This window comes from Salvelinus fontinalis, chromosome 5 (assembly GCF_029448725.1).
Source record: "Salvelinus fontinalis isolate EN_2023a chromosome 5, ASM2944872v1, whole genome shotgun sequence".
NCBI classification, from domain to species: Eukaryota; Metazoa; Chordata; class Actinopteri; order Salmoniformes; family Salmonidae; genus Salvelinus; species Salvelinus fontinalis.
Genome location: NC_074669.1, coordinates 46,430,515 through 46,493,047, shown reverse-complemented (window position 1 = coordinate 46,493,047; position 62,533 = coordinate 46,430,515). Strand labels below are relative to the sequence as shown.

Below are 62,533 nucleotides of genomic sequence, written 5' to 3'. Positions count from 1 at the left end.
ACCAAAAAATATGGGTAAAAAATATATCAATATCATACAAACGATCAAAAAATAAATTAACTAAACAAAATCAACGTGCTTTTCTGTTAAAAAAAAAGAAAGAATTCTAATCAGGTTCCTACACAGGCTCAGAAGACTCCTGTGAGGGTGGGACATTTCCTAGCGACAATAGTCCTTGCAGTGCTTCTGCCGTAAAGTCTTGGAACCCCAAAAACTTCTCGGCTGCAGATATAATGATATCCAGCTTCTTGGACTGCTTAGACACTGCCGCTGAAAAACATCACCACAGCATGATGCTGCCACCACCATGGTTCGGGCTAGGCCACTTAGTACATGTTGACTGCATGATCTTTACAAATATCATGTGATCAAAGGTCATCAAGTTTTGACTGCAAATTATGGATGTACTGACAAGATACATGCCTTTCCGCCCTAACAATGGGAGTCGTTGTCCACAAAGCGGCATGGCGGCCTGTCTAGCTCCCGCCTATCCTTTCTTTGGATAGGTGGACACATCTCATTATTGTAATACTTTTTTAAATATTTAGATAGAGGATTGTTAACATCAACCGCCTGTATTCAATGGAGAGAGATGCTATGCTACCAACCTCATGCCATGAAATTGTATAGCCATCTCGAAACAACTCCGATATAAAGTGTTTCTTCTCAAAGTTGCCGGGATGACACGTGTCCTACTTATATCAGTACACTCATAACAACTTTACGAATTTACGCATTACAAAACTTCTATTAGATCAAATAAACCTCATGTCGTAAATATGCCATACTTTTTTTCTGTTGACCAAATTCAACACTCTCTCATTGACCTCCATAAAAAAATTCCTTGCTTGGTGGGCGAAACAATGAAAAGGGAGACAGATTTTCCGCTGAGTTCAGCCTCTCTCTTCCTCTTCCTCTCTGCTGCAGTATGTTTCTAAAGTTGCTCTTCACCAATTGTCACGTCCTGACCATAGAAAGCCTGTAATTTCTATGGTAGAGTAGGTCAGGGCGTGACTATTTATTTATTTATTTACCAGGTAAGTTGACTGAGAACACGTTCTCATTTGCAGCAACGACCTGGGGAATAGTTACAGGGGAGAGGAGGGGGATGAATGAGCCAATTGTAAACTGGGGATTATTAGGGGACAATGATGGTTTTGAGGGTCAGATTGGGAATTTAGCCAGGACACCGGGGTTAACACCCCTACTCTTACGATAAGTGCCATGGGATCTTTAATGACCTCAGAGAGTCAGGACACCCGTTTAACGTCCCATCCGAAAGACGGCACCCTACACAGGGCAATGTCCCCAATCACTGCCCTGGGGCATTGGGATATTTTTTTTAGACCAGAGGAAAGAGTGCCTCCTACTGGCCCTCCAACACCACTTCCAGCAGCATCTGGTCTCCCATCCAGGGACTGACCAGGACCAACCCTGCTTAGCTTCAGAAGCAAGCCAGCAGTGGTATGCAGGGTGGTATGCTGCTGGCTAGGGGTGTTTAGTCTAGTTTATTATTTCTATGTGGGGTTCTAGGTTTATTTTTCTATGTTTCCCAATTAGAGGCAGCTGGTAATCATTGTCTCTAATTGGGGATCATACTTAAGTTGCATTTTTTCCACCTGTGGGTTATGGGATATTGTTTATGTTTAGTTGCCTGTTCGCACTGAATTGTTGTCACGGTTTGTTTATTCTTTATTTGTTTTTGTATTTACTTAAGTTTCACTTTCATTAAAGTATGTGGAATTCAACATATGCTACACCTTGGTCCGACCTTCATTATTATGAACGACGTGACACCAACTTCATCGTGTATGGGTTCCAAGAAGATGGCGGCGAGTGCAGATGTGATTTTATCTTGCTCCGAATAACCTTAACTTTTATCCCTCTCAAATGTAACAAAACTTGATTTATAGTAAACACAACAGAGAACAACGCTCAGTAGACCGCTAACTTGATCTGAAACTTGGCAAAATGGAAGAAACAGCAAAGAAGGCAGTTGCTAACTGACCACTCATACACTGGAGAGAAACAGCCACCTGACTCCACAGGAGAAGAAATTGAGAAATCTGGACATTCTGTTGATTCAGAAACTAGTCATATGATATAATGTACATTTGTATTTTTTTAATTTGTGTAATCCCTCTAGCTGTTCTATTTTTTGTGTTTTGCATGTTAATGTTTAATAAAACATGTATAACACAAATAACTTTTTTTTTTAAAGAAAACCAACTTCATCCTGCAGCTATAGCCTGCCTTGTGAGTGCATAAGCCTACAGTACTGTAGGTCTCATGAGTAGTAGCCTACAACTGCAAAGTTTTTTTTAGGACATTACATTTACTGAGTGCATTGTGAGTGCATAAGCCTACAGTACTGTAGGTCTCATGAGTAGTAGCCTACAACTGCAAAGTTTTTTTTAGGACATTACATTTACTGATGCCCAGGACATGGCTACTAGCAGGTGGTATTATACACTGCAAAAAAATATTAACGAACAATGTAAAGTATTGGCCCCATGTTTCATGAGCTGAAATAAAATGTTCCATACGCACAAAAAGCTTATTCCTCTAGAATTTTGTGCACAAATTTGTTTACATCCTTGTTAGTGAGCATTGCTCCTTTGCCAAGATACAGGTGCACCTTGTGCTGGGGACAAAAAAATGCCACTTTAAAATGTGCAGTTTTGTCACAGAACACCACAGATGTCTCAAGTTTTGAGGGAGCCTGCAACTTGCATGGTGACTGTAGGAATGTTCACCAGAGCTGTTGCCATAACCCGCCTCCAATGCCGTTTTACAGAATTTGGTAGTACGTCCAACTGGCCTCACAACTACAGACCATGTGTAACTCCACCAGCCTAGGACCTCCACATCCGGCTTCTTCACGTGCGGGATCGTTTGAGACCAGCCACCCAGACAGCTGATGAAACTGGGTTTGCACAACCGAAGAATTTATATACAAACTTTTAGGAAACCGTTCAAGGGAAGTTCATCTGTGTGCTCATCGTCCTCACCAGGGTCTTGACCTGACTGGTATTCTGTTCCATGCCTCTACATTTTTTTAAAGGTATCTGTGACCAACAGATGCATATCTGTATTCCCAGTCATGTGAAATCCATAGATTATGGCCTAATGCAATTATTTCAATTGACTGATTTCCTTATATGAACTGTAACTCAGTAAAATCTTTGAAATTGTTGCGTTTATATTTTTGTTCAGTGTAGTTACAGTTAACGATCTAGTTAATGTGTTTTGAATTTTCCACATCCTCTTCCCCAAATGAATTAGCCTATGATATTAGATCCATATAAAGATGTATGTAATTTATCTTCATTCAAAAAATATATATCTGGAAATTCTGGTCCTATTTTGACAGTAAAATAGCAACTATAGTCTAATTGTCAATCCAAAATTACTTTCTAAGATAATTACTCATGATTTGAGTCTGACTAAATCATGGGCTGGTGCAACCAACTGTAAAAGTTAGTGGGACAAGTGACACCATGGGGAAATGTATAGCCCTGTAATAGTAATGAACACTTATAGTGGGTGTTGATTCAGGGGAACACATATGACAGGCACTAATTTGCAATATAAGTCATTAGCTTGGCTTTTATAACGTATAAGGCTTAAGCAGACAGAGAACAAGAAGAAGCACAGTGACAGCAGAAAAGATGCTGAGACAGATCGACAGCACAACAGGGAGGCAAACAAAATGGCTAGAGCAGAGGCACAGTTAAAGTGGTGAGTTGTATCTCCAGTGGTACTTTTACATATTGTATTTGTTTTAAACATGGGCTGGTTAAAAAAAGAGGAGGACCATGTCTCATCAGTCACTGGTACAGAAATGGTTGAGAAACGCTGTACTGTACTGCCAATGTTGTGTCAGCACTACTGCCTGTGTATATGGGGGGATGAGTTGGCGGCACTCGCAGTGATTTAGTCTGGTGTGGGTAAAATGCCAGTCCGCCCCAGCGCAATTTACTAGTATGGCTATCTCTGACCTCTCCATGCTCGCAAAACCTTCGTAGCAGGTTAGGAGAGCATTTTCACTTACCCAAACCCTTTTCCTAACCTTAACCTCCGTCTCCAAACCTGCATGTTAATTCTCCTAACCTGCTGCATAAAAGTCATTTCGGTACCAAAGTGGAGTGAAAAGAGTGTTTCTCAAACCGCTTGAGCAGCATTCAAGATACAGTGGGGCCAAAAAAGTATTTAGTCAGCCACCAATTGTGCAAGTTCTCCCACTTAAAAAGATGAGAGAGGCCTGTAATCTTCATCATAGGTACACTTCAACTATGACAGACAAAATGAGAAAAAAAAATCCAGAAAATCACATTGTAGGATTTTTAATGAATTTATTTGCTAATTATTGTGGAAAATAAGTATTTGGTCACCTACAAACAAGCAAGATTTCTGGCTCTCAAAGACCTGTAACTTCTTCTTTAAGAGGCTCCTCTGTCCTCCACTCGTTACCTGTATTAATGGCACCTGTTTGAACTTGTTATCAGTATAAAAGACACCTGTCCACAACCTCAAACAGTCACACTCCAAACTCCACTATGGCCAAGACCAAAGAGCTGTCAAAGGACACCAGAAACAAAATTGTAGACCTGCACCAGGCTGGGAAGACTGAATCTGCAATGGGTAATCAGCTTGGTTTGAAGAAATCAACTGTGGGAGCAATTATTAGGAATTTGAAGACATACAAGACCACTGATAATCTCCCTCGATCTGGCGCTCCACGCAAGATCTCACCCCGTGGGGTCAAAATGATCACAAGAACGGTGAGCAAAAATCCCAGAACCACACGGGGGGACCTAGTAAATGACCTGCAGAGAGCTGGGACCAAAGTAACAAAGCCTACCATCAGTAACACACTACGCCGCCAGGGACTCAAATCCTGCAGTGCGAGACGTGTCCCCCTGCTTAAGCCAGTACATGTCCAGGCCCGTCTGAAGTTTGCTAGAGAGCATTTGGATGATCCAGAAGAAGATTGGGAGAATGTCATATGGTCAGATGAAACCAAAATATTACTTTTTGGTAAAAACTCAACTCGTCGTGTTTGGAGGATAAAGAATGCTGAGTTGCATCCAAAGAACACCATACCTACTGTGAAGCATGGGGGTGGAAACTTTGGGGCTTTTTTTTTGTTGCTTTGGGGCTGTTTTTCTGCAAAGGGACCAGGACGACTGATCCGTGTAAAGGAAAGAATGAATGGGGCCATCTATCGTGAGATTTTGAGTGAAAACCTCCTTCCATCAGCAAGGGCATTGAAGATGGAACGTGGCTGGGTCTTTCAGCATGACAATGATCCCAAAAACACTGCCCGGGCAACGAAGGAGTGGCTTCGTAAGAAGCATTTCAAGGTCCTGGAGTGGCCTAGCCAGTCTCCAGATCTCAACCCCATAGAAAATCATTGGAGGGAGTTGAAAGTCCGTGTTGCCCAGCAACAGCCCCAAAACATCACTGCTCTAGAGGAGATCTGCATGGAGGAATGGGCCAAAATACCAGCAACAGTGTGTGAAAACCTTGTGAAGACTTACAGAAAACGTTTGACCTCTGTCATTTCCAACAAAGGGTATATAAAAGTATTGAGAAACTTTTGTTATTGACCAAATACTTATTTTCCACCATAATTTGCAAATAAATTCATTACAAATCCTACAATGTGATTTTCTTTTCTAATTTTGTCTGTCATAGTTGAAGTGTACCTATGATGAAAATTACAGGCCTCTCTCATCTTTTTAAGTGGGTGTTAGAGGCACAAAATGTATAGTTGTGTAAAAAAAGAAACCAATTACCATAGTCTTGCATTACAATAGATCTGTCTATTTTGCATCACCTATGGTTTTGCAAATAAACTACTGGTATAGTAGCCCAAAGGCCTGCAGATGGTTTTATGCCTTTTACATTTCCCGTAAGTAGGCAAGTGCCCTAATTGTCAACATTGAAGCACTGGCACAAACAGACTTTAAGGGATGGATATACTAGACAATGTGTATCATACACACTTGGGATTCTTGTGTTAATTTACCACAAAAAAAAGGTAAACAAGAGGGTAATGGGGTTCAGCATTGAAATACTGAATAGGTTTTAGTAATGCTATATTGCATATAAAAAGGCACACACAGATTGACTTTATTGCTCAGTTTATTTAGACGTTATATTTGTCACATGACAGTCTTTTTCATTACAAATAAGACATATGCATCACACTCTAATCACTTTTGAAGTCATTAGTGTATTTCCTAAATTAAGGGTTTTAATAACAGTTTGACACGTTGGGGATCCAGTTTCCTTTTTAATGATAAAATGACATTAATATACATTCATAAAAAATAACTGCTAGGGTAAAAATTCGGCACATAACAGTGGTTCTCTGTCCTTAACCTCTTGTAATCTTGTCTCAGTGCAATGTTAACATGTAATGTCCTGGCTCTTTCACATGAGCGCAGACAGACTTTGGATGCTCGACTCTCCATTGGTCTGTCCTGTTCTTAGAAAATATCCACTCTTTCTCCCTCAGCAACACTTCTTCCCCCTCTTCCTCCTCTCTCTGTGTCTGTGAGAGTTGATGTCAACCGTTTCCTTCTCTCGTTCCCGCTCCCTCTCTGCACGACTCTGACTCTGCTTCTTTGTCCGAAGGACCATGTGAGTGAAAGCCATAAACATCTGAGGGAAGGAGATGGGAAGAAATAGAGGGGAGGAGCGGGAGAGGTAGAAGGCAAAGGAGCGAGACAGGGCAATGACTGTAAAATACATACACACCCTGATACATACGGTTATGTTGGAGTCATTAAAACTCGTTTTTGAAGCACTCCACAAATGTCCTGTTAACAAACTATAGTTTTGGCAAGTTGGTTAGGCCATCTACTTTGTGCATGACAAGTAATTTTTCCAACAATTGTTTAGAGACAGATTATTTCACTGTATCACAATTCCAGTGGGTCAGAAGTTTACATACACTAAATTAAGTGCCTTTAAACAGCTTGGAAAATTCCAGAAAATAATGTCATGGCTTTAGAAGCATCTAATAGGCTAATTGACATCCTTTGAGTCAATTGGAGGTGGATGTTTTTCAAGGCCTACCTTCAAACTCAGTGCCTCTTTGCTTGACATCATGGGAAAATCAAAAGAAATCAGCCAAGACCTCAGGAAAACAAATTGTAGACCTCCACAAGTCTGGTTCATCCTTGGGAGCAATTTCCAAACGCCTGAAGGTACCACGTTCATCTGTACAAACAATAGTACGCAAGTATAAACACCATGGGACCACGCAGACGTCATACCGCTCAGGGAGGAGACGCGTTCTGTCTCCTAGAGTTGAACGTACTTTGGTGCGAAAAGTGCAAATCAATCCCAGAACAACAGCAAAGGACCTTGTGAAGATGCTGGAGGAAACAGGTACACTAGTATCTATGTCCACAGTAAAACGAGTCCTATATCGACATAACCTGAAAGGCCGCTCAGCAAGGAAGAAGACACTGCTCCAAAACCACCATAAAAAAGCCAGACTACGGTTTGCAACTGCACATTGGGACAAAGATCGTACTTTTTGGAGAAATGTCCTCTGGTCTGATGAATCAAAAATAGAACTGTTTGGCCATAAAGACCATCGTTATGTTTGGAGGAAAAGGGAGGAAGCTTGCAAACCGAAGAACACCATCCCAACCGTGAAGCACAGGAGTGGCAGCATCATGTTGTGGGGGTGCTTTGCTGCAGGAGGGACTAGTGCACTTCACAAAATAGATGGCATCACGAGGAAGGAAAGTTATGTGGATATATTGAAGCAACATCTCAAGACATCACTCAGGAAGTTAATGCTTGGCAGCAAATGGGTCTTCCAAATGGACAATGACCCCAAGCATACTTCCAAAGTTTTGGCAAAATGGCTTTGGCAAAAAGGACAACAAAGTCAAGTTATTGGAGTGGCCATCACAAAGCCCTGACCTCAAGCTTATAGAAAATCTGTGGGCAGAACTGAAAAAGTGTGTGCGAGCAAGGAGGCCTACAAACCTGACTCAGTTACACCAGCTCTGTCAGGAGGAATGGGCCAAAATTCACCCAACGTATTGTGGGAAGGTTGTGGAAGGCTACCCGAAAACGTGTGAACCAAGTTAAACAGTTTAAAAGGCAACGCTACCAAATACTAATTGAGTGTATGTAAACTTCTGACTCACTGGGAATGTGATGAAAGAAATAAAATCTGAAATAAATCATTCTCTCTACTATTATTCTGACATTTCACATTCTTAAAGTAAAGTGGTGATCCTAACTGACCTAAGACAGGGAATTTTTACGAGGATTAAATGTCAGGAATTGTGAAAAACTGAGTTTAAATGTATTTGGCTAATGTGCATGCACACTTCCGACTTCAACTGTACCAGTACACATGGAAGTGCTATTCCTTGGAAAAGGAGTGGCCGCCATGACTAAGGTGAAATAAGATAACCGTTTTAGAGATATGACCATAGTCACACTTCTTATAACACCACAGCCCATAATTCCCTGTGAGAGACATATCAAGTCTCAAGCTGAGCTTTCCCCAAGACATCCGGGATATTTGAGGCTTAATTTTATTTTTGACGGAGCTGACTATTTTTATTTTACTATTATTACTAGGAGGAAGTGAATGAGGTACACCCTGGGTTTAGAACATGGCTGCTAGGCTCACCTCTTCCACATTGATATTTTCTTTGGCACTCGTCTCAAATACCCGGACGCCCACCGACTCCCCGAAACGCATTGCATCATGGGAGTCCACCTGCTTCTTTGAGGGGTCGTCATTCTTGTTCCCCACTGAGGGAGGGTGAGAGAGAGAGGTGGGGATGAATGAAAGATGTTGTTTTGGACAGCACAGTACACTACATGACCAAAAGTATGTGGACACCTGCACGTCAAATATCTCATTACAAAATCATGCCAAATCTGCTATAACAGCCTCCACTCTTCTGGGAAGTCTTTCCACTAGATGTTGGAATATTGCTGCGGGGACTTGCTTCCATTCAGCCACAATAGCATTAGTGAGGTCGGCACTGATGTTGGGCGAATAGGCCTGGCTCGCAGTTGGTGTTCCAATTCCTCCCAAAGGTTTTCTATGGGGTTGAGGTCAGGGCTCTGTGCAGGCCAGTCAAGTTCTTCCACACCAATCTCAACAAACCATTTCTGTATGTACCTAGCTTTGTGCACGGGGGAATTGTCATGATGAAACAGGAAAGGGCCTTCCCCAAACTGTTGCCACAAAGTTGGAAGCACAGAATCGTCTAGAATGTCATTGTATGCTGTAGCATTAAGATCTCATTTCACTGGAACTAAGGGGCCTAGCCCAAACCATGAAAATCAGCCCCAGACCATTATTCCTCCTCCACCAAACTTTACAGTTTGCACTATGCATTGGGGCAGGTAGCGTTATCCTGGCATCCCCCAAACCCAGATGTCGGACTACCAGATGGTGAAGCGTAATTCAGCACTCCAGAGAACGAGTTTCAATTGCTCCACAGTCCAATGGTGGCGAGCTTTACACCACTTGGCATTGCACATCGTGATCTTAGGCTTGTGTGTGGCTGCACGGCCATGGAAACACATTTCATGAAGCTCCCGACGAACAGTTATTGTGCTGACGTTGCTTCCAGAGGCAATTTGGAACTCGGTAGTGAGTGTTGCAACCGAGGACAGATGATTTTTACGGGGTCCAGAACTTGGTGGTCGCATTCTGTGAGCTTGTGTGGCCTACCACTTCGCGGCTGAGCCGTTGTTGCTCCTAGACGTTTCTACTTCACAATAACAGCACTTACAGTTGACCGGGGCAGCTCTAGCAGGGCAGAAATTTGACGAACTGACTTGTTGGAAAGGTGGCATCCTATGATGGTGCCACATTGAAAGTCACTGAGCACTTCAGTAAGGCCATTCTACTGCCAAGGTTTGTCTATGGAGATTGCATGGCTGTGTGCTCAATGTTATACACCTGTCAGCAACGGGTGTGGCTGAAATAGCCGAATCCACTAATTTGAAAGGGTGTCCACATATTTTTGGGATATATATAGTGTGTGTCTATCAGTTCACAATCAGCCATAGCATTAACACACTGGACTGGAAGTCAAAAGTCATTCCTCAGTGATTTTCCTCCTTACTAATTTTCTATCCATTCGTCCAATCTACTCTATCTTGCCATCTACTTTACTCTTCATCCATCCATCATCTCAGCACACCAAACTCACCTAGGATCTTACAGACGTTGTCACAGTTCTGAGTGATCTCATTAAGCCACCTCTTCACGTTCACAAACGACTCTGGGTTGGTGACGTCATAAACAATAATCACACCGTGGGTATTTCTGTAATACCTGGTAGGAGAAACAGGGAGAAAGGGGAAAATAGCAAAGGACTGTAAAGAGTACTGTATAAAACAGGAAATCACTATATTGTTTTTCGGGAGATAGTTATTGTTGGTTGGCTGGCTGGCACTCTGCCCAGGCTGGTATCAATTAGATGTCGGCCGATTATGATTTTTCAACGCCGATACCGATTATTGGAGGACCCCAAAAAAGCTGATACCGATTAGTCAAACGATTTTTATATATGTAATAATGACATATACAACAATACTGAATGAACAATGAACACTTGTATTTTAACTTAATACATAAATAAAATCTATTTAGTCTCAAATAAATAATGAAACATGCTCAATTTTGTTTAATTAATGCAAAAACTCAGTGTTGGAGAAGAAAGTAAAATTGCAATATGTGCCATGTAAAAAAGCAAAAGTTTAAGTTCCTTGCTCAGAACATATGAAAGCTGGTGGTTCAATATTCCCAGTTAAGGAGTTTTAGGTTGTAGTTATTATAGGAATTTTGACGCGTCGACTATTTCTCTCTATACCATTTGTATTTCATATACCTAAGACTATTGGATATTCTAATAGGCACTTTAGTATTGCCAGCCTAATCTCAGGAGTTGATAGGCTTGCAGTCATAAACAGCGCTGTGTTTCAAGCATTGCTAAGAGCTGCTGTCAAACACAGCACAGTTTGAATGAATGCTTACGAGCCTGCTGCTGCCTACCACCGCTCAATCAAATATCAAATCATAGACTTAATTATAATAAACACAGGAATACGAGCCTTAGGTCATTAATATGGTCAAATCCGGAAACTATCATTTCGAAAACAAAACGTTTATTCTTTCAGTGAAATAAGGAACCATTCCTAATGGGTGCCAACCCAAAGTCTAAATATTGCTGTCACATTAAACAACCTTCAATGTTATGTCATAAGTATGTAAAATTCTGGCAAATTAGTTCGCAACGAGCCAGGCGGCCCAAACTGTTGCATATACCCTGACTCTGCGTGCAATGAACGCAAGAGAAGTGACACAATTTCCCTAGTTAATATTGCCTGCTAACATGAATTTATTTTAACTAAATATGCAGGTTTAAAAAAAATACTTCTGTGTATCGATTTTAAGAAAGGCATTGATGTTTATGGTTAGGTACATTCATGCAACGATTGTGCTTTTTTCGTGAATGCACTTTTGTTAAAACATAACCCGTTTGGTGAAGCAGGCTGTGATTCGATGATAAATTAACAGGCACTGCATTGACTAAATGCAACGCAGGACAAGCTAGTTAACCTAGTAATATCAACCATGTTTAGTGATTATGTTAAGATTGATTGTTTTTTATAAGATAAGTTAAATGCTAGCTAGCAACTTACCTTGGTTCCTTGCTGCACTGGCGTAACAGGTGGTCATCCTGCCACACAGTTTCCTCGTGGAATGCAATGTAAATCGGCCATAATCGGCGTAACAAAAATGCAGATTACTGATTGTTAAAAAAACTTGAAAAATTGGCCCTAATTAATCGGCCATGCCGATTAATCGTCGACCTCTATTATTAATAGCACTTAACTGAGTTAATGACTAAGCTAAAGACCCTGGGACTAAACACCTCCCTCTGCAACTGGATCCTGGGCTTCCTGACAGGCCGCCCCCAGGCGGTAAGGGTAGGCAACACCACGTTTGTCACGCTGATCCTCAACACTGGGGCCCCTCAGGTGTGTACTTAGACCCCTCCTGTACTCTCTGTTCACCCACGACTGCGTGGCCAAACACGACTCCAACACCATCATCAAGTTCTGACGACAACAGTGGTAGGTCTGATCACCGACAACAATGAGACAGCCTATAGGGAGGAGGTCAGAGAACTGGCAGTGGGGTGCCAAGACAACCTCCTCTCCCTCAATGTGAGCAAGACAAAGGAGCTCATCGTGGACTACAGGAAAAGGCGGTCCGAACAGACCCCTATTCTCATCAACTGGGCTGTAGTAGAGCAGGTCGAGAGTTTCAAGTTCCTTGTTGTCCACATCACCAAAGAACTATCATGGTCCAAACACACCAAGACAGTCATGAAGAGGGCACAACAAAACATTTTCCCCCTCAAGAGACCCATAAAATTGTCAGAGACTCCAAGTCATGGACTGTTCTCTCTGCTACTGCACGGCAAGCGGTACCAGAGAGCCAAATATAGGACCAAAAAGCTCCTTAACGGCTTCTACCCCCAAGCCATAAGAATGCTGAATAATTAATCAAATGGCCACCGGACTATTTACATTGACCCCCCCATTTGTTTTGTACACTGCTGCTACTCACTGTTTATTGTCTATTCATAGTCACTTCACCCCTACCTACATGTACAAATTACCTCAACCAACCTGTACCCTCGCACATTGACTCTGTACCGGTACCCCCTGTATATAGCCTCGTTATTATTACTTTTTAATTTAGTTAATTTGGTAAATATTTTCTTAACTCGTCTTGAACTGCACTGTTGGTTAACTTCTTTGATATAGGGGGCAGCATTTTCACTTTTGGATGAATTGCGTGCCCATAGTGAAATGCCTCCTACTCTGTCCCAGATGCTAATATATGCATACTATTATTACTATTGGATAGAAAACACTCTGAAGTTTCTAAAACTGTTTGAATGATGTCTGTAAGTATAACAGAACTCATATGGCAGGCAAAAACCTGAGAAAAAATCCAAACAGGAAGTGAGAATTCTGAGAAGGGTCGATGTTAAAGTAATCTCCTATTCAATTCCCTGTAATATATGGATCTGTTTGCACTTCCTACGCCTTCCACTAGATGTCAACAGTCTGTAGAACGCTGAATGAAGCGTCTAGTGTGATGTGAGACCGGATGGGAGGTGTTTCAGTCACTGGTCTGGCAGATTGCCAGTTCTTGCTCACACGCTTTCCTCATGATATCGCCTTGCGTTCCATTACTTATACAGACATGAAGAAATGCTCCGGTTGGAACGTTATTGGATATATATGATAACAACATCCTGAAGATTGATTCTCTACTAAGTTTGACAAGTTTATTCGACCTGTGATATAACTTTTTTGAAGTTTTCGTCCGACGTTTGCCTGCATCTGCGCGAGCACTTGGACACGCAAAAGTAGCTAAGTAGCAAAAGTAGCTAATTGGACATAAGTAATGGACATTATCGAACAAAATAACGATTTATTGTGGAACTAGGATTCCTGGCAGTGCATTCTGATGAACATAATCAAAGGTAAGGGAATATTTATGATGTAATTTTGTATTTATGTTGACTCCAACATGGCGGAGAAATGTTGTTAAATCTGAGCGCTGTCTCACATTATAGCATGGTGTGCTTTTTTAAAAGTCTGACACAGCGGTTGCATTAAGAACAAGTGTATCTTTAATTCTGTGTAAAACATGCATCTTTCATCAAAGTTTATGATGAGTATTTCTGTTATTTGACGTGGCTCTCTGCAATTACTCCGGATATTTTAGAGGCATTTCTGAACATGGCGCCAATGTAAACCGAGATTTGTGGATATAAATATGCACATTATCGAACAAAACATAAATGTATTGTGTAACATGATGTCCTATGAGTGTCATCTGATGAAGATCAAAGGTTAGTGATTAATTTTATCTCTATTTCTGCTTTTTGATACTACTATCTTTTGCTAGGAAAATGGCTGTTTTTCTGTGGCTATGTACTGAGCTAACATAATTGTTTGGTGTGCTTTCGCCGTAAATCCTTTTTGAAATCAGACATGTTGGCTGGATTCACATGTGTAGCTTTAATTTGGTGTCTTTCATGTGTGATTTCATGAAAGATTGATTTTTATAGTAATATATTTGAATTTGGCGCGCTACATTTTTTCTGGATTTTGGCCAAGTGGGACGCTACCGTCCCACCTATCCCAGAGAAGTTAAGGGCTTGTAAGTAAGCATTTCACGGTACGGTCTTCACTTGTTGTATTCGGCGCATGTGACAAATAAAGTCACATTGATTTGACTATAAAACAGAAAAAATCTGAAATTAAATCTTACAGTAACCAACTGTGGTGATAAACAGTGTTTGTATTGATATATTGACGTACAGTCGTGGCCAAAAGTTGAGAATGACACAAATGTTAATTTTCACAAAGTCTGCTGCCTCAGTTTGCCATCATACACTTTGCATATACTCCTGAATGTTATGAAGGGTGATCAGATGAATTGCAATTAATTGCAAAGTCCCTCTTTGCCATGCAAATGAACTGAATCCGCCAAAAAACATTTCCACTGCATTTCAGCCCTGCCACAAAAGGACCAGCTGACATGTCAGTGATTCTTTCATTGACACAGGTGTGAGTGTTGACGAGGACAAAGCTGAAGATCACTCTGTCATGCTGATTGAGTTCGAATAACAGACTGGAAGCTTCAAAAGGAGGGTGATGCTTGGAATCATTGTTCTTCCTCTCAACCATGGTTACCTCCAAGGAAACACGTGCTGTCATCATTGCTTTGCACATAAAGGACTTCACAGGCAAGGATATTGCTGCTAGTAAGTTTGCACCTAAATCAAACATTTATCGGATCATCAAGAACTTCAAGGAGAGCGGTTCAATTGTTGTGAAGAAGGCTTCAGGGCGCCCAAGAAAGTCCAGCAAGCACCAGGACCGTCTCCTAAAGTTGATTCAGCTGTGGGATCGGGGCACCACCAGTACAGAGCTTGCTCAGGAATGGCAGCAGGCAGGTGTACATCTACACGCACAGTGTAGAGAAGACTTTTGGAGGATGGCAGCAAAGAAGCCACTTCTCTCCAGGAAAAACATCAGGGACAGACTGATATTCTGCCAAATTACAGGGATAGGACTGCTGAGGACTGGGGTAAAGTCCATAGCCAGGAAATTCCCCAGACATTAATCCCATTGAAAGGATTGTTGTCAATCCTCAAGAGGCGGGTGGACAAACAAAACCCCACAAATTCTGACAAACTCCCAGCATTGATTATGCAAGTATGGGCTGCCATCAATCAGGATGTGGCTCAGAAGTTAATTGACAGCATGCCAGGGCAGATTGCAGAGGTCTTGAAAAAGAAGGGTCAACACTGCAAATATTGACTCTTTGCATCAACTTCATGTAATTGTCAATAAAACCTTTGACACTTATGAAATGCTTGTAATTATACTTCAGTATTCCATAGTAACATCTGACAAAAATATCTAAAGTCACTGAAGCAGAAAACTTTGTGGAAATTCATATTTGTGTCATTCTCAAAACTTTTGGCCACGACTGTATAGCTTCTATACGTGTAGATAGATCATTGATATAGATGATAGATTACGTTGAAGTGATGGTCCTGAAGCGTTCCTGGCCCGCCGTGTCCCAGATCTGCAGTTTGACTCGCTCCCCGTCTATGTCCACCGTACGGATCTTAAAGTCCACACCAATTGTAGTGATGTAGCTGCCTGCAGGCCAAAGCAGAGAGGTTAGAAACACACACGCACACACCACATGCTAGGCACACATTCACAATCTTGAAAAAAATATAGAAAACACAGTTCCTAACCACTCACACATTCACATCGTTTAATAGTATATACTGACCAAATAGAGAACAGCAACTCACCAGAGAAGGAGTTATCTGCAAATCGTAGTAGTAGACTGCTTTTCCCTACATCTTGAACAGAGAGGTTAGACAGGCATGAGAGGTTAGGTGATTAGGCCTTTCTTCATTTACTTCTGAGTACACAGTATCAGGCTACTTATTGTCCTATTACAAGTAGCCAACATACAGCAAGCTATATCACTACATCATGGGTAAATGTTTTAAAATCTATCATATTGTCTGAAGAGTTAGCGACAAATAAGTCTACTTCGTCAATCATCAGAGCCGTAAGCTTGGTGAGTAAGTGAGGCATGTTCATCATAATCACCCAATGATTAAGCAGATTGACTGATATTTGCTGTATTACTAAGGAGATTAAAACAGTAACATTAGCCTAATCCTTTAAATCACAACTCAGAAAATATGACCTGTCTGCTAAACATCAGTGTCACAGCACAGCTACCAGCTACACTTGAATTACACTACTATTTTAACACAGACAGAGTAAGCACTAAGGGACCACATGAACATTGTATGAAGATGGAAGTTAAGATGCACTGACTGGAGTCTCCAATGATGAGCAGTTTGAAGAGATGGTTGTAGTCCTTTCCCGGGCCCGCCATTTCTGCAGACAGTGCTGTTGGTTTCAGTAATCCTCTCCCAATAAATGCAGTTCCACAGGAACAGTTTCCAGTCTTCCCAAATCCCAGGATGAAACAGTCTCCCCCCTATGCTACCAGTTCAGAATGGAAGATGTACAGAAAACATCCTCAAAACACTTCCATTGCAATTTCATTTCCTGTTGATTTCCCAGATCAGTTCCAGTCCACTCCAGAATTCTTTTTCAATATTACAAACTAGTTCTGTTACCAGTTAAATCAAGCATTCCGTTGTCGTGCTAAGGCCTCGGTTAGTTCTGGTTCCACCTCAGTTCCAGTTCCTCCCACTAACTCCAGTAGGGGATTCCTAGTTCATTGCAGCACCACATTCCAAATCATCACAGGTTCACCTAAGTTTTCTTTCCACCAGTCCAGTGCAGAAATGTGTTTTTCCCCCTTAGTTGGGCTGCAGTGACAGATGTCGAAGGACTTCTGACACTTTAAACTCTACACAAGGGCAAAGAGACTATCCTCATCAAATTGCGGTCTGGCAGTCAGTCACTTCCTCCATGAGCGTCTGAAAGTGCTCATAGTTGTTGGTCTGTGTCCAAGGTAGATCGATTGTTGTTGCTTGATTAGCTAATACTTAGATTCCAGTGGGTAGCCCATGGATGTAAGGATTCACGTCACTGCACTTCTCAGTTACCACTCTTGCAAATCCCACAGTCTTGCTGTCATCTCTGCGTCAAGTTATCACGCACCTCTTACAAGAAACAAAATAACAGGCAGAGGGGCCTGAAGGGCAGGACAAGCAGAGACCGAAAGCAAAAATCTGAGAGGGTGAAGTACGTCCTCTTTCAATCTACAGTCCATACAACGTTTTCATCCATTGAACTGCTTTGGTCTCAATCGCTTGGTTTCACTTCCTCTCTGAGCTATGGGAAGAGAAATGTTGGGCGCCTTCACAGTATTTGGTTTGTTTCAGGCTTTCCTCAGCTCCCTTGTTTAGACCATACCCTGAAAAAGAGCATCTGTATGGCACATTTATCAATGACAATACTGTATACAGGGACAGAGTAAGGAGACAACCTGTAGTCTGTCAATTCCCTGTGACCGCATGCCAACCCAGTCCCTGTATGCACCCTCCCTTCCCTGTTCACTAGCACAGCTGTCTCTCTAACTGTAACGTTTCCAACCTTTTGCCCTCTCTCCACACACATTAAACATAGACCTATATGAACCACACCTATATGAAACAGCCTGCATATATGGTTGAAGGCGTAATGGATTGGGAAGAGGTTATTAAAACAAAATGTCGGGTGAAAGGTTATAGTGTTAAATAGTATAAAGCGTGTATCAGAAACATTATTTTTCTTTGATATTCACTAAGTGACCAAAGTATTTTTAGAGACAGCAAAAGAATCCCTCATGTCTGTCCGCGTCGCCGATTTAGGGCGAAAGAATGGCAAGAACTGAGGACAGTTTTCGCCCCATAATAAACACATTAAAAAAAGAGTACATGTGGCGAAAGTTAGTTCTTGAAAATAATTCCTGACATATTCGTACAAAGTTACAATATTTTCTATGGCTTCTTCATCGTGATTATCAATGAAAACATTACTGAAAACCCTGGGAAAGTGTCCCTCCCTAGTCCCCACCGAAACCCACAATCGTCAGCTGTCTGAGGAAAAACAAGCTGGCTAGGTCGCAACAATAACACAATTCGTAAATTAGCTACAATCGCAAACTACTCAAAAACAGTTGATGACAAACCACAATGTTTGATTTAATTTAAACCATAGACATGTGGGTTTAACACACTTACCTACCATGTAACCAGAGAACATTATCAGCCGCTAGGATCAGTAGTGACTGCCTGAGCTGAGGCTAGATTCGTTTGTATCCGGGATCTTTGGGGATCGCTATTTGCTAGCCGCTCACCCACATACGAAGTTAAAAGTTACTTTGTCATAAAAATGTAATGAGCGCAAAACACAACTCAGCTAGATGACGGTATAGGAATAATTCCTCGAGAGTAGCTAAGTTTCTATGCGTCGTGCTACAAAATGATCAATAGCGATGACTTGTGCCGGTCAGTCGGAAAGAGAAATACGAGAATCTGTTGACCGTTCCGGGGGGATGACTCAGGAAAGGTCGGAGCCTTAGACTAGTCAACGGCCCGACGTCTTCAGGCCACACATGAGTGTTGTTGAGTCACTCGCATCCAAATCATGTGCTTCTCTCTCCTCTCTGTTCACCCCATCTCCCATCTTGCTCAATGTGCTTTATCTTGTCTCATCAATACATACAAAAAATAGGTCTGTTTGTACTATACTTGTTTAATGTGATTATAGCAGTAGGCTGGGTTACTTACACTATCTCTACAAATATGAAATATAAACACTGGGGAGGGAACCCAATATTCTAGAAATCTAAATGGAATAATCCAAGGCTTTATGTAGACAAGATATACAGATTTTTCAGACAATGTATTCCTTCAGAGCATAAGGCCGGGGTTAATTTATCATCAAGACCGATGCGCAGATATGGAAAAGTGATCAAAATATTTTATTATCATAAAACACATCAGGATGAATCCTGGAATGGAAGTCCTTTGGACAAGAGAGGCATGAGTTATGTACACAATAGTATAGTACAATTAATCAAGAAATAGCACATTATGAGCTCAAATCAGGTTATGTGTGTGTCCTCAGAAAGACAGCGAGAAGGTTCTGTAGGACAGGTTGGTGAATACGTCCATCTGGTGACTGCCTCCACCTACTGTCAGCACCTGGAAAAGCAAAGACATCACAACCACTTCCTTCATACACCAAAAACCACCACAGTCCCTGCTCAACAAAACTCAACCATATCAACACTGAGACCATATCAAAACTGAAACCATATCAAAACTGAATATCAATAATATCATCCAGACTGTATCACATCTGGCCGTGATTCGGAGTCCCATAGGGCGGCGCACAATTAGCCCAGCGTCGTCCGGGTTTGGCCAGGGTAGGGCGTCATTGTAAATAAGAATTTGTTCTTAACTGACTTGACTAATTAAATAAAGGTTTAATAAAAAAAAATTACTTTTTTTTACTGAAGCTTTGATGTGGACAAAAATGTAATCATTAGTAATGCTCTTATCCACAGCGACTTACAGTGGTGAGTGCATAATTACTATTACGAACCTACAACCATGGCGTTGCAAGTGACATGCTCTACCAACTGAGCCACACAGGACTTTTGACCAAGAACAGGAAGAAAACAAGCGGGACGAGCAAAGAAGGATATTTAACCTGAGGGGTTGGATGAGTAATGTGGAGTGTTCAGATGGTCTGTCTAATGACTCTCACCCTGTGTTCAGTGCTGTTGAGGTTCAGTGCCAGCGTGTTGAGGGAGTGGGGGTTGCAGGGGATCTGAGCCTTTATACCTCTCCCCCGCGGAGACAGTGGGACACACACTGGCCCTCACCCACCGACAAGATCTACAGGCGGGGGAGAGGTCACACACACATGGACTGTTTGCAGTTAGAGAAAGACAAACACATAAACTTTCTTTCACCCTTCCCACACACAGTCTGACCCACACACACGTCTCACCATGTCCTGGTAAAAGTTGGCTTGTCGCTGGCATCCGGATAGATGGAAGATGGAGGTGGGTGACATGGAGCGGAGGTGCCATAGGTAAAGGGATGTGCCTCCTCCACAGAGCTGGTGGGGAAAAATAAGGGACAGGGATTAGGGAGAATTATTTAACTACATTAAAAGGAGATCAAATTGTAGGAGGAAACGCTGAGTAATGTTACAGTATCTGCATTGCAAAAAAAACATTTCAGGCAGCACGAGACATTCCACAGCTGGAGTCGACCTTCGCGACTGTTCTAATGTATCGCCACGGCAACCACACTGATAACATAAGTGCCGCATTTCAGACTGAGGTACTGAACAAGTCAGGACAATTTCTAGAAAAAGAGTACTCTTCCTATGGGGGAAGGGACTGTTGATTTATGGGAAAAAACTAAATTGCAAGGGCTACCCTTTCCTCACCATCCAATCAGAGTCGGTTGTCAGGCAGCTGATCCACTTGCCATATTGGGGGCGGGCACATTCCTAGAAAGAGAGGGAGTGAGAGAAGAGAGAAAGAGTAGAAGCATTAGGATTTTGTTTGTAGTATGATGTGTATTTTGTTATGCAATCTGCAGAAAGGGGTGGTGGACTATGTATTTTCATAAAAAACAGCTGGTGCACAACATCTAAGGAGGTCTCAAGCTATTGCTCACCTGAGGTAGAGTATCTCATGATAAACTGTAGACCACACTACCTACCTAGAGAGTTTTCATCTGTATTTTTCATAGCTGTTTACATACCACCACAGTCAGAGGCTGGCACTAAGACAGCATTGAATGAGCTGTATTCCGCCATAAGCAAACAGGGAAACGCTCACCCAGAGGCGGCGCTCCTAGTAGCCGGGGCATTTAACGCAGGGCAACTTAAATCCATTATACCAAATTTCTATCAGCATGTTAAATGTGCAACCAGAGGAAAGAAAACTATGGACCACGTTTACTCCATACACAGAGACGCATACAAAGCTCTCCCTCGCCCTCCATTTGGCAAATCTGACCATAATTCTATCCTCCTAATTCCTGTTTACAAGCAAAAATTAAAGCAGGAAGCACAAGTGACTAGATCAATAAGAAAGTGGTCCGATGAAGCAGATGCTAAGCTACAGGACTGTTTTACTAGCACAGACTGGAAAATGTTCCGCGATTCCTCCGATGGCATTGAGGAGAACACCACATCAGCCATTGGCTTCATCAATAAGTGCATCGATGATGTCGTCCCCACAGTGACCGTACGTACATACCCCAACCAGAAGCCATGGATTACAGGCAACATCCCACTGAGCTAAAGGCTGCCGCCTTCAAGGAGCGGGAATCTAACCTGGAAGCTTATACAAAATCCCGCTATGCACTCCGACAAACCATCAAACAGGTAAAGCGTCAATACAGGACTAAGATCGAATCACACTACACCGGCTCTGACGCTTGTCGGCTGTGGCAAGGCTTGCAAACAATTAGACTACAAACGGAAGCATAGCCGAGAGCTGCCCAGTGACACGAGCCTACCAGACGACCTAAACTACTTCTATGCTCGCTTCGAGGCAAAAAACATTGAAACATGCATGAGAGCACCAGCTGTTCTGGAAGACTGATCACGCTCTCTGCAGCCGATGTGAGTTAGCCCTTTAAACAGGTCATCATTCACAAGGCTGCAGGGCCAGATGGATTACCAGGACGTGTACTGCGAGCATACGCTGACCAACTGGCAAGTGTCTTCACTGACATTTTCAACCTCTCCCTATCCGAGTCTATAATACCAACATGTTTTAAGCAGACCACCATAGTGCCTGTGCCCAAGAACACTATGGTAACCTGCCTAAACAACTACCGACCCGTAGCACTCACATCTGTAGCCATAAAGTGCTTTGAAAGGCTGGTCATGGCTCACATCAACACCATTAGCCCAGAAACCTTAGACCCAATCCAATTTGCATACCACCCCAACAGATCCACAGATGATGCAATCTCTATTGCACGCAACACTGCCCTTTCCCACCTAAAGGAACACCTATGTGAGAATGCTATTCATGGACTACAACTCAGCGTTCAACACCATTGTCACGTTCCTGACCTGTTTTCTGTTGTTTTTGTATGTGTTTAGTTGGTCAGGGTGTGAATTGGGGTGGGCATTCTATGTTATGTGTTTCTATGTTTAGGTTCATTGGTAATTAGCCTTATATGGTTCTCAATCAGGGACAGGTGTTTGACGTTTCCTCTGATTGAGAACCATATAAAGGTAGGCTGTTCACACTGTTTGTTTGTGGGTGATTGTCTTCCGTGTCTGTGTATGTCGCACCACACGGGACTGTTTCGTTTTCGTTCGTGTATGTAGTCTGTTCCTGTTCGTGCGTTCTTCGTGTTTATGTAAGTTCACATGTTCAGGTCTGTCTATGTCGTTTTGTTGTTTTGAGTTTATTCACGTGTTCATCGTGTTTCGTCTTGTTATAATAAATCATTATGGATTCAACCGACGCTGCATTTTGGTCCGACCCTTACTCCTCGTCCGAGGAGGAGGCATTAGACGAGCGTTACAACCATAGTGCACTCAAAGCTCTTCCATAAGCTAAGGACCCTGGAACTAAACACCTCCCTCTGCAACTGGATCCTGGACTTCCAGACGGGCCGCACCCAGGTGGTAAGGGTAGGTAACAACACATCCACCACGCTGATCCTCAACACAGGGGCCCCTCAGGGGTGCGTGCTCAGTACCCTCCTGTACTCCATGTTCACTCATGACTGCACGGCCAGGCACGACTCCGACACCATCGTTAAGTTTGCCGATGACACAACAGTGGTAGGCCTGATCAACGACGAGACAGCCTATAGGGAGGAGGTCAGAGACCTGGCCGTGTGGTGCCAGGACAACAACCTCTCCCTCAAAATGATCAAGACAAAGGAGAGGATTGTGGACTACAGAAAAAAGAGGACCGAGCAGGCCCCCATTCTCATCGACGAGGCTGCAGTGGAGCAGGTTGAGAGCTTCAAATTCCTTGGTCTCCACATCAACAACAAACTATCATGGTCCAAACACACTAAGACAGTTGTGAAGAAGGCACGACAAAGCCTATTCCCCTTAGGAGACTGAAAAGATTTGGCATGGGTCCTCAGATCCTCAAAAGGTTCTACAGCTGCACCATTGAAAGCATCCTGACTGGTTGCATCACTGCCTGGTATGGCAATTGTTCGGCCTCCGACCGCAAGGCACTACAGAGGGTAGTGCGAACGGCCCAGTACATCACCGGGGCCAAGCTTCCTGCCATCCACAACCTCTATAGCAGGCGGTGTCAGAGAAAGGCCCTAAAAATTTGTCAAAGCCTCCAGCCACCCTAGTCATAGACTGTTCTCTCTGCTACCGCTCGGCAAGCGGTACCGGAGCGCCAAGTCTATGTCCAAGAGGATTCTAAACAGCATCTACTCCCAAGCCATAAGACTCCTGAACATCTAATCAAATGGCTACCCAGACTATTTGCATTGTCCCCCCTCTTTTACACCGCTGCTACTCTCTGTTGTTATCATCATCTATGCATAGTCACTTTAATAACTCTACCTACATGTACATATTACCTCAACTAACCGGTGCCCCTGCACATTGACTCTGTACCGGTACTTACCCTGTATATAGGTCTCGCTATTGTTATTTTACTGCTGCTCTTTAATTACTTGTTACTTTTATTTCTTATTCTTATCTGTATTTTGTTTTAAACTCCATTGTTGGTTAGGGGCTCGTAAGTAAGCTGTATGGTCTACACCTTTTGTATTCGGCGCATGTGACTAATACAGTTTGATTTGACAGGGATGTTGTCACGTTCCTGACCTGTTTTCTTTTGTTATGTATTTGTTTTAGTTGGTCAGGGCGTGAGTTGGGTGGGTTGGTCTAGGTTTGTTTTTCTATGTTGGGATTTTTGTGTTTGGCCTGGTATGATTCTCAATCAGAGACAGGTGTGTATCATTTGTCCCTGATTGAGAGTCATACTAAGGCAGCCAGGGTTTCACTGGTGTTTTGTGGGTGTTTGTTTCCTGTGTCAGTGTTTGGGCCACACAGGACTGTTTTTCAGGTTAGTCACGTTTGTAGAGTTTCGTAATTTGTAGTGTTTGTTCATTAAAGCATGAATACCTACTACTCCGCATCTTGGTCCAATCCATGCTCCTCCTCGTCTGAGGAGGAGAACGACTACGACAACCTTAACAGATGTCAAACATTCAGCCTGCTGCACAGGCCCTATGCAGGTTCTAGTGTAGACCGCCTTTCCGGTTAAATTATGTTAAGGAGTGTTTTGTCAACACTAAATGATTAAACTAGTGAGAAATCTGTGATAGTTGAAAAAATAATTTAGTTTGCTTGATTTACTATCATCCTAAATTTAAGATTATTATTTTGCCTTATCTAATTCAAATGTATATTACCCAACTACACAAGCTAATGTTTTAACCACATCGAGGGGGGGGGGGGGGTTACACATCGTTTTACCTCAGATTGGTGATGTTAGTATAAAAGTTTATAGTCAACACCATGACAAAAGATGAATTGCTTAAAACAGATCAATATGTTTGGTTTTGTACTGTTGATTTTGTCATACGCGCTGAGGTTCGCAAGATTTACACTGCAAAAATTAAAATCTAAGTAAGATTGAATATCTTAAATCAAGGCAATATATGCTTGTTTTTTGTCTGACAAGATATTTCTTCTTATCATATTATATGTTGGAGCATTACAAGCTTTTTTTGTCCTTAATTATCTTAAGATAATATAACTTGTTACTGAGATTGTATTACTGGTTCTGAGTAACTTAATGCTCCAAACTAGAATTACCAGAATAATAAAGCTGTTTGATCAACACTGACAAGTACAAAACTGCTTTGTCAAAGTCAGAATTTCTTATTTCAAGCATCTTATCGTTTTCATCTCTTCACACATTAAGAACAGATAATGCCCAAATGGAATTCACTGTTTTATTGTCAATCTTACACACAGCAATCATGTAGACAAAATACAGTACAGAACAAAGACAGTATACTTTTCATATCTGGGAACACACTATGAGTCATTTGAACTGTTGTACAATTCTATTACATCCCCAAGATGGTATTTGACTTGTACATAAGTTTGGCTCTTGTTGCTAATTGTGTAATAAGAGGTAAAATCAACCAGCTTTTCAGCATCCACTAACTCAGTGGCCTGTGCAAGGTGTGGGACCTCAACTTGATAAGCCATGACGTTTCTAACAAAGCGTATAGTTTGAAATGGTTGACATTCCAAACAATAAAGCCTAGAATCAAGAAGAAATATGTTTTTGACCAGTCCAAATTCTGGCATATTACCATTCAGTACTTTGGCAAAGATCATGTACTTTGGCAAAGATCATGGACTTCTGCGTTCTGAATTTATTCGAATTTATTACAAGCCATTTGACTGATACAGCATGGTTTACTTCATTGAAACCTAGGAAGTCCCTCAATTTTCCACATAAATATTGTAGAGCTTTAACCTCTGATACAGGTCCCATCTCCCTTTCATTTGAAAACATTGGGTGCATTGAACTGTCAACATTTTGGCAGCTTTCATATATTTGGTTCTGATTGATCCAAGACATGCAAATATTTTTACAATTGAGCTTGGAAGCCCATTGTTTAAAGAAACAATGTTAAGACTCAAACCGCATACACATATGTCTAACCATTGGACCCAATGGAGGCCTACAACTAAAAAGTCAAAGACGGTTCAAATCTTTGAGTCATCTAACAACACCATGAATGAAGATGGAATGGATGACACATATCCAGGCATGGATCATATATCAACCGCAGTATTAAAAGGTAATGTTCATTTGTTTATACCCGTCTACCTTTCTCCTTAGCAAGCTAACATTAGCTAACGTTCATTTGAATTGGAAAGTTGGCAAACCAAGTTAGCATGCTAATTTTAACTAGGTAACGTAAACTCACTCACTTTTGTACATCGCCTTGGTCCGTACAATTGACCTTATTTTAGCGCCCAAAAAACGTAATACTTCCAGATCAACTTTAATGTCAATACCATTGTAAAGCACAATTTCTCCACTTTCCAACAGAATCAATTACATGACCTCCACGCTGCACGTTTCTGCATGATTCAAGAAGTCAACGAGCTCCGTCGGGTCTTTTTAAAAATGGCGGGTGGGGAAGCGAAACTAATGCGTGGTAGTGAGAAGGAGAGATATGTGTGGCAAACTGCTTTTCTTCACTCGATCTGTCCAACTTATCACCTTATCGCCTCTAAAGTGTAAATAAAACACTATAAAGAGTTTATATAATGTGTCATTACATACCTATTTGAAGGTTTGTGTCGATTTTGAATTGGGTTTTTAGGGCAGTGCTAAAGTGATCTTCAGAAGTAAACAGCGGCTTTGAGAGTCATGAAGCGTACAGTGATGACGCAAAAAATGACTAGGTATCCCCCTTACCCCCGTCACTGTCAATTTCTTGTTTTTAAACGATGAGAGAAGTGCTACACCTGGTGGAGAGAGATTGTAAAGACAGAAATAGTTTCTTTATGCGTGCTGTACGTTACGGCATGACACGTCACGATGTAACGGAGGGTCAGTTTTTTCAACTTTTCTCCAATACTATAGAGCCATTACCATGTCGATCAATACTTGAATAGAAACATAGTTCACACCCCAGATTTTGAAGTTAACACAGTCCCATTAGTTTTCTTTGCAGCCTCGTTTGAATGTCGCGGTTGCGCACATTTGTAGGGAATGGGGTGAGTTTTACGTTAACTGTTAGCAGTTAACTGCACGAACGGCCATTCGTTGAAAAAACTTGAACTTTCGTTAGATTGAGAGTGCTTTATTGCCAGAAATAGTGTTAATGAGGTGTAAATGTGCCCTAATGACTGACACCTTAGATTATTTAGCATCGCCGTCTTTGGCGCCCTTTCTATTGACAATAGAAAAGAAAAAAAATTCATTAGCTTGCACTATCTTTTGGTTTAAAGTAATTGACGTCAACGTTAATGATATACTGGTAGTCTAATTTTGTTGCATAACATTAGCTAGCTTGGTAAATCATTCCTGCATTAACTGGAAAGGGAACAGTATGCTAATCTCTCATAACCTATATCAACCTGACACTTTGCGTCTATAAACTATGATTTAGTTGCTAATTACTCAACTATTTACCATGTGGTTAAATTTGTTTTTCAGCTGCTAATATAAGCACAGACATGCTGCACAGTCTCTCTTTCCCGGGCCAGAGCACTTCTTCAGAAGGAGAACCATTTGGAGATTTACTCATGGGGAAAATTAGGTAATGTTAGATTTTGACATTTGGGAGACATTTAATCTAACCATGCAGACAGTGTTTCCTGTTATCAAAGTAGCATTTCCTGGCCATCATTACAATACATGTATCTAAAGATGTAGTTGTTTTGGTGTTTGCTGTTAGAATGTTGTTACAGTGTGTTTTTTTTTCTTTATAATTACCATTGAATAAAAATGTATGTCTGATACAGGGTGAAGAATCAGACCTGTGTAGACCAGACACCTCCTAGTAGTTGTTGAAACGACCACAGGGAGAGAAACTCTGGGAGAACACGGACATGTGGAGGTGCTGGACGAAGAACACATTGACACATAGCTAATGTAATTAAGATATCAGATTTATAAAAGCAATAGCAGCATTTTAAAACATATTGAATGGGCATGATACAAGTATTGCTAGCTAGATGTTCAACGTTACAGTAACATTACCTAACTAATGTTGCTAGTTAAATGACTAATAACATGTCTGTAAGCGTTCATGTAGCTAGTGCAATCTAACTTAGCTACATTGCTAGCAATCTTGTTATCTGAGCAGGCGACTTGATTGCCGTTGATTGCATGACTATTCCTGATATGCTCAGAAGAAAACAGTATAGATGGTAGACACTGTTACCTCGACAGGACCCATTGTGAAGACGAATATACAGTTTTAAGCGTCAGAAAATATAAATATTGTTGAGCTCAACTTCTGTTTACGAATTTCGTGTTTCCAATTTAAACCAAAAAGTCGCCAAAATATACAATGAGACAGATATTTCACCAGATGTGTTAATGTGAAGCATCTGGTTGGCGTTTCCGTTCACTACCAAATATGGTGATGAGAGGAAGCCCAGTGGCCGGACTTGGTGACGTGTGGTTGTTTCATCAGAGTTCCCGAGTTTGAATATCCCGTATGCACATTCCATGATCAAACGTTCTAAACACACTTCCTACCGGTGGCGCATACTATAGAACGGAAGTCAGTCTAGTTGTTATCGACGATATGTCTTACTACTACTATGTCGCAGATTTTTACTAGGTATCTTCAGGACTTGCCTCAAATTATGCCTCAAATTATTACTAATGATGTACATTGAGTTGTTAATAAATCAGCCTCCGAGACTCCAGCTAGTAAGAGTAAAAGGGGTTCAAGATGTATATAGGTAGCTACATTGACAACTATGAAGGTGAGTACTAGAGGTCGACCGATTAATCGGAATGGCCGATTAATTAGGGCCGATTTCAAGTTTTCATAACAATCTGTAATCTGCATTTTTGGACACCGATCATGGCCGATTACATTGCACTCCACGAGGAGACAGTGTGGCAGGCTGACTACCTGTCATGCGAGTGCAGCAAGGAGCCAAGGTAAGGTGCTAGCTAGCATTAAACATATCTTATAAAAAACAATCAATCTTAACATAATCACTAGTTAACTACACATGGTTGATTATATTACTAGTTTATCTAGCTTGTCCTGCGTTGCATATAATCGATGCGGTGCCTGTTAATTTATCATTGAATCGCAGCCTACTTCGCCAAACGGGTGATTTAACAAGCACATTCGCAAAAAAAGCACTGTCGTTGCACCAATGTACCTAACCATAAACATCAACGCCTTTCTTAAAATCAATACACAAGTATATATTTTTTAATCTGCATATTTAGTTAATATTGCCTGCTAACATGAATTTCTTTTAACTAGGGAAATTGTGTCACTTTCTTGCATTCTGTGCAACAGAATCAGGGTATATGCAGCAATTTGGGTCGCCTGGCTCGTTGCGAACTGTGTGAAGACTATTTCTTCCTAACAAAGACAGCCAACTTTGCCAAATGGGGGATGAATTAACAAAAGCGCATTTGAGAAGAAAAAAAACAATAGTTGCACGAATGTACCTAACCATAAAACATCAATGCCTTTCTTAAAATCAATACACAGAAGTATATTTTTTTAAACCTGCATATTTAGTTAAAAGAAATTCATGTTAGCAGGCGATTCTTATGGCTGCATGTCACGCCCTGGCCTTAGTTATCTTTGTTCTCTTTATTATTTTGGTTAGGTCAGGGTGTGACGAGGGTGGTTTGTGTGTTTTTGTCTCGTCTAGGGAGTTTGTACTGTCTAGTTTTTTTTTGTAGAGTTATGGGGTTGTGATCATTATATGTGTTTATGTAAGTCTATGGTTGCCTAGATTGGTTCTCAATTAGAGGCAGGTGTTTATCGTTGTCTCTGATTGGGAACCATATTTAGGCAGCCATGTTCTTTGGGTATTTTGTGGGTGATTGTTTCCTGTGTCAGTGTTTGTGCCACACGGGACTGTTACGGTTTGTTCACGTTTATTGTTTTGTATTGGTGTTCATAGTTCAGTTTTCTATATTAAAACATGGATACCTACCACGCTGCGTATTGGTCCGATCCTTGTTACACCTCTTCAGAGGAAGAAGAGGAAGACAGCCGTGACACTGCATCCCGCTACCGGGATCGATATGACAGCAGATAGATAAAGTGCAGGGCGCCAAATTCAAAAAACAGAAATCTCATAATTAAAATTCCTCAAACATACATGTGTCTTATATCATTTTAAAGGTATTCTTGTTGTTAATCCCACCAAAGTGTCCGATTTCAAATATGCTTTTCAGCGAAAGCACTACAAACGATTATGTTAGGTCACCATCAAAACACAATAAGCACAGCCATTTTTCCAGCGAAAGATAGCTGGAGATAATAGAGATAAAATGAATCACTAACCTTTGATTATCTTCATCAGATGACACTCATAGGACTTCATGTTACACAATACATGCATGTTTTGTTTGATAAAGTTCATATTTATGACAAAAAATCTGAGTTTACATTGGCGCGTTACATTCACTAGTTCCAAAAACATCCAGTGATAGTGCATAGCCACATTGTTTCAACAGAAATACTCATCATAAATGTAGATGATAATACAAGTTATACACATGGAATTATAGATATACCTCTCCTTAATGCAACCGCTGTGTCAATGCAACCGCTGTGACAAAATGTCCAAAAGTTCCGTAACAGTCAGTAGAAACATGTCAAACGATGTACTGAATCGATCTTTAGAATGTTGTTAACATACATCTTGAATAACGTTCCAACCGGAGAATTACATTGACTTCAGAAGAGCGATGGAACGGACGTCCTACTCATGTGAAGGCGCATGGTGAATGCGTGATCAGCTCGTGGAAGTGATTACTCATTCCTGTCTCCTTCGGCCCCCCTTCACATTAGAGTCATCAGACAAAGTTCTGTTGACTGTTGACATCTAGTGGAAGCCGTAGGAAGTGAAAACTCATCTATATCTCGCTGTCATTTCAATTGAGAGCTTGGTTGAAAATCTGACACCTCAGAAACAATTCAAACAGGAAGTGGAACTTCTCAGGTTTTTGCCTGCCATATGAGTTCTGTTATACTCACAGACATAATTCAAACAGTTTTAGAAACTTCAGAGTGTTTTCTATCCAATATGAATAATAATATGCATATATTAGCAACTGGGACTAAGGAGCAGGCCGTTAAATATGGGCAGCTCTGTGCATCTTTCATCCAAGCTACTCAATACTGCCCCTGCAGCCATAAGAAGTTAAACTAGGGAAATTGTGTCACTTCTCTTGCCTTCTTTGCACGCAGAGTCAGGGTATATGCAACAGTTTGGGCCGTCTGGCTCGTTGCGAACTAATTTGCCAGAATTTTACGTAATTATGACATAACATTGAAGGTTTTGCAATGTAACAGCAATATTTAGACTTATGGATGCCACCCGTTAGATAAAATACGGAACGGTTCCTTATTTCACTGAAAGAATAAACGTTTTGTTTTTGAAATGATAGTTTCTGGATTTGACCATATTAATGACCTAAGGCTCGTATTTCTGTGTGTTATTATATTATAATTAAGTCTATGATTTGAGAGAGCAGTCTGACTGAGCGGTGGTAGGCAGCAACAGGCTCGTAAGCATTCATTCAAACAGCATTTGCCAGCAGCTCTTCGCTGTGCTTCAAGCATTGCGCTGTTTATGACTTCAAGCCTATCAACTCCCGAGATTAGGCTGGCAATACTAAAGTCCCTATTAGAACATCCAATAGTCAAAGGTATATGAAATACAAATGGTATAGAGAGAAATAGTCCTATAATAACTACAACCTAAAACTTCTTACCTGGGAATATTGAAGACTCATGTTAAAAGGAACCACCAGCTTTCATATGTTCCCATGTTCTGAGCAAGGAACTTAAACGTTAGCTTTCTTACATGGCACATATAGCACTTTTACTTTCTTCTCCAACACTTTGTTTTTGCATTATTTAAACCGAATTGAACATGTTTCATTATTTATTTGAGACTAAATTGATTTTATTGATGTCACGTTCTGACCATAGTTTTTGTGTGTTTTGCTTGTTTTAGTGTTGGTCAGGACGTGAGCTGGGTGGGCATTCTATGTTGTGTGTCTAGTTTGTCTGTTTCTATGTTTGGCCTAATATGGTTCTCAATCAGAGGCAGGTGTTTTGTGTTGTCTCTGATTGGGAATCATATATAGGTGGCTTGTTTTGTGTTGGGGTTTGTGGGTGGTTGTTTCCTGTCTTTGTGTTTTCTCTGCACCAGATAGGGCTGTATCGGTTTGCCACATTTGTTATTTTGTATCGTGTTTATCGTTTTATTAAACATGTTGAGCACTGGCTACGCTGCGTGTTGGTCTGATCCCTGTTACACACTCTCTTCTCGTGAAGAGAGGGAAGGCTGCCGTTACAATTGATGTATTATATTAAGTAAAAAATACTAGTGTTCATTGTTCTTTCAGTATTGTTGTAATTGTCATTATTACAAATATATATAAAAAAATCGGTTAATCTGCTTTTTTGGTCTTCCAATAATCGGTGTCGGTATCGGTGTCGAAAAATCCTAATCGGTCGACCTCTAGTGAGTACCAAGTCAGTGACAGATATTACGTCAGCTAGCTACAATCATATTAGCTAGCTAATTTAACTATTAACTGTAGCTAGCTAGTTACTTTGTAAAATGATGTAACGTTGACAGAATCTACCTGAGAATGTGTGTATTTGTTTTCTTGGTTAAGTTATGCTTGCTAGCTAAAAATAATTGTTATTCATTTTTTCTACACAGTATCTAACAAAGATACATTGACAGGGGAGATCACCGTGAGGGCTGCCTGTCACCGGTCCATGAGGAAGAGTGAAAAGCCGCACAGCATGAGTAGGGAAAGGTTATAGATAGCTACTAGGGACCTTGTTAAACACGTCCTGTGAGACACTGTCATCATGGTCAAAATGTGTTGGAGACAGTGTCAACGTTTAATCTTATCAATAGATAGATATTAATGATGGGTCCCAATCATAATTTAGAATTGCTCACTTAACAGGTTATTTGGTAAAGATCTGTTGATTCAGTGCTTTGTAATTGTGTTACTGAGACAGTGTATTCATGTATAGTTTAATAAGCCCCTAGTTAAGAAGACTAGACACTACTATGTTTGTTATTTATGGGCCGCATCATTCTTGTTTCTCACTTTAGTCTTTCATCACACTTATCTTAACAGATGGTGTTAAAGCACTCCGTACCAGTGATAGTGGTCCAAAGCCACTGCGCCTGTGTTGCAGGAAGTGCTATGTGTTGTGTGTGGAGCTTTATCTTGGCCAGGTCGCAGTTGTATATGAGAACTTGTTCTCAACTAGCCTACCTGGTTGAATAAAGGTGAGGAGAAAAAATAAGTGCAATCATCTGGTGGCCCTTCTTTACCAGACAGCGCACTACTCTCAACTAAACATTCCTGCTGCACCACCAGTTCACAGCTGCACAGACACAGAACAGCGTTGGCACAAGCCAAGAACACATGTGAGTCAATCAATATCCATAAAAAAATGCACCTGAAAAGTTTTTCAGCCCATGTCACAGTAAATCCTTGTTAATTAGGGTGTGAAACCAGGTCCGTTTGATGGGATAGAGTTCCGTAAACCTACTAACTCGTGTGTTGATGGAATAAGGTAAGTTGGAGGTTCCTAGAATGGAAACATTTTAGAAAACATTTTCTTGTGTGGATCCAGATGATAAGCCTAAACAGTTGGGTCTTTACGTTGTAATGACAAATGTTTGGGACAAAGACTGGGGGGGAAATATATCATCTATAAATCTCAATATTTTCATCCATTTTATTTGAACTGCTGTTTCTGGAGAAGTTACTTTAGTCTTTGTCATAGTAATCTCTCCAACCTGATGTTAAGGTTTTAAAATGTTTTGCAGAAGTTCTCTCTACAAAGCACTCAATGGATACATGCCTGACATGGACCTTCTCCGCATCTCAGAAACGTATGCCAACTTTTCTCCACTTACTGCCCCTCTTGTCAGCTGACGTGCCCCTGGTTGAGTCCGCCTTTGGGCCAGTGCAAGCTGACAGTGTGCTGCCCTATCAACTTCCACAGCCAAAGACCCGTGAAATTGTGAAGATTGCCGATGCACCTTCTCCACCAATACTTCCATTAGATGGCTACAGGCTTCAGTCTTCCCAGTGTGCTTACGTCCTTAGCCATCAAGAGCAATTCCACGTCAAGGCATTAGAGACAACCTACGAGATGTCACACAAAGTTGAGGTTGCTACAAGGGAGCAGAGCAGCAGCCCGGAATGGCATCAGCTAAAGAAAATGAGAATAACATCCTCTCGTTTCCGAGAGGTTTGCCATGTCAGGGGGAGAGACCTCAGCTGACCACCTAGCTGAGCGGATGTTCAAGAGATCTGGTATGCAGACCATGGAGATGAAGAGGGGGCTAGCCATGGCTACAGTGGCTGTACAGGACTACTGCACACTGAAGAATCTTAACTTCTTTCCGTGTGGCTTTGTAGTGCACCCAGATGCTCCGTGGTTAGGATCCTCTCCAGATGGCATCATATTTGATCCCAGTGTGAGACCACACTTTGGACTCTTAGAGGTCAAGTGCCCAAATGTACCAAGTTATGTTGACTGGCCTTACCTGAAGATACAGAATGGAGAGCTGAAGTTGAAAAGATCTCATGCTTACTACTGGCAGGTGCAAGGTCAAGTTCTTCTCACAGGTTGTAGCTGGTGTGACTTTGTCATCTGTACACAGGAGGATATCCTAGTTTAAAGGATATATAAAGATCTACAGGTTTCAAAAACTATAGGAGAGAAGGTTGACCACTTTTATTTTTACCACTACTTGCAGAAGTGTCTATCTCGCACCTGAATGGATCCCCTGCATGGGTGCCAAGTTTAGTGGTTTCGTGAAAAATAAGTATTGATGTTCGTGAAGAAATCTACAGTAGAATAGATTTTTTTTTTTTTAATGTATTTCAGCAAATGTTCAACAGTTCAGTTAATCAATTACACATCTCTAACATTATATTCAATCTTGCATTCTGGCTATTCTGTGTTTACTTGATTTCTTTCCCCCACCCGTTACTCATTCCCTAATTAAATCCAATACAAGCTCCACACAAACTGATTTTCACTACAACACAAATGATTGATGCATGTCGTAGATAAACACTATTATTTTGCTGCTAGCAAATAAACATATGTACATTTACACTGGCTTGGCCCATGCTCTGACCAAAGGTCCGTTTTGATAGTTGACCAACAGGCACGCCACAGCAAATAATTGGTTGATGCTGCCTGAGATGGTCAGGGGGATGACTGTGTCAAACAGCTTGTGCTCCTTTACTCTGCGGATCATTCTTTCAACATGCACTCTCAGCCTGGCGTTGGATTGGGTCTCCCTAACCTCATGCGCTGGCATCTGTGTGCGTCTTGACAGAAAGGCTGACCGGTAGACCTTGCACGGAATAATGTAATCTACGAGAAAGCCTTTATCCACCATAATGGCCATGTCAGAGGTGAGTAAGGAAATAATTCCAGACTGCTTGAAGATCTCCTTGTCACTCACAGACCCAGCATACAACGATGACACAAAAGTGACAGCTCCATGTGGTGACATTCCCAACATGCCCTTAAAGGTACAGTGTGACTTGTAGGAAGAAAACACCTCACTCTGCAGTAGTAGTGAAGATGGTGTCTGGCAGCGGAGTTCAGTGCAGTCGATCACTACCTGGGTGTCTGGATAGTCCTTGAACTCAGGTGGCAGGTGGGCTTTGATGGTTTCCTTGGGGATCCATATCCGTGCTGATCCAAGCAGACAGTAGAGGAAGTTGGCCCAAGAGATGATAATCCGGCTCGCTGTCGATTGGTGGATGCTGAACCGATTTGACAAATCCTTCTGCTTCAGACCCAGCGACAGGTGAGTCATAAACAGAGAGGGAGAGGAGGTCTAAGAGAGAGGGAAGAAGAGGGTGAGCTTGAGTTGGATGAAAATGGTGGAAAAAAGGGAGATGGTTTGTTAAAAGTAGAATGTAAGAAAGTGTAAGCAGAGGGAGCTGAAGACATGAGGAGAAATGGAAGTGAATGAGAGTGAAGTATAGGAGGTGGTAGGTTTGGTGAAGTTATCAGAGACCGAGGTATGCACAGAGGATCAGGAAAAAGATAAGTCTTTGACAGTAGGAGTGAAGTTAATGGAAAAGTGGACTCTGCCTTTTGGCTGATCCATTTGTGGTTTCATGGTGGGTGAAAAAATAGATGTCCTTGATTCAATTGAGGAGTAAGTAGGCTATATTTAAGTTGTGATATTGTTAGGAAATATTTAGGCCTACCGTGTTAAGGCACATTTGGTTTATTTGAAAATTATTTATGTTGTTAATAACGAGTTAACATATTGTCGAAAGCACGTAGGCAATGTTATTTACTGTGTCGATAGCGGAATAAACTAGTGTGTACATTAACGTAACTTGATGTACTAGTATTATTTATTTATTTAATGGATTAATTAAATTGTAAATCAAAATATACACACGTGCTGCTACATAATACATACATATTTCACATTGTAATACACTATCCCTACATGCCATTATTGTGTGCTGGAGCTAGTAGCTTATTTTTCCACTGTCACTAGGCCTACACATTCACAACCGAACTGAATTGAATGGGGGATGTGTAACGGATGTGAAATGGTTAGCTAGTTAGCGGTGGTGCGCACTAATAGCGTTTCAATCGGTTACGTCACTCGCTTTGAGACCTTGAAGTAGTGGTTCCCCTTGCTCTGCACCAGCCGCTGCTTTTGTGGAGCGATGGGTAACGACGCTTCGTGGGTGTCAGGTGTTGATGTGTGCAGAGGGTCCCTGGTTCGCGCCCGAGTCGGGGCGAGGGGACGCCATAAAGTTAATGTTACATCAATGTTACATTGATGCTGTTGACCCGGATCACTGGTTGCTGCGGAAAAGGAGGAGGTCGAAAGGGGGGGTGAGTGTAACGGATGTGAAATGGCTAGCTAGTTAGCGGTGGTGTGCGCTAATAGTGTTTCAATCGGTTACGTCACTCGCTTTGAGACCTTGAAGTAGTGGTTCCCCTTGCTCTGCAAGGGCCGCGGCTTTTGTGGAGCGATGCGTAACGACGCTTCGTGGGTGACTTGTTGATGTGTGCAGAGGGTCCCTGGTTCGAGCGAGGGGACGGATGTAAAGTTAAACTGTTACAGATGCATAACTACTTTTCAGTAAAGAAGGGAAACGAGGTACAACATGCAACTTCGATTGAAGACCTAAAATCATGCCTGACAAAATCACAACGGTATCCTAATATAGTGCGGATACAGTAGTAGTAGCCTATTCTACAACAGTGTACCTGTATGTGCCAGTATTATATATCTAATTGATCAATTAAATTATAAATGTGGATGGGTAAGCTACTTGATTCAATGATTACACTAGTGTACAAGGTAGATACGAGAGTAGTCTATAGTCTACAATAATAATGTAATTGAATGTGCTATAGTATCATTTATATCGTTGATGAATACAATTGTAAATGGGGATGGGTAGGCTACATAATTCAGTGAATGCTGAATGTATTGCAATCTCTGGGAGTATGTTAATGACGGCTTTTTAGCTGTTGAACTATGGCAATGTCGAACTAATTTCTAAATCTCTTACTTTTAGTCAAGATGTGATGAACCAGAGCAACCAATCAGCTTCACTGCAGCTGCTCAACCCACCACCCTCACTGTTCTCCCTCCACAAGTAACCACATCCTCTTCTCCTGTTCAATTACTTTACCACGACACTGAAAATGACTGTACGTATACTCCTGTGTCCATCTCAGTGCAACATGATCCATCCAAGGCCTCAGTTGGATGCCAAAAATGTGAGAAGTGTAAGCAAGATGCTATAGTGTAGTTTGTGTATGTGTGTGTGTGTATGGATGGAGTTCTAAGTAAAGACATGGGAAGATGGCAAAGGAGATAGTGATGAGAGTGAGAGCATACAGTATGAAAATATAGACTCATTGGGATCTAAAATGAGTGTTAGGTGCCTCTTGTGCCTCCTTTTTGTCCGTTTGAGGATACTACAGTCACCCCTGGTGGAGGTTCTTGGGACACTGTGATTTAAGTCTGAGCAGAGGTTGACGAAAAACTTTGAAGGTGGTGTTGCTATGTTGCGTGTTATCTTGAATTACCAGGCAGATGTTTGAGTACAGAATGAAATGGTGTAAACTTAACAGGCTAAACTTGTTGAGCACGGTGTTTGAGAAAGGGGTTCCAACAGGGTTATTTGGCTGTTAACAAAGGAGAACTCTTTTTGGTTCCATGTAGAAGGCTTTTTGGTTCCATGTAGAACCCTCTGTGGAATGGAGCCCAAAAGGGTTTTACCTAGACACAGAAGGGGTTCTACCTGGAACCAAAAATTGTTCTCTTATGGGGACAGCAGAATAATCCTGTTAGTTTGCAGATAGCACCTTTTTATCTGAGTATAGGCCTATATTGCAGTGGTGGTTTTCTGTAAAAAATTTAATTAATTGGTGGTGGTGAGTTAAGATATATTCAGAAATTCTATGAAACATCCCCACTTTTAGCTCACATTTGAAAGCAGGCAGAGCAACCTTCTATGTGCCCTGAGGCATGTGTGATCACTCAACATTGACAGGACCAACAAAAAAGACATGCCCAAATGCAAACAAAAGATAACATGTTTCTAACTTGCACCGTTGTGCAATTATTAAGCGACTAGATACAAATAGCTAATCCTGGCTACCAATGTTCTAGCATTAATTTATTGAGGCAAGCAGATCAGAGATGTTAAGGTGGTACCCAAGCATATGCCATGTGTATATGTGGCACAAACACATGTATGGTCATTTTATTTTGTTTGATATTTTATGGAGCCATTTTCTAGGCCTCCCTGGTATTTGCATTTAATTTATTTATAAAATTACTGCCGCTAGTGGAAGCTGTGACGTCAATGGAGTGCATTAGTGAGATCTTGGACATTTCTTCTTCATTCTTGGAGAATGACTAGTTCTGAAAATTAACGTTTCTCCGTCTCATCAATTTACCCTATAAATTCAGGTATGTAACTTAATGTGCAAAATTGCAATATGACTCAAAATATTGAGGTAACATGGTTAATTACATAGTTCATGAGTTTGATGATGTTTCAAGGAATATGTGAAAAACGAGTTGGTATTTCCCCCATTGTAAGTAATGTAGTTAGGCTAGGTTGCTAATGATTGACATTTTTTATTTTTTAGAGCTTTTTGAAATTGTCACTGATTTTATATATATATGTAAAATGTGAGTTATATATAATGTGAATGTGTAGATGTATGGTGACTCCACGTTTGGATGAACGGACCAACGAGACTGCCATGTGCAAAGACGGGTACCAGGAATGGTGGAAGGACAATCTGAAGGTAATTATCTTTGCAGACAACACAGCAGTGTCCAGGCCTCCAGAGTACTCACCCTATCGCCTGCTGTATGGAGGGGAGCCGCAGCAGTTTACTAACGTAAACAATGCACGTGTATATGAAATTATTGCATTAACTGTAGTATAAAAAATGTGTGATTGACTTCGGGTTTTTCTATTGCTGTTTTTGTATAACGTATTTTGAGGTCACTGATACTCCACCTGATGTGGTGGAAGTTGTCGAACCAGATCAGAATGCCTTCGAAGACCACCTTCAGGCACGGACTTAGAAGGATGAGGAAGTTTTTTACCAGGTAAAAATGATTGTCCGCTATTCATTTATTTTCTGGCCTTCCAAGAGATATGAGATATATATTTGTAAAAATATGAAATATAATTGCATTTATTTCTATCAATCAAGGTGAGACTGAACATGGACAGGGTGCATGAGAAAACGGAGAGCCACCGGAGGAGAATCAAGGGGACCAAGTGCTTCGACATCTGGGAAAAGGACTTGGCTTGAAAGGAAGACGAGACCCGGGAAAGCTTGGTGCTCTTTCGCTCCTAGCTGGGGTCACCATCCGTTAAGGTGAATATAAAAATCTCAGATAACTTTTCATTTTCCATCTCGTGGTGGGGCGGCATCGCCATGCTGTCAGCAGTGCCAACACTGGCCCAGGGTTATATTGATATATACTGTTTACTGATTATGTTGGTATTTTGTCAGCAATGAGCCTTGTGGATGCATTATACATTCAAGTTGTGTGAGGATGATGGTGCTGATCAGTAGTGCTGTGTAGTTACACTCTTCTGATCATTCATTAGTGAAGTCACAGCCATGTTGTTAGCAGCAGATAACCAATTGTAGCCTATTAAGCCTATAACCTGCCATTTACTATTGTATTTAATTTCCCCCTTTTCAGAACCACACAAACTCTTAGTTAACACAATTGTCAAGCCATACTGTGCTGTTTTTGCTCTGTGAATCAGCATCATTAAACAACCTCAACTGGCCTATTATCTGTGCCCTTACAAGCACCTGGGAGAGAACACATAGTGCTAAGTAAAGTCCTCAACTACATTCAGGTAGGTACTGTTAAGGTGTATGACTCCAGTGGTCATGACATCTGTCTTTTCGGGGACCATCTCTTACCTCCGTTATCAACCCCACTGACATAAAAAAATTGACGTATTCTTTTCTGTCTGTCATTAACATTATTGTATGTCTAATCAAACGTTTAAACAATTCAATAACTGTATTTGTACATGCCTGATAATCCTTTAACCTGTGTGTTTGCTTGTTTACGTGTGCCTCCTAACCTTTTCCCTTTACTCTGCTCCTGTTCTCCAGGACCTAAGGGTTCTGCCCAACACCCAGACATGGATCCACCTGATGTCCTCCATTACCAACCACCCTCCAACTTTTCATTACATCAGCTACTGTTATTGTCATTATCTGCTAAGAAAAAGCAAGACAACTATCATACTGGGCTCATAATGTGAGATACACAGATTAGCTTAAAACACTAGCACTGCAAACACTCAGAACAAAGAGGGGAGCAGCGCCTGGACTTTGCAGTCTCCCTCTTTGAATCCACCTTACAAAACTGACTACCTGTTGAAAACAAGTGACAGGCAGAACCTCCCATCCACACAACACCCACCTCTCTATTCCACACGCCAGAATTCAGTATTTCAGTCTATGATTGCCATGTGAGTGTACAAAAAAATCTAAAAGTAAATTGACACACATGTACCAAAAAAATAAATAATTGCCAGATAGTTTTTTATAGCTGTTTCGTAGGATGTTCATTATTGTCAATTGTATGGTATCCCTTGATGGTATTTGTTAGTTCAACATTATTAATTGTTGTATTGTAAGACATACAAAATATATATGTTCAATCCCAAGGGTGTACTAATGAGCTATGATTTTAAAAATCATTATAGAGGACTAATATTTTTTCAGTGTAGATAAGGGGTGGCCTGTTTAAAATGAAAACATGCCAGCCAGACCAGCCAGTGTATGATTCAAATGTATTTGCATATGAATGGAGTGGAAAATAGCTGCCTTTGTGATCTGTAAGGTAAGTAACAATGTGTGGGGGTCATTAAAATTGTATACGTTTTTTACCCTGATGCCTGTTAATACATAAAAAGCAGATGGTCAATAACATGAATTGCAATGGTTAGCCTATGTAAATGAATTGGAATGCATTTAGCCTAATTGGTAACAAATAGGACGTAGGGGAAAATCAGGATCCTAGTCAAGCTTTTGTTTGTCAAATCCAGATTTAAAAAAGGTCATGTGTATCAAATCTGTAGGCGATTGTAGGCTAAATCAATAACAAACAGTTGACATGTTCAGGCTTCATGATCTGTGATCAAAGGATATGTGTAAAACCGCAACTGCACTGATATTAATAGCCTGATTCAATGGGATTCTCCAGAATAATAAATGTTTATCTGTTAAACTGTTTGGGCTATGCATATACCAATACTGATTCTAACTTTTTGTTATTTTGCGGTAAGCATAGCATTTAATAAATCAACCACATTTTCTTGTGATGTTGAGGCTGAGCAAGACCTTCGATAGGCTAGTAGACTGCGGAAATAATCGTGGAATTAGTCGTTGTTATAGCCTAGATCACTTAATATAATCTGGACTGATGCTTTTCCCATGGCTAAGCAAACAAGTGGTAGCACTTCCTTTTTTCGCCATCTCCATAACAAGGGTTAGGCCTATATCCTCAAATTTTATTTTGTATTTATTTTGTATTTAACCTTAAACTAAGAAAGTCAGTTAAGAACTAATTCTTATTTACAATGACGGCCTACCAAAAGGCCTCCTGCGGGGACGGGGGCCTGGGATTAAAAAATATATAAATATATGACAAAACACATCACAACAAGAGACAACACAACACTACATAAAGAGAGACATAAGACAACAGGATAGCAAGACAGCAACACATGACAACACAGCATTGTAGCAATACAACATAATAACAACATGGTAGCGGCACAAAACATGGTACAAACGTTATTGGGCACAGTCAACAGCACAAAGGTCAAGAAGGTCGAGACAACAATACATCACACAAAGCAGCCACAACTGTCAGTAAGAGTGTCCATGATTGAGTCTTTGAATGAAGAGATTGGGATAAAACTGTCCAGTTTGAGTGTTTCTTGCAGTTCGTTCCAGTCGTTAGCTGCAGCGAACTGAAAAGAGGAGCGACCCAGGGATGTGTGTGCTTTGGGGACCTTTAACAGAATGTGACTGGCAGAATGGGTGTTGTATGTGGAGGATGAGGGCTGCAGTAGAAATCTCAGATAGGGGGGAGTGAGGCCTAAGAGGGTTTTATAAATAAGCATCAACCAGTGGGTCTTGCGACAGGTACACAAAGATGACCAGTTTACAGAGGAGTATTGAGTGCAGTGATGTGTCCTATATGGAGCATTTGTGGCAAATCTGATTGCCGAATGGTAAAGAACATCTAGCCACTCGAGAGCACCCTACCTGCTGATCTATAAATTATGTCTCCGTAATCTAGCATGGGTAGGATGGTCATCTGACTCAGGGTTAGTTTGGCAGCTGGGGTGAAAGAGGAGCGATTACGATAGAGGAAACCAAGTCTAGATTTAACCTTAGCCTGCAGCTTTGATATGTGCTGAGAGAAGTACAGTGCACCATCTAGCCATACTCCCAAGTACTTGTATGAGGTGACTACCTCAGCCTCTAAACCTTCAGAGGTAGCAATCACACCTGTGGGGAGAGGGGCATTCTTCTTACCAAACCACATAACCTTTGTTTTGGAGATGTTCAGAACAAGGTTAAGGGCAGAGAAAGCTTGTTGGACACTAAGAAAGCTTTGTTGTCGAGCATTTAACATAAAATCCGGGGAGGGGCCAGCTGAGTACAAGACTGCATATAAATGGATGAGAGAGCTTCCTTTTGCCTGAGCTATGTTTTTGATGTAAATTGAGAAAAGCGTGGGGCCTAGGATTGAGCCTTGGGGTACTCCCTTGGTGACAGGCAGTGGCTGAGACAGCAGATTTTCTGATTTGATCAATTCTGTACTCTTTGAGAAAAGTAGTTAGCAAACCAGGCCAAAGACCCCTCAGGGACACCAATACTCCTTAGCCTGCCCACAAGAATGGAATGGTCTACCGTATCAAAAGCTTTGGCCAAGTCAATAAAAATAGCAGCACAATATTGCTTAGAATCAAGGGCAATGGTGACATCATTGAAGACCTTTAAGGTTGCAGTGACACATCCATAACCTGAGTGGAAACCAGATTGCATACCCGAGAGAATACTATAGACATCAAGAAAGCCAGTCAGTTGATTATTGAGAAGTTTTTCCAACATTTTTGATAAACAGGGCAAAATAGAAATAGGCCTATAACAGTTAGGATCAGCTTGATCTCCCCCTTTAAATAAAGGACGAACTGTGGCTGCCTTCCAAGCAATGGGAACCTCCCAAGAAAGGAGAGACGAGTTAAAAAGGTTGGAGATAGGCTTGGTGGTGATAGGGGCAGCAACCTTAAAGAAGAAAGGGTCTAAACCATCTGGGTCATTATTTTGGGGGACCGTTTTAACCGTTTTCCAGAACTTCTTGGGGTTAGACCCACAGAGAGAGAACTGCTCCTTAAAGTAACTAACTTTGGCCTTGTGGATAGCCTGAGTGCACTTATTTCTCATTTGCCTGAATGACAGTCAGTCAGCTTGAGTAAACGTGTGCCAAGCCTTTTGCCAAATGCAATTCTTGAGGTGGAGTAACTCTGCAAGATCACGGTCGAACCAGGGGCTGAACCTGTTTTTAATTCTCATTTTCTTTATGGGGGCGTTTGTTAACAATACCACTGAAAATATCAAAAATAAAGTTTTTTAGCAAGCGTCTATGACAAATCAGTACAGGTCGTTTCACTGGGAAGCCATTACGAGCACAGGCTGTAAACAGGGATCACTAAGGTCATTACGGAAAACACCAGACTGATACCTATTATTTGTGAGGATAACAAGAAGAGTAGCCTTTTCTGGGTGTTTGGAGTCATACTTTGTGGAATTGGTAATAATTTGAGAAAGATTTAAGGAGTCCCATCGCTTTAGGACTTGGTCAGGTGGTGGCCCAGTTTAGGTCACCTAGCAGGACAAATTCAGACTTAGTGTAAGGGGCCAGGAGAGAGTTTAGGGTACAGGCCGGTGCTGATGGAGGACGATAGCACCCAGCAACAGTCAACAAAGAGCTATTTGAAAGCCACTGAAGGTGATCCTTGGTAAAGATAGCCACTCCCCCACCTTTGGAAGATCTGTCTTGATGAAAAAAGTTATAACCAGAAAGGTTAACATCAGTATTCAAAACACTATTTCTTAACCACGTCTCAGTAATGGCCAACACATCTGGATTGGAGCTGTGAACCCACACTTTCAACGTGCAGAAAACCCAGGCTTTCACGAGAGCAGAAATCAATGAATCAGATATCAGAGCACAAGTCAGAATTGGGGTTAGCAACTGTAGATGGGCCAGGATGTACATGCACATTTCCAGATATCATAAACAGTATCACATACTCCCTCAATTCGAACCCTGCTTTTAACCATAAGACATCTCCACAGATATGTATAGCCTAAGGATTGCATGGTGACAGTGATTGTGTCTGTTAATCCGGTAAGTGGGGAAAAAGAGGTAAAATCAGAGAAAGATGCCAGAGTTTCTGAATTGGAATTCCGAGTCGGATGACCGTTCAAAAAGTCAGAGATTTCTGACTTTCAAGTTGTTTTTAATGCGCCACTAGAGACCTAGGCTACCTCTTGTTTCTGAGTAGGGCTACCTCCAACAAAGGAGCCCTTGTGTCTGTATTGATGTAAGAAATAGGCATATCTACACACTAATGGTGGCTGGCTGTGATATCAACTAGCCTAATCATTTTTGTATTGAGGTGATTGTTGATTTAGCTAAGATATTATAATTGCTAATGAAGGAATTGCTAATGAAGGGCTAATGAAATTGATTAGATTATTCTGGCAATTAAATTTATTTTTTAACAAAATCATGTACATGGTTAATGGTGAGATCTTTAATAATAAACTAAACTAACACGTGACGAAGAACACATGTTGACGTTAAGGCGTTCATGGTAAGATCGTCCATAAATTTACACCCAAACTGACACGTGTCAGTGCCACGTTACGCGACGTGAACGCTACGTATACATGACGTGAACGTGTCGGCAGTTTGACGCCTTAGAAAAAAAACTTGTCTCCATTTACATTCCATGTTAATTCATGGCGGTATTTTATGGTGCTAGGAAGACGTTAGGTGACTTCGTGAGAGGTATCAGTAGCTTCACGAGTATTATTTATGACCACCACCCCCCATACTGCTGCGGGAAAACAGTGCACTCCTTCTACGGAGTTTAGCGGTGGCTGGCATCCAACGTTATTGTGCATTAACGCCACCTACTGTACTGCCCCCGCCTGTCTAAGATTAAAAATGGACCAATAGAAATATAGAGGGTTTCCTGCACATGCCCTGAATTGCACTCTTCGAGATGCTTGCGCCTAGTCGTAGCGAGCCGACAACACGTTCTCGTGACTCCAAGTTTACTTAGATATATCGATATTTGTGCATAAAAGCGTCCCCCCTACATTTCGTTTGGTCGACATTTACAAATGTTGTTTCCATCAGGCCTGTCATGTACTCGCATAAAAAGGTTGGATGGAAACCTGGTTAGTGATTGCACTTGTTTTTACTTACAAATTAATCCGTTGTGGACAGACGCATTTAACATAAAATGGCATGACATTTTAATTCAATGTTGCAGAGATTACTTACAAATAATTAAATGGTTGAAAATTAACCACTGCCAACACAAATGATACAACTTTTTATTATCATTCATTATTTTCAAAGAGAAACAAACCATGAGTTGCAGTTTCTAATCAACATGGAAAACTGCACGTAATCCATTCTGCGATAAACAAAACACAGATGGGTCATATCTACATGTTGATCAAAACAAATACAGGGGGGAAGAAAATGCTTAGTGAATGTTACTTTGTTGTTTAGAGATAATTGATTATGACTGTGTGGGTGTGCACACACTGTGTTTTGAGTCTGGCAAGCTTCTGTGCTTAACTTTCCTATCATGGACTCTCCACCTACCATTTAGTTACATTTCTTCCTTACAGTACAGCATAAAACAAAATGTACAAAAACCCTTGACTAAAAGCAGACCTCTTGGTCTCTGTTGTGTTTCAAATTCTTCCTGTGGTGCTATCCTCATGCCACAGAATCAACAACAAAGCTTAATTCACTCAGTCATTCACAGATCAAATGTCCTCAACTTCCCCTCCCTTTAATATCCAAATGATACAGTCCAGTTCAAACCAGCCCAGAAGTGTTTGGAAGGAGGAAGGGGGAGGGAAAGTGACAGTTACACTTCAGAGTGAAGGATCATTTTCTTCTCCTACTGCTTGGCGATCGGCTTGGGGACTGTCTGCTGCCACTCCTAGAAAAGAGGGGGAGAATAACCCAATAAAATCAGTACAGATAACTCCACAATAATTATTTACATACACAGTAGTTGCTAGAATAGTTTGTTGACATTTTAGTCATTTAGCAGACTTCTTATACAGAGCGACTGACAATTAGTGCATACAGCTTAAGATGGCAAGGTGAGTATCACATCAGTTGTAGCAAGTACATTTTCCCTCAAAACATTAACATGTACTTATTTCTCGAAACCTGTACCTTCTGTTGGAGTCGATCACTTTAAAGATGAGTCTGTTTTGTCCTATAGGAACACAGAAAAATATGTTTGCTTTCAAATTGGCTAGTTGACTACTGACCTGCGGGTGGGTGGAGAATGTGCAGGTCGCCTCTGTCGGGGTGGAGAGTAGCTGAGGGAGCGAGAGTCTCTCAGCGAATCAGCTGGCACTCTTTGAGGTTGCGCTGGGCTGGAAAAGATGACAGAGGTGTCAAATATCAACTGGCTCCTGTATGTTACAGAAATATTCCAGACTTTTTGAATAACATAAGATAATAAATAATATTGTCATTTCCATGACTTCAATTAGATGTACATCATAACTAGAAACAATACAGTATATGAGTTCTGGGTCAAGAACCAATGGAAATAATAGATCTATAACAAATAGTTAACATTATGTCAACATCAATTCTGGTGGTCCTAGTCTTTTTGGTTACCACTTTTTCTTGTCTTCCTTCTCACTTTCAGAAGAGGAGGAGGAGGAGGAGGAGGAGCTATGGGCAGCCGTTATCCTGTCACCTCTGGGAGAGAGAGAGGGGGACATTGTAAAGAGAGGAATCATGTCAGCTCTATTTACGGCATTTCTATCCGCAATGTGATCCAAATGTAAAATATGTCAATCATTTAACACCCCTCCTTACGCTTTTCCTTGCTCTGCATCAGAGTCAGAACTGTCGGATGAAGAGGAAGATGAGGAGGAGGAGGAAGAAGAAGATGAAGAGCTGGGGCTGCCCAACTTTCCTTTCTTTTTCTCTTTGGCCCCCTTCTCGCTCACACCGTTTTCAGTCCTGACTGGTCGGTCTGAGGGATCGGCAGTGCCGCGTGAGGGGAGAGGAGATTTGGTCCTCGAGGTGTCTCGTAGAGATACTCTGGTCTCTGAATGGCTGAGGGCCTGTGGCGACCTGAAGCGGGGTGGGTCAGAGTGACGTGTTTCTTTGGGGTGGGCTCTGATTTCTGATTGGCTGGGAAGGGGACTGGTCTCCTTGGAGTGGAGCAGTGAGGGTATGGAACAAGCCTTCCTTCCTCTGTCTCCCCCTTTCTCTCGTTCCTCTTTATCACTTCTTCGGTCTTTCTCCACCATTGGTTTCATCACTTTTTCTACAGGCAGCTCCTTCCTCTCTCGGGCCGGAGAGGGGGATGAGGAAGAAGAAGAACCAGAAGAGGAAGAGCGACGGGGTGGGGGGACCTCTTTAACAGGTTGACGCTCTCGCCTCTCTTGCTCTTTTTCACGTTGCCGCTCTTTTTCCCTCGCTCTCTCCAGCTCTCTATTCTTCTCTCTCTCTTGGTCTCTCCGCCTTTCTCTGGATAGCGAGAGGCTGCTTCTACTTTCTCGAATGGGAGAGGGGGATCGCCGAGACCTGAGGGACAAGAAAATAAATACACAAATTAAATAAACAATTCAGAATCTGGTTTGACATTCTGAGGTCTTGGCAGATTTGAATTGAGTTATTATTGATTTATGTACGCAGGAAGTTGCCCCACTGTGTGTGATGTTTGATGTGTGTATAGTTGAGCTGCGTTTGATTTGTTGTGAATAGGTCCTGGTCCTACCTGTAGAGGGGACTGCGTCTTCTGGGGCTCCTCGACCTGCTCCTCCTGGCTCCTCTGTCTCTGGAGCGATCCCTCCCTCCTCTATCCCTCGCTCTCTGCCTCTCTCGGTTGTGATCTAGCTCCCGGCTGCGGCTCCGCCGTGGTGCATAGGCGCGAGTCGGGGAGCGGGTAGGAGGCGAGGCTCTCCGAGTGGTGGCTTGTCGTCGAGGGCTGGGGGAGCGATTGGGGGGGTCCTGGTACTGCCGTGGGGGGGTGCGGCGAGGGGGGGGGGGCCTTGGGACAACTGCGGGGGCTTTTGGGGAGGGCGCCCTCCTCTTCTCACACTCCTGCTCAGAGGGGCTGTACCGCTCTGTCCTCCTGGCCTGGCTCTTCACCCCTCCCTCTCTCTCCTTCTCCCGCTCCTTCTCTCTTTCCACTTCAGTGGGGGCGTACCTCTCGCCTCTGCCTTGGGGGGCTCCTCTCCTGGGAGGAGAGGGTGGAGGGCTGGAGCTCTCTACCTCCGTTGGGCTGTACCTCTCCTGTCCCCTCCCTCGCTCCTTCTCTCTGTCTGTGGAGGGGTAGCGTTCGGCAGCAGGGGGACGTTGGGCGGCAGGGGGTGGGTTTTCCCTTTCAGAGAGCATGAACCTGTCCCCTCCTCCCGTTCTCTCACGTTCCTTCTCTCTCCCTATAGCTCTTTGTTCGTCGCTCTCCGAAGCGCTCTCTCTGCCATCCTTGGCCAGATGCCTCTGGAAGGCGGCATCTACGGCGGGAGGAGAGATGAGAGAGGGGAGGGCTTTCTTCGCTGGGCTGCTCTTCCCCATGTTTCCCTTTTTCTTCTCTCCCTCGTCGGAGGATGAAGAAGATGATGATGAGCCAGAGGAGGATGAGGAAGAACTGTCACTATCACTCCCGCTGCTACTGCTGCTTTCCTTCCCCTTCGGCTTCTCCTTCTCTTGCTCCTTTTCCGGCAGGCTTCGGTCTCTGTTCTCCTGCCTGTTGTCCTCCTCAGTTTGTCTCTTTCGCTCCCTCTCTACTGCCCCCCTCTCCCCATCTCGCTCCACGGGGAGGTCTTCAGACAAACAGATAGACGGATGTTGTTGAGTAGAAGACAGTCTGCCAGATCTCTCGCACTCTCTCCCTCCATCTCGGTCTCGCTCCCTCTCCTTTTCCCTTTCACGCTCCTGCTTCCTCCGCTCATCTTGCTTCTCCCTCTCTTCGTTCAATTCCCTCTCCTTCCCTTTAGCCCTCTCCTCCGGTTTCCACTCGTTCTCGGTCCTTCCCTCACGCTCCCTTTCTTTCTGTCGTCCATTGATGAGAGGTGATTGAGGGACAGGGGATGTGGAGTCGCGGGATGAGTTTCTACCCCTCCTTCCATCGCTTTTCCGACTAGGGAGAGATCCTTCTTTCTCATTCCCTCTCCCTCTCTCTCTGTCAGCTGGGGCTTGGGGGGGGAATTTTTTTCCCTTTCCTCGCTCCCCCTCTCCACTCCTTCCTCCCTCTTTTTCTGGAGATGGAGACAAAGAGGAGTCTCGTCTTTGTGGTTTGTCCTCCTTTCCGCTCCTCTGTTTCCTGGTGTCCGGTTGTTTCGGGGGTGGAGAGTGGGATGAAGAGTCGTCTCTGCTCCTCTGCAGCATTGTTCTCTCCTTTCCTCTATCCTTCTCTCGCTCTCTCTCTCCACTTCTGGAGCGCCTGGCTTTCTCTCGTTCCAGTCGAGGAGGAGAGGGGGACGAGGAGTCGTGTCTCTTTCTTGGAGGCTTCACTTTCTCACGCTCCTTCTCTCTTTTTTTCTCTTTGTCCTTCAGTCGCTCCTTCTCCCGTTCCTTGTCTGCCCTCGGTCGGCGTTCAGGGGAGCTGTGATACCTGGGAGATCTCTGAGAGGGAGAGGGGAAAAAGGAGGTAAGGAGAGTGAGGTGAAAAAAAAGAAGAAAATGAGCAAGTGCGCCATTGATTATGCCGAATTGTCACAAAACAGGAGAGAAGTTTTGAAATGGTAGAGGGAGCTGATCACCGGACCAATCACAGGTGGTCTTACCACTCTGCCTCCCGGACGCTGTGGACTCCCGTCCTCGCGACCACAACTCCTCCTGTCAGGAGACGGCCCCTTTCTCCCCTCTTCTGCTCTCTTGACTGGCTGGTTCTGCTGCCTCTCTCTCAGCAGGGGAGGGGATTGGCTGACCAAATGGAGATAAGGCATGAGATGGAATAACAGCATGGGGTGCAACTCAAAACTCTGCCTTGACTTAAGTTATTGAATGACTAGAATTGAGTAACTATGCGAGTAGGGTTGCACATTTTCGGTAACTTCAACGAGGATTTGTGGAAAACCTGGGAATTTAGGGGAAGTTACAACCCCAAATTGTGAGTCATGACCTCTGGTGACCCGGAAGTACCTGTGAGCAGAGCTGGAGGACCCACTCCTATGGCGCCGTGTCTTACCCTGGGGCGGAGTCTCATTTTCACTTCTCTTGCGTTTTTTCTTGGACGCCTGCTTCTCGTCTGAGGAGCTGAGAGGGGAAACAAAGTATTTTAGTACACACACACACACACACACACACACACTATGAACCACTTTCTGTAGGACCCACCTGTCTTTGCCATCCTTTTTCCCCAGCCTGTCCCTAGAACAGAGAACACAAAGTCTTTGTTCATTAAGCTGAAAAAGGTCAACGGCTCGCACACATCACACCGAACGTGAATCTAGCGTGTGTCTGTCGATCGTTCAGCACACTTTGTTTTGGGGGAAACGCCCCTGTAGATGTCATTTTTCACGTGATTCTACATGTAAAAATCGGTAGGCAAATTACGTTCAGAGGTGCTAAGTACTCTGGGCCAGCACATTTTATTGGTGTGTCAGACCTATGAGTCCTCGCTAGCACATGTGATCATCAAGCTGTAAGCATGCACATCCCTTACACAAGAGGTTCTAATCCACTACAATTGAGATGTTCTGAAATAACAATACCAATGTTATGAAACTATGCTGGACATGAAATCCATTCACTGTCTGCAAAATGGGGAAAAAATTAATGGAAACCTTTTCTTTTTCCTCTTTTTAGTTTTCACCTGTGTAGGAGAGGGGGAGGGACTCTCTGAGCTGAAGAAGAGAGTAAAGTGATGTCAATCAAACAAGCTAAGCATTATTTTTTACGCATGCACACCAAATAGGACTTTCTCCCTTCTCTCACCTGTCTCTGTTCTTGTTTTTCTTCCTTTTCTTCTTACGGCTCTGTTTTCGGGCTGGTGAGTCCGAGTCCTCTGACTCTTCTACCAGCCTGAGAGAGAGAGGCGGAGGGGGAGAGAGAGACGGAGGGGGAGAGAGAGACGGAGGGGAAGAGAGAGACGAAGGGGAAGAGAGAGACGGAGGGGAAGACAGAGAAAGAGATGGTAAGTAGCAGAGGGGATAAACAAAGGAAAAATCAGTTACACGAGTAAGTCTAGCTAGGAGAACCACACACACACCCCCCTCGACTCACACGTATTTCTGCTGCTGCTGCTTCTCTTTCTCCAGCCTCTCCTGCTCCCTCTTCTCCTTCTCTCGCTCCTTGCGCTCCGGGTGGAAGGAGGAGCCGTCTACGTAGTCCGTGGCGATGCCGAACGCCGCCCTTAGCCGGTCGTTCTTCTGCTGATTGGCTGCTGCCAGGGCGTGAGTCTCTGTCGCCCTGAGGGGGGGGGGGGGGGATGGACCATTGTTCAATATCTCCTATTGTCACGCTTGGTTACTCCCCAAAGAGTGGGAGAGTGGTGTTTCACCACCTTGTTCAATGGCCAGCAACTGTTGGAAGAGCCACTTCATCACGCAACAGACGTCATCAGAGCGCACAACAGAACAGTGTACTGCCTACACTCGGTTTGATGTTATAAAATATTTTATTAAATCGTTTTTAAATCATGGCTAAAGTTTATATTACAATTGATTCCGCGACGCGTTCAGCTTTTACGGCTGGGACCGAAAATGTGTGTCCCGGATTCCAGTTAGCTGCTAGCCATCATGAAAACGGAGCAGACGAACGTTAGCAGTGCTAGCCCACCAGTGTTTTCATCCATGGCTGGGCACAAAAGCTTCAGGTGTGAGATGATTTCCACACAATCACAAGATGAAGATAAGGTGGAACTGGAAAATGGACAGGGCTTTGTCTGCCCTAAATGCACCACCATCAAACATCTTAGGGAAGAGATCCTCCGGCTGTTAGCTCGGCTGCGAGAAAAGAAAAATCTGCTTTCTAAGTACACCAACCTTACTGTAACCCAGTCAAAACCGAATCTCAGTTTTAAATGCCTCCTATAGCAAAGCTAATGATGAGTCGGGCAGCGTTGATCTGTCCCAATCCAACGGACAGATGTTAAGCTCAACTCCGCGGCCCATGGGAGACTGGACACAGGCGTAGGAGATCGGGGTGTCAGTCTGGCCAGCCATCTACTTGGGAAGATCCGATCCAGCTAGCAAACAGCATTGCCCCGCTTGAGACGGACCTAGCAGTCCCGGGAGTCAGCACGGACCATGGGTGTATACCAACAGCCGGCGGGGCCCAGTGGCACCCTCCCCCACAGCCATCACAGTTCAGCAGGTTGTTTCCCTATCGAATTCACAATCATTGTGGGCAGCTCGATGGTGAGAGATTTTGGCCTGCCTACGACTAAGGTCCACTGTCACCCAGGAGCCTGTGTCCATGACTTCAACTCTCTCCTGCCCACAGTTCTGGTCAACTACTCCAATATTGACACCATCGTCACTCACGTAGGTTTAAACAACCTTCCTTTTAGGCTTAAAAATATATATTACGACCCTCGCTAGCACAGGGAAGATCATTCTTTGGCCTCCTCCCGAGCTACCGAAGGGGTTTGGAACTTTTCAGCCGACTCTTTGCCCTAAACGAGCACCTGAAGAAACTTTGCAATGACAGTAATGTCTTTTTGTGGGCGCAACCAGCACTTTTTAAAAGAGATATGATTACCCCTAAGCGCAGGGGTTCCAATTTCCAGCAACATCGCAAACTGTTTTAGAGACTGACAGACAGGGTCTGGTAGTGCTCCAGTTCTCCCTGTTAGAATAAGCAATAGAGGACTTGGAAACCATATCAACTCCTATAGAAATGGCCACTTTGGTTATTGCGAGTAACCTATTTTATGTTCCGTTATCTGCTTTCTAGTGAGTTTATACAAACTCATCTCCTACCAGTCTGATAGGTTGGAGACTCAGAAAACATGGCTGTAACGTTAATTTGGTTGTTACTCCATTGGTTACCTCTAGGCAGATGGCCTAGGTGAAGAGTGGCCCACACATTGAATATGGCACTCTTAAACGCAATCACAAGTAAAACCTCTCTCGTGAATGACCTCATTACATTACTGAGCGCAAAGTTGATTGCATGTTACTCACTGAAACATGGCTGTCTTCAGACTGTAGTGCCGCTCTTCTTGAAGCTTCCCCCCCAGACTACAGCTTTTCATACTCTATTAGAAAAGGGGAAAAGTGTGGAGACCAAATCTATTTTCACTAATGCTCTCAGCTGTAAGGACATTTCATTTGGCGACTTTGGATCTTTCGAGCAGCATGCTATACAGTTTAAATTTTAGCCACCAGTGCTGGCCATAACCCTGCGTAGGCCACCAAAGCACTGCCCCACTTTCTTTACTGATTTCTCTGTACTATTGCCTTTGAGAACTATGATAAAATCATTGTGTTGGGTGATTTTAATATTCATGTTGAAAAAGCTGACGGAGGCCGATATGTAAAGCTTATTAAAGAGCAGTGATACTATCAAGAGCAGTGTTCGGGTTTCTTCTTTTCTCTCTCCTTTTACTCAACTGTTACCATGCACCTGCAAAAAAGATAGCTCAGATGTGCGAGTGCCTTTTGAATATTCATGTTGACAAAGAGACTGACTCCAAGGACATTGAATTTCTGAATCTTTTGAGCTTTATGGACTTCATCCAACATGTTACTGGGCCGACCGATAACCGTAGCCATACTCTGGACCTGATTATTACCAAGGAGCATTCTATTGACATATCCTCGATTGTTGATGTTGCTTCAGCTTACTACCTTGTTGCCCATAGCACAGAGTAATGCTGAACGAATTATTAAGAAACGCTTTAAGATTTTATTGAGTGTATGAACAATACTCCACCTATTCTGCCTTCCTCTTGTGATGATTTAGTTGGCAACTTTAATAGCAAATGAAGGGCAACCATTGATGCCATAGCTCCAGTAAAGTTGAAAAAGGTCACATCCAACTGGAGAGCCCCTGGATGATTAAGGAAACTAATACATTTAAGAGAATTTGCAGAAAGGTAGAGCAGAAGTGGAGAATGTCAAAGTTGCAGGTCCATTATGATATTCTGAGAGAGCAACTTGGCATATATAACAAGGCAATTATAAATGCCAGTCAGGGAAATTTTTCTAACTTGATCACTGAATCAGAATAAATTCGAGACTGCTCTTCTCGACCAGGAGGCCTGATAAATCCTATATGAAGTTACTTCCACATCGAAATGTGATGAGTTTGCGGCATATTTCAGGGATAAGATAAACAGTCTGGGTATCAGTCAGGCAAGACCTGATGAGAAGTTTGATAATAAACGTCCCCTTTTCAGGACCCCGTCTTTCAAAGATAATTAGTAAAAATCAAAATAACTTCACAGATCTTCATTGTAAGGGGTTTAAACAACCGTTTCATATGATTGTTCAATGAACCATAAACAATTAATGAACATGCACATGTGGAACGGTCGTTAAGACACTAACAGCTTACAGACAGTAGGCAATTAAGGTCACAGTTATGAAAACATAGGATACTAAAGAGGTCTTTCTACTGACTCTGAAAAACACCCCAAAAAAGATGCACAGGGTCCCTGCTCATCTGCGTGAATGTGCCTTAGGCATGCTGCAAGGAGGCATGAGGACTGCAGATGTGGCCAGGGCAATAAATTGCAACATCCGTACTGTGAGACGCATAAGACAGCGCTACAGGGAGACAGGACGAACAGCTGATCGTCCTCGCAGTGGCAGACCACATGTAAAAACACCTGCACAGGATCGGTACATCCAAAATGCGGGACAGGTACAGGATGGTAACAACAACTGCCCGAGTTACACCAGGAACGCACAATCCCTCCATCAGTGCTGACTGTCCGCAATAGGCTGGACTGAGGGCTTGCAGGACCTGTTGTAAGGCAGGTCCTAACCAGACATCACCGGCAACAACGTCACCTATGGGCACAAACCCACCGTCGCTGGACCAGACAGGACTGGCAAAAAGTGCTCTTCACGGTTTTGTCTCACCAGGGGTGATGGTCAGATTCGCATTTATCGTCAAAGGAATGAGCGTTACACCGAGGCCTGTACTCTGGAGCAGAATCGATTTGGAGGTGGAGGGTCCGTCATGGTCTGGAGTGGTGTGTCACAGTATCATCGGACTGAGCTTGTTATCATTGCAGGCAATCTCAACACTGTGCGTTACAGGGAAGACATCCTCCCTCATGTGGTACCCTTCCTGCAGGCTCATCCTGACATGACCCTCCAGCATGACAATGCCACCAGCCATACTGCTCGTTCTGTGCGTGATTTCCTGCAATACAGGAATGCCAGTGCTCTACCATGTCCAGCTAAGAGCCCGGATCTCAATCCCATTGAGCACATCTGGGACCTGTTGGATCGGAGGGTGAGGGCCACTCTAGAGGTTGACCGATTAATCGGAATGGCCGATTAATTAGGGCCGATTTCAAGCTTTCATAACAATCGGAAATCTGTATTTTTGGATGCCGTTTTTTTTTTTTACACCTTTATTTCACTAGGCAAGTCAGTTAAGAACCCATTCTTATTTTCAATGACGGCCTAGGAACGGTGGGTTAACTGCCTTGTTCAGGGGCAGAACGACAGATTTTTACCTTGTCAGCTCAGGGATTCAATCCCGCCTGTTACGCGAATGCAGTAAGAAGCCAAGGTAAGTTGCTAGCTAGCATTAAACTTATCTTATAAAAAACAATCAATCATAATCACTAGTTAACTACACATATGGTTGATGATATTACTAGTTTATCTAGCGTGTCATGCGTTGCATATAATCGATGCAGTGCGCATTCGCGAAAAAAAGACTGTTGTTGCTCCAACGTGTACCTAACCATAAACATCAATGCCTTTCTTAAAATCAATACACAGAAGTATATATATTTTTTTAAACCTGCATATTTAGCTAAAAGAAATCCAGGTTAGCAGGCAATATTAACCAGGTGAAATTGTGTCACTTCTCTTGCGTTCATTGCACGCAGAGTCAGGGTATATGCAACAGTTTGGGCCGCCTGGCTCATTGTGAACTAATTTGCCAGAACTTTACGTAATTATGAAATAACATTGAAGGTTGTGCAATGTAACAGGAATATTTAGACTGATGGATGCCACCTGTTAGATAAAATACGGAACGGTTCTGTATTTCACTGAAAGAATATGTTTTATTTTCGAGATGATAGTTTCCGGATTCGACCATATTAATGACCTATGGCTCGTATTTCTGTGTGTTATGTTATAATTAAGTCTATGATTTGATAGAGCAGTCTGACTGAGCGATGGTGGGCACCAGCAGGCTCGTAAGCATTCATTCAAACAGCACTTTCGTGCGTTTTGCCAGCAGCTCTGCTGTTTAAGAATTCAACCCTATCAACTTCCGAGATTAGGCTGGTGTAACCGATGTGAAATCGCTAGCTAGTTAGCGGGGTGCGCGCTAATAGCGTTTCAAACGTCACTCGTACCGAGACTTGGGAGTAGTTGTTCCCCTTGCTCTGCATGGGTAACGCTGCTTCGAGGGTGGCTGTTGTCGATGTGTTCCTGGTTCGAGCACAGGTAGCGGCGAGGAGAGGGATGGAAGCTATACTGTTACACTGGCAATACTAAAGTGCCTATAAAAACATCCAATAGTCAAAGGTACATGAAATACAAATCGTATAGAGAGAAATAGTCCTATAATTCCTACAACCTAAAACTTCTTACCTGGGAATATTGAAGACTCATGTTAAATGGAACCACCAGCTTTTATATGTTCTCATGTTCTGAGCAAGGAACTTAAACGTTAGCTTTCTTACATGGCACATATTGTACTTTTACTTTCTTCTCCAACACTTTGTTTTTACATTATTTAAACCAAATTGAACATGTTTCATTATTTATTTGAGGCTAAATTGATTTTATTGATGTATTATACTAAGTTAAAATAAGTGTTCATTCAGTATTGTTGTAATTGTCATTATTACAAAAAAAAACAAAAAAAAAAAATAAAAAAAATCGGCCGATTAATCAGTATCGGCTTTTTTGGTCCTCCAATAATCAGTATCAGCGTTGAAAAATCATAATCGGTCGACCTCTAGGCCATTCCCCCCAGAAATGTCAGGGAACTTGGTGGAAGAGTGGGCTAACATCTCACAACAATGACTGGCAAATCTGGTGCAGTCCATGAGGAGATGGACTGCAGTACTTAATGCAGCTGGTGGCCACACCAGATACTGATGGTTACTTTTGATTTTGACCCCCCCTTGTTCAGGGACACATTACTCAATTTCTGTGGAACTTTTTCAGTTTATGTCTCAGTTGTTGAAGATGGTTTTTTGTTTGTTGCTGAGTTTACATTTCACTTGGCAGTGTTCCACAAGGTTTGATTTTGGGTCCGGTCCATCTATCTATCTATAACCCCGTGGCAGCGTTATCAGAAAGCACAGCATTGATTTTCACTGCTACGCAGACTAGACAACTTTCCATTTGTGTCACCATTTGTGTCATATTGTTGGAGCCAAAACACAGAATGTATCTGGTTGCACATTTTTATTCAGGGGCAAGAAAGATAATACACCAGGTAAAAAACCTTGGTGTTATTTTCAATTATTCTCAATTTCAAATCACACAATAGGAATGTGACCAAAATCGCTTTTTACCACCTGAGGAACATTGCCACGGTGTGGCCATTTCTCTCTCAGGCTAATACAGAGACACATCCATGCTTTTATTACAAGCAGGCGTGACAACTGTAATGCTCTCCTGTCTGGTCTACCCAAGAAAGCCATTGGTCAACTGCAAAACACACAGAATGCTGCAGCACATGTACTGACCAACACCAGATGGAGAGCACACATTACACCGGTTTTAAGGTCTCTGCAATGACTGCCTGTGAGTTTTAAAACACATTTTAAGATTTTTTAATCAATCCACGACTGTGCACCCCAATACATGTCAGACATACTTTTAAGTTAGGTACCCAGTAGGTCCCTCAGGTCCTCTGGCACTTGCCTTTTAACTATACCAAAGCCTAGGACCAAGAGGCATGACCAGGCAGCTTTTAGTTACTATGCCACCAGCCACTAGAATAGCCTGAATGAAAACCTGAGGCGTGCAAAACGTTTGACATTTTAAAAAGAGATCCAAAAAAAGAAAAAAGTAACGCTTTACTTTTCCTTAAGGTGCTTTTAGTCATTCAGTTATTTATTTATTTGTTATTCTTTTGTTTTGTAATCCTTTTACTTTGTTTAGTAAATATTTCCGTTTTTATTTTCATTAATTTTCTTAGTTTTTTTCCTTGTCTGAAATGTGCTGTATAAATAAAGCTTGATTATAGTTAATTTAAAAGTTTGTGCAGCCATGCTGGTCTGTAGTAGTTTGTGGTGGTCTGCAGTAGAAATGTCACTAGTCCGTAGTGATCACACTACTCTATAGTGACCTGTGGTGGTGTGTACTTACGATGGTCTCTCGGTAGGGGCTGAAGGCGGCTCGTGCTTCTCCTGCAGCATCATGCGGAAGCTGTTCACCTTCTCTTCAATCTCCTCAGCTGAGTACCTGTCATCAACACATCCACACACGGCTCAGCAGTTAAAACACCAAACTCTCTCGTTCAGCACCCCATATCTTCAACCGTTCTCTCCAAATCTCTGTCCCTCACATCCCCTTCTGAGGGGATTTGATTAAAATTGCCCGGCTGCCTGGAGTTAGCACTGGGAGAAAAGTGATTGTATTAGTTTTGGAACCGGGCTGCTTCCCAGGCTTGAACCAGGAGCCCCGCTCTGGCCAACATCGCCTCCCCCCAAAAAAGTGACGTTGGTTAAGCATGTGGAGTAATGAGTAGGATTCTGTGTTCGCATACGAAAGTGATTGTTTCATCTGCCTTCCCAATGGAAACTAGTTTGAAAATGTGAACATATATCTTATATTTATAAACAACTCAACATGCTGCATTGTTGACAATATGACAGAGCGGTGCAGATTACCGTTCAATTTGGGCAGGGCACGCCTACCTCACCGGCTTCGTCAGGTCACGTGATGGGCCATAGCCCAGTGCAACCCGGGCCCGCTTAATTAAATCCCTTCTCTCACCCTTACTACTCTCCACCCCACACCCCTGCCTGCCCATCCCTCCCTCTTACACCCATCCCTCTCTCTCACCCCTGCTCTTCCATCATGTCCTGCAGCTCTGCACACTTGACCTCCAGCTGCCTCTTTCTCTGGTGCTCCAGGATCTCTGCATTGGGCTGACGGTTCAGCTGGCTCTCCAGCCTCTCACGGTCCTTCTCGTCCCGCTCGCCACCGCGCTCGTCCCGTGGACGCTTTGCATGCACGCTCGACAGGTTACGCTGCACATAGCCGTTAGTGCCGCTGCCTCGCGGCGTGGTGAGGCCAATGCCGTTGTACATAGCTCCTCTGTGGAGAGACAGACCGTGAGGGAAAAGGACAAAGGTCAGATAAGTGTGAGTATTAAAATGATTGGAACTGGAATGGTTGAGGGTAGGCCTATCAGTCAGTTCCGAACAAAACAGACATAGCCTACAACCAGGTCACAAAAATCAACCACGTTAGGCTGGCAGACCAGGGTTGGGGTCAATTTAGGAAGTAAACTGAAATTGCGAATATTAATTGAATTGACCACGAAGCTGTTGTAAAAAAAATGTTGGTCATAGTATCTTAAGCCATGCACTATGGAGTTAGGCATGCCAATAAAGACTAAATGGGAGTGTATTGGTAGGTACAGTGCACAAATAGGTAATTATAATAACCCTCCCCTATAAAGCATATTGATAGAAGAAATTCCAAACTAGGCCACACTGCCATAAACACAGCTTATAAATAAATAAAAAACTAGTTGGCAAGGTTGGGGTCAATAATGTTTTAATTCAGAAGTAAATGACAATGAAAATTCTCCCAAATGCTTATCTATGATAAACAGTTGGGATTTGAAATTATGTTTACTTCCTAAATAAAACAGATTGCTAGCTAACGTTACAACAGGTACCTTAGTAGAGCAGAATATTTCCACCGATAGCTATCTAACGTTTAGTCAAAAAAACAGTGACCTGCCTTTGAACCCAACAATCTCTAGGTAACTAACTAGCTAGCTACTATAACGTACAACCCTTCGCAGCAGGAAAGAGAAACAAGCCTAGTTAGCTAACGTTAGTAGTATGAGATTTGTCAGAAACTGAGATAGCTAGCTAGCTTCTTTAGCTAGGGACAAATGACCGGCTACGGTAGTTCGGTCTACAATGAATAGCTGGCTAGCAAAATAAGTAACGTCATCGGGCATTACGTCGAAATTAAATTGTTAACGTTACCTGACTAGCTTGTTACTGCACTTATAAAGATGACGACGTTGACACACACTTCTTATGCGCGCCCTCCCCCTCGGTGATCGAACCCGAGGCTTAACGAGCCCCCTGCCTTACGGGCCAAACTTTGGCCCAAATCGGCCTTCTATATAGGCTAGTTAGCAACTAGCGAAGCTAGCTACCGTGCGCTGTACACTTGTGGAATGCATCAAAACAATATAGGTAACGTTATCTAACATTATTTGGACAGCAGTCAGGTCATTGTATCTTTTTTTGCCAGTTATCTAACGTTAGATATCGAAATATTTTATCCCCGCATGGTAGCTAGCAATAACTATTAAGCCAATTTAGCATGCTAACCAGATAGCGAACGTTACCTCTGAGATCCCCGCGAACGGAGACGATGAAGGGAAGCAAATACACTGGCAAAAGCCAAAATAAAACGACAACCGAAACAAAAAGAAATCTACTTCAAGTACTTATTCGTAAAACAAACACCTAATGCCTGCTGATATCGTCACTGGCTGAACATCGGGGGAAAACCACGCATGATGATGGCGACCCCAGACTCCGCGTCTAAACTACATTTCCCATGTTTCCCATTCATAATTTTCTTCTTCTTCAAAGTTTTATGGCCGACTACATCTATTGGTGTATAAACTCTTCACGTTGTTGACTTGTCACAAGTAGCAACAACCCTTCGTATGAGTTTATCTGCTGTATGAGTAGCCTAATGTGAAGACATATTGTCCATGCCATGAATGACCTCCCCCTTGTATTTTCAGGTAATCTTGTTCATTTAAAGGCACAATCTGTCATTTCAGCATTCCCTCCACCTTGTTTTTGAGAGTTTGTAGGTGCTTGTATGTGCTTTAGAAACCTTATAATCTCATTCCGAAAAGGGCGCTTTTTTGATCCACGTTTAATCACTTTTTCCCCCTCACTCCACTTTGTTAGGTATCGTGCACATTGATAGCTTGCTAGCAAATATCCTAGCCAACAGATTTTTTAAAATAGTAGCAGCAAAGTTATCCTTATAGGACTAATCAGTACAAATGTTCAGGTAGATATTGTAGCCTATAGAGCATGGGTGTCAAACTCATTTTGCCCCTAGTTTATATTCCTTGCAGTCAAAATTTGCACAAAATAGTCCTCTATCCATAATTTTTGGAATCTTGGATGCTCTCTGACTGTCTAGTGATTGTCAAGCTGAACAGTCAAGCAACTGTATGAATATAGGTCCATTATCATTTATACACGCATGCATACATATACACATGTATATGTATGCATGCGTGTATGGATATATATATTTACCCCAAAAAATATGGGGGATTGGAAATGATGCAGACAATTACATTGGAAGCAACATTCTTTCCGCAATATTAAGCTGATCCACCCCTAAAAAAAGAACAAAAAAATAAATCAAAAATCATTTATACACAGTTTCGA

The 62,533-nt window shown here is 42.4% G+C and overlaps 2 protein-coding genes and 1 pseudogene across 11 annotated transcripts; all 3 read right to left on the bottom strand.

Annotated features, from left to right (window-relative positions):
* Positions 1-6,132: 6,132 nt before the first annotated feature.
* Positions 6,133-18,792, bottom strand: LOC129855702 (ras-related protein Rab-35-like). Of its 4 annotated transcripts, none has more exons than XM_055923644.1 (7): positions 18,336-18,792; positions 16,474-17,541; positions 15,933-15,983; positions 15,648-15,771; positions 10,218-10,342; positions 8,675-8,799; positions 6,133-6,672 (listed from the first exon to the last, which is right to left on the bottom strand). In XM_055923644.1, exons 2-7 carry the CDS (start codon positions 16,532-16,534, stop codon positions 6,523-6,525), a joined length of 636 nt encoding a protein of 211 aa, XP_055779619.1. In that variant the 5' UTR covers positions 16,535-17,541; positions 18,336-18,792; the 3' UTR covers positions 6,133-6,522. The 4 variants fall into 4 exon arrangements, with proteins under 4 accessions (XP_055779619.1, XP_055779616.1, XP_055779618.1 ...); XM_055923641.1 differs by having other exon boundaries at positions 16,474-17,527; XM_055923643.1 differs by having other exon boundaries at positions 18,340-18,792.
* Positions 18,793-19,031: 239 nt separating this feature from the next.
* On the bottom strand, positions 19,032-28,067 carry LOC129856099 (THO complex subunit 6 homolog; annotated as a pseudogene).
* Positions 28,068-46,080: 18,013 nt separating this feature from the next.
* On the bottom strand, positions 46,081-61,694 carry LOC129855699 (serine/arginine repetitive matrix protein 2-like). Of its 7 annotated transcripts, none has more exons than XM_055923631.1 (14): positions 61,442-61,694; positions 59,925-60,179; positions 59,226-59,321; positions 51,982-52,167; positions 51,694-51,780; positions 51,543-51,602; positions 51,094-51,126; positions 50,899-51,012; positions 50,541-50,679; positions 48,530-50,379; positions 47,620-48,336; positions 47,416-47,499; positions 47,058-47,165; positions 46,081-46,717 (listed from the first exon to the last, which is right to left on the bottom strand). In XM_055923631.1, the coding sequence occupies exons 2-14, from the start codon at positions 60,170-60,172 to the stop codon at positions 46,663-46,665; spliced, it is 3,777 nt and encodes a 1,258-aa protein (XP_055779606.1). In that variant the 5' UTR covers positions 60,173-60,179; positions 61,442-61,694; the 3' UTR covers positions 46,081-46,662. The 7 variants fall into 7 exon arrangements, with proteins under 7 accessions (XP_055779606.1, XP_055779605.1, XP_055779607.1 ...); XM_055923630.1 differs by having other exon boundaries at positions 61,459-61,692; XM_055923632.1 differs by having other exon boundaries at positions 61,580-61,684.
* Positions 61,695-62,533: the final 839 nt, after the last annotated feature.

Bases quoted from the DNA above. Each gene is read 5' to 3' on its own strand.
- LOC129855702 (XM_055923644.1), bottom strand. From the start codon at position 16,534: ATGGCGGGCCCGGGAAAGGACTACAACCATCTCTTCAAACTGCTCATC. The intron at 10,343-15,647 runs GTAATCTATCAT...TTCTCCTACCAG, and splicing joins TTCAGGACCATCACTTCAAC to GTATTACAGAAATACCCACG. The intron at 6,673-8,674 runs GTGAGCCTAGCA...TCCTTCCCTCAG, and splicing joins AAAATATCAATGTGGAAGAG to ATGTTTATGGCTTTCACTCA.
- LOC129855699 (XM_055923631.1), bottom strand. From the start codon at position 60,172: ATGTACAACGGCATTGGCCTCACCACGCCGCGAGGCAGCGGCACTAAC. The intron at 51,603-51,693 runs GTGAGAGAAGGG...TCTCTTCTTCAG, and splicing joins AAAAACAAGAACAGAGACAG to CTCAGAGAGTCCCTCCCCCT. The intron at 51,013-51,093 runs GTGGGTCCTACA...TTCCCCTCTCAG, and splicing joins AAAAAGGATGGCAAAGACAG to CTCCTCAGACGAGAAGCAGG.